Source organism: Molothrus ater, chromosome 17 (assembly GCF_012460135.2).
Source record: "Molothrus ater isolate BHLD 08-10-18 breed brown headed cowbird chromosome 17, BPBGC_Mater_1.1, whole genome shotgun sequence".
NCBI lineage: Eukaryota > Metazoa > Chordata > Aves > Passeriformes > Icteridae > Molothrus > Molothrus ater.
Window position 1 is genome coordinate 13,219,409 of NC_050494.2, and position 70,686 is coordinate 13,290,094.

General features: G+C 46.9%; 1 protein-coding gene across 1 annotated transcript; it reads left to right on the forward strand.

Annotated features, from left to right (window-relative positions):
* The first annotated feature begins 10,156 nt into the window (after positions 1-10,156).
* Positions 10,157-44,706, forward strand: BCAS1 (brain enriched myelin associated protein 1). The gene is made up of 11 exons (XM_036395898.1): positions 10,157-10,225; positions 10,316-10,397; positions 17,513-18,018; positions 22,880-23,029; positions 23,528-23,572; positions 26,273-26,413; positions 28,727-28,762; positions 28,993-29,193; positions 33,141-33,308; positions 39,585-39,833; positions 43,617-44,706. Exons 1-11 carry the CDS (start codon positions 10,157-10,159, stop codon positions 43,689-43,691), a joined length of 1,722 nt encoding a protein of 573 aa, XP_036251791.1. The 3' UTR covers positions 43,692-44,706.
* Positions 44,707-70,686: the final 25,980 nt, after the last annotated feature.

The following is a 70,686-nucleotide window of genomic DNA, read 5'->3' on the forward strand; positions in this document are numbered from 1 at the left end:
GTGCAGTTCATCAGCCAGGATTGTCCTTGGCTGAAGGCAAAGAGAACAGGCAGAAAATTCCTTTGCAGGAGGAAGAAATGGCTGGAAGTACCTGCAAAGGGTTGGAAGGCACAAGGCTGCTTGAGAGCACCTCATTTTGAGTTCCAAATGCTCAGAGACTTAAAACTGAGGTTGATTCTCTGGTGGCACCCTCTACAAGTGAGGAAAAGGGTCAGAAATTTAGAACTGAGGTTGATTATCTTGTGGCACCTTCTCCCAGGAAGAAATCAGGTCAGAAATTTAGAACTGAGGTTGATTATCTGGTGGCACCTTCTCCCAGGGAGGAAAAGGCAAGGCAGGGAGAGTTTTCCAGCCCTGGAAGTTGCAGGACACAGATGCCAGGAGTTGTGTAAATAATGCCCAGAACCTCAGCCCCTGCTGAGCCTGGGATTTGGGGACAGGTGAGGTAAAATCAGCTTCAAACTCCCCTGTAGCAGTGGCCAAGTGGGTCAGGATCCTATGGCAAGGTATGGAGTCCCAGAGGGATTCTGGACAGCCCAGACCTGTGTTTCCAATAACCCCAAATGTGATATTGCAGTTGGCCTTTGGTGTGGGCTGGGAGGAGGTTTCTGCTGGGGAAATGATGCAAATCCCACTTTCAGAGAAATCTGCTGGGTTTAACCAGACTTCCCTGGAGCTCTCTCTAATCCCAAATTCATCAACAGGATGCAGAGCAATTGCACAAAAATAAACACAGGGACAGCTCTGAGCCTGACCAAACCCACTTGGAAAGACAAACTGCCAAAGCAGGATGAGCTGGGATCCCTGGTGCTCAGGATCACTCTCACATCCCCCAGGAACCCCAGCGTGGGTTAGAAGGAAAGAACAAATCATGGACGAAACTGCTGCTTGCTGCAATAATGGAAATTTTGCTGGCTGCAATAATGGAAGGGAAGGAAAGGGAAGGAAGGGAAGGGAAGGGAAGGGAAGGGAAGGGAAGGGAGGAAGGGAGGAAGGGAGGAAGGGAGGAAGGGAGGAAGGGAGGAAGGGAGGAAGGGAGGGAGGGAGGGAGGGAGGGAGGGAGGGAGGGAGGGAGGGAGGGAGGGAGGGAGGAAGGGAGGAAGGGAGGAAGGGAGGAAGGGAGGAAGGGAGGAAGGAAGGAAGGAAGGAAGGAAGGAAGGAAGGAAGGAAGGAAGGAAGGAAGGAAGGAAGGAAGGAAGGAAGGAAGGAAGGAAGGAAGGAAGGAAGGAAGGAAGGAAGGAAAGGAAGGAAAGGAAGGAAAGGAAGGAAAGGAAGGAAGGAAAGGAAGGAAGGAAGGAAGGAAGGAAGGAAGGAAGGAAGGAAGGAAGGAAGGAAGGAAGGAAGGAAGGAAGGAAGGAAGGAAGGAAGGAAGGAAGGAAGGAAGGAAGGAAGGAAAGGAAGGAAAGGAAGGAAAGGAAGGAAAGGAAGGAAAGGAAGGAAGGAAAGGAAGGAAAGGAAGGAAAGGAAGGAAGGAAGGAAGGAAGGAAGGAAGGAAGGAAGGAAGGAAGGAAGGAAGGAAGGAAGGAAGGAAGGAAGGAAGGAAGGAAGGAAGGAAGGAAGGAAGGAAGGAAGGAAGGAAGGAAAGGAAGGAAAGGAAGGAAAGGAAGGAAAGGAAGGAAAGGAAGGAAAGGAGTTTTGGGGTGAAACGCCGGGCTCAGCTGAGCGCACTGAGCATCTCCAGCGGCTTAACGCTGCCACCTGCTGACGGGACTTCCATGGGTATCCCTGAGCTTCCCGGAGCATCCCGAAACTTCCCTGAGCATCCCGGAACTTCCATGGGTATCCCTGAGCTTCCAGGAACATCCCTGTGCTTCCCTGAGCATCCCTGAATTTCCGTCCTGGCCATCTCTGCCAGCTGATGCTGAGAATGTGGTCCGATTTCAAGCTCTAATTGATTTTTACAATGGGTAAAATAAAGGGGGAAATGAAGGGCTCTGTGGGAAGTGTAACTGCCCAGCCTTGGCCACGGGCACAGGTGAGGTCCTGGTCAGGAGCGTCGCTGCTGCAGTGTCACTGCTCCCAGGGAGCTGTGCTGGAGCACGGGGCTGCTCAGGGAGCCCTGGAATTTCCCTGGAATAAAGCTTGGGCTCCCAGCAGTGCTGAGTAATCCGGCAGGGTCACGGAGCTCAGAGGAGTTCGGAAAGGGAAAGGGGAAGGGGAAGGGAAAGGGGAAAGGGGAAAGGAAATGGGAAAAGGGAAAAGGAAAGGGAAAGGGGAAAAGGGGAAAGTGAAAGGGGAAAAAGGAAAAGGGTAAAGGAAATGGGAAAGGGGAAAGGGAAAGGGGAAAGGGAAAAGGGGATAGGGAAAAGGAAAGGGGAAAAGGAAAGGGAAAAGGGGAAAGGGGAAAGGGAAAAGGGGAAAGGGGAAAGGGAAAAGAGAAAAGGGAAAAGAGAAAAGGGAAAAGAGAAAAGGGAAAAGGAAAGGGGAAGGGGAAAGGGGAAAAGGGGAAAAGGGGAAAGGGGAAAGGGAAAAGGGAAAAGGGAAAAGGGAAAAGGAAGGGGGAAGGGGAAAGGGGAAAAGGGGAAAGGGAAAAGGGAAAAGGGGAAAAGGGAAAAAGGGAAGGGGAAAAGGGAAAAAGGAAAAAGGGAAAGGGAAAAGGGAAAGGGAAAAGGGGAAAGGGGAAAGGGAAAAGGGAAAAAGGAAAGGGAAAGCCCAGGGGCTGGCCCAGCTCATGCCTGATATCCCAGTGGCAGCACTAAGATGATATCAAATTCTCCTCCCTCACTAAGGTTAGTATTTCCTCCCATAGCTTTAAAGCCCTTCAGTGGACTGCATCAGGGATATCCATCCTTGTGTTTTCGCTTGGCAGAAATTTAGCAAATCATATTTTTCCAGGGAGAAAAATTGGCTGCAGCTGCCCTAATCCTGCAGTGACCTGAGGAGGTTCTCCTGTGCTGCAGAGGAGCTTTAACCCCGAGCTCCAGGGCAGCTGCAGGAATTCACAGCTGGAATTGCAGGGAGAGCTCTCCCAGGTGATCCCAGTGAGCAGGAAGCACCAGCACAAGGTGCCCAAGGCCATTGATGCCTTTTCTTGGGAGCAGTCTGAAGAAAACAGAAGAAAATTTTGACTTTTTCCTCAGCCCAAAGCCACCAGGGTGGGAAACAAAGGATTCCCAGCAGCACCTGACAGGAGGGCAGGAGTGAACAGCTCACCTGTGCCCAGCTGGCAGCAGGAATTGGCCAGGACACACCTGGCTGTGGGCACTCTGCTCTTCCCAGCTCTGCCCATCCCACCAGAGCAGGCTCAGCCTCGGGCCTGGCCCCTCCTCAGCACAGGAGAACATCCCAGACCTGACCCACATGGGCCAAACTGCCCCAAAATCCATCACTTCCCTGCCCCTGCTGCAGGTCCCTGCTCAGGTGCCTGCTACTTCCTCACTGGAGGAAAAAAAATAAATACAGAATTTACAAGAAGACTTTTTTTTACTTCTTTTTAGTAGCTGCAGCTCCTCAAATTGTCCATATTTCAGGCTTGGGAAGGGGAAGCAGTGACAGGAAAGCAGAGCTGGGGGTTCAAAGCAGAGCCTGCTGGGGACAGTGGTGACCCAGGCTGTGCAGAAGGAAGTGAATATTTGACATAGTGTTGTTATCATCACTGCATATTTGATAGAGACCTAAAGTGCTCCTACAGGAGAGTAATTGTGGCTCAAATGCCTGTTCCACCCACTGAGGCACCACAGCTACAATAACTCTCTGTCTCAGTCCTGACACAGGAACCTTTTATCTGTTCTAGAAGCTCCCACGTGGAGAAATAGCTGGAGTAGAGTCTGTAATGCTCCCTCTTTGAACCCAGAAGAACAGTGGCAGCAGGAACCTGGGGGATTTCTGTGATGGGGGAAGGAAAAAGAGACAATCAGATCAGCAGCTCCCTTCCTACACCAACACTGTGACTCACAGTCTGCAGGAGCTCCAGGCTGAAGAATCATTGAAAACACTGCTCAGGCATCTCTGGGAAGCAGAATGAGGGAATGTTTCCCATTGAGCTCCAGCTGGAGTGTGTGAGCCAGAGTGGGGATCTGCAGGGGCTCCTCTGGGCTTGGGGCAGCTGCTGCAGAGCCAGGAGGGGCTGCAGCCTCAGCCAGGGCCTGCTGAGAGGCACAGGGAGCAGGGCAATAACCAGGGATGGTGCTGCTTCCCAGAGCTCCTGCGCTGGAGCAATCATTGTCTGCTTTTCACTGCCCACTCAGAGCACAAGGCAGAGCCAGCCATCAATGGGGACTCTGTGAGAGACAGCAGGGAAACCCCGCTGGCTGAAAACATCACTGGGGCAACCACCAGGAGCCGCCAGCTGTACAGGAGCCAGGCCCAATCCAGCCTAGAACTCCAGCAGAACTTCAGCAGAACCAGTTTTCCCTGGAGCTCTGAGCCAGGCTTTTCAGGTTTGCAGGAACACAAGGAGCTCAGCTGTGCTTTCCTTCTGCAGTTCAAAGCAGCACCTGCTCCCCCAGAGAGGAGGATGTTCGTGGTGATGGGCATCACTTCACCTCTGCACCAGCTTCCAGCTCGTGCCTGTCCCCAGGATTATGGATTTTGTCATGGATATCAGGAATTTTGGAGGGCCAGCACCTTCTTTTGGGGTCTGTCAGGTGTGGAAGGCCCAGCTGTGTGACAGCGTCAGTCACTGCACTGCCTCAGGTTCTTGGGAACCTTCTCTAAGAAGGATGAACTGGCAGCAGAACCCTCAGAGGGTCACTCAGAACGCAGGAATGCAGGCTCCAGGTGAAGAATCAAACCCTGTGGATCTCAGAGGCCCAGGGGCTGGATCTGGCATTCAGGAGGCTCCCACAGCTCTCCCTGCCCGGGATCCAGGATCCATCAATCCATGCAAATGTTGGACTCTGCCATCTTGAAAGAATCCCTGATTCACTCCATCCATCCTCTTCTGAGAGAAACATCAAAGCTGAATCAAAACCTCATTTATATTTTGTTCCAAATGTCAGGATTCCACTGGAGCTATGCTTCATTTTGCTTTTTGCTCAGCTGCTCTCCTGCAGGTTTTGCTGCTGGATAAACCTTGGCAGCAGCAGCCAGATGGAAACCCTCAGCTCCAACCCAGCCAGCAGCATCTCCAGAGCACGTGTGGCAGGGGCACACACAGACCAGGAGTCATCTGCTCCTCCACTGTCAATATTTGAATGCTCTTGGCTCTGGCTCTGGACAGCCACAAAGAAGCTGGTTAATCATTGATAATTGCTGGGAGCTCTGTGCCATTGATGAACAGGAAGTTTTATGCAGCTGTCAGATGCACGAGCTGAGCATTTCCTGCAGGGGAGGAAGGTTTATTTGGTGACAGCTTCATTGGAGATTTTTAGAAAGAAAAAATAGCATTTTGAGGGATGGAAAATCATGAAAGCAGCACAGCTTCCTGTGCTTTGCAGAAGATTTTCTGTGGCTGCCACCCAGCTAAATAATTCCCAATTTGGCAAAACAAAACTTGCTGTGTGCCCCTCTGGTCTGTCCTTGATTGAAACATGGGATGGCTTTGAAATTACTGGGAAAGAATATTAAAGAGTTGAAAGACACCTCAAAGAATGGATGGTTCATTGTCCACACAACTGGGAAAAATTAATCAGGATAAAGCTCACTGTGATGGGTAAATTCAGGGAAAAGCCTTTTTTTGAGGAAAAGGAGCGCTGAAATTCTCATATTCACAGGTGAAGGACTTGATAATCCAAATTACTTCCTTCATGATGAATATTAAGGTTTTAAGGCTGAATTTGAAGACATTTTAGGAGCAAATAGATCCGTGGAAGGCAAAATATGGTGCAAACATATAGTGAATGTAATGAGCTTCTCTTACAGAAATGAAGCATTTCCAGAATTAAATATTTACATCTTGCATTTCAAAACCACTTTACAATAATATTTAACCAGGGAGAAAGAAAAAAAAAATTAAAATAAAGAGACAATTATTCCAGCATTATTGTATGGGTGAGTGGTTTCACAGCCAGGCTGGGATTCTGTGCCTCAGCCCAGGGATAAGTTCTGTTCCAGGGATGGTTCCTAAACCAGATCCTGTCTGTGGATGGAACTTTGAGACTGCCCTGGTACAATGTCACCTGAGCTGGTAGCAGACAGGGATTTGCACCAAGGAGTAAATGAGAAAGATGCTTGACCCAGTGCTGGAAGGAAAGGGGGAATCAGGATATCCCCTTCCTGCTGAGGTGCTGGATGCAGATTCCTGCTCTGGTTCCACCCCTACAGGTTCCTCATCACCCCTGAAACATCTGAACCCTCCCCAGCCAGCACAACCCTCCTGACAAACCCATTTTCCTCTCTTTGTCATGATTAATAACAGAATTATACCCAAATCCATAGAGCAGCTCTGAAATAAAAGTGCCAGCTGGATGATGCAAGCAAGTCAATGGTGTTCCTTTCAAACCATAGAATTGGGAATTTTTTTCTTGCTATTTTGCTCGCCTGTGGAAACCTTTGCAAAGGCAGGTTTTATTGACTGAGGTGCTGTGGAAACTGAGAACAAAAAGCTCTCCCTGCTGCAGACACCCCCAGTGTGAGTGTGGGCTCTGTGACTCACCTGAGGGAGCAGCAAATGGTGACAATGGCTTTAAAATAGCAGCACTTAGTCAGGCTGCACACTCTGGAAGGGGGATTAGGAGCCACACTGACAACAGCAAACAGTAGTGCCGCTAAAAGAACTTTGGGATTTTTCTGCATTTTGGGAAAAGCCCACGTTGGGAAGGGGTTTGTGGGTGTCCAGCACAATGTCACCATTCCCACTGCAGGCGGTGAGGGGCTGCCCCAGGGATCCACAGGTGCCTTGGAGCAGGTTTGGGCAGCCAGAGAGCTGGGAAAACACCTGGGGAGGGGCACGGGGCTGCTCCACCCGGCTGTGTTTGCAGGCAGTGTTTGTGAGCACTCCCTGCTCTCTGGGGCAGAGCAGGGACAGGGACAGTGGCGCAGCACTCGGGGCTGGCTGAGCAGCGCACCCATCACCTGCACCAGCTCCCAGAGGCTGTCCCAGCCCCTCTGCCCCAGGTAACTCCCTCAGATCCTTTCTATCCTCCATCTCCTTCCTTCCCTCTGTGCAGCTCTGCTCTGCTGGTTTGGCTTTTCCTGGGTTTTCCTCTCACAAAAGCATTTTTTGCAATTGCTTTTTGCTGCTCCGCTCCAGCAGTCCTGCCTGTGCTCTCCTGCCCAAGGATCTCGGGAGCTCCTGCAAGTCTCCTTTTCTGTATTTGTGTTTTAAAGCACCTGCTCTGCCTTTCCCCAGCAGTGCCCTGGCCTTTCCTGCACGATGGGAGCACAGCTTTGTGGCAGAGCTTTCCCCAGCCACACTGGCACTGCTTGCTCACCTGGTGCCATTGTCCCCTCCCTGAGAGCCCAGGGTGTGAATGTTTGAGCTGTTTTGCTTTTCCCATTCGGCTCCAGCGTGGAGTGGCTGAAAGAATTGTTCAAAACAGTCCCAAGAGCCTGAAGGGCAGCAAGGCAGCATGCCCTGCCTGCCCAGCCCCTGCCAGGCTGGCTCCCAGGCGCTCCTGGGTGTTCCTTGTTTGCTGTGGTGACTCATCCCAGCTGTCCCAGCTCCTGCTGTCCCTGTGTGCCCACTGCTCCTGCCCAGCTCTGCCAGGGCTCAGAGCCACCTGCCCTGCTCCCCCTGTCCCTCCCTGCAGGACCAGGCAGAGCTGCTCCCAAGGTAAGCAGGGTTTCTGAACTCTGTGCTGTTACCAGCCCTTTCTTTGCTCCGCGTCAGTCAGAGCTGGAAATTCTGCTTTTCCACCTGGACGTGGCCACGTCCTCAAGCTCAGCTGGGTTCCAAGGGCAGGGAAATTGATTGTTTTCTGTGATGATTAAATGCAACATTTGGTAAGTTTTAGGGGGGAGTTAATTGCGGGCTTTTGGCATTTACAGACATGGGTGATATTCCCGTGTCAGTATTCCCATTGCAATATTCCAGGCTGGTCAATACATCAGGGAGGTGAGGCTTGGCTGCCTTTAGCAGCACACAGCAGATCATAGATTTTGATATAATTTTCTCTCATATTTTCATAGCTTTTACCATTCTGCCAGGACCAACCTGGCGATTTTTGAGAGAGAGAGAGAGAGAAAAAGGAGGATTTTCCCAAGCCTTGAACTTGGCACACTATGGTGCACGTAACATTAAAACCAATTAAAAATGCATTTATTTTCCTTTTGAATTATTTTCTGCATTACAATGGAAGCAGTGAGGCGTAATTTGGGAAAGGGATTGTTTCAGAGCTGTAGAAGCTGGTAGTTCATGTTCCTTTTGCAACCAGTCAGGCTGGATTCCAGCTGGCCTGAGGGAGCCCCCACAAGGAGAATACCCTTGGAACTGGCTGAAAAACCTGCACCTAGGAAGGGAGCCTCAGGACAGGGACCACTGCAGCTCCTGCTGACTTTTAGGGGCTTTCCTCTCATTTTGAAGAATGATCAGAATCATCTCTTTTCCCCTCTCAGCCCTCCAAATTCATCTCCTCCCATAAAAGCTGTGACATTTTCTCTCCCAAAGTGAGGAAGTTCTTTCTGCAAAGCCCTGGCACAGCTGCAGGCAGGAGGATCTCTTTACGTCCCTCTGCATGAAGATGCAAGGTGCATCTCCCTGTCTGGAGCCTCCCCAGGCTGAGTTCCTGTGTCACTGCCCCAGGTGGCCCTGCCTGGCCAGGGGCTGGGTGATCTCCAAGGGCCCTTCCAACCAAATTCTGCTGCAATTCCCCGATTATCCACCCCACAAACACATCGTGAGGGCTCCTTTATTTGCCTTTATTTGCCTTCACATTGAATAACTCCAGCTTTAAGCCACGGTGTATCAAATGAGAGAAAAACGAATCTGAGCACATCCACAGAGGCCTGAGCACTCTGGGAAAAACAAAAAACCCATTCCATGGGAATGCCAGGGCTGGAGCTGCTGTTTGTCAGCTCTGGAGCCACACGGGGACACTCAGCTGCAGGAGCTGGCACAAGGGCACAGCTGTGACATCAGCTGCCGCTTTGAGTCATTTTGTGCTTGGATCACCACTGCTGCTGCTCACAGCTGTCTATAGGTGGCAGTGACCTGTCATTTTTCTTTAAAGTAGGGCAGAAGCAGCACACACGGATGTTTTCTACATAGTCCAGTGGAAAATCTATTTGATTGTAGTGTTGTTTATATTGGCAGTGAAGCTCATCCTTATTGCAGGCTGAGGTTAAAGTCTCAGATTTTGTCAAAAACCCAAAGCAGAAGTGAAGCTGACTCCCCTGAACCTCAGAGCAGACAAATCCTCACCAAAGAGAGCAGCTAGGGATCTGGGACTGACTCTGGATTCACATCTCAGAACAGAAATAAGCCAGAACTTGGGGTCTGAGTGCACGTCCCAGCTTCAGCACCATCCTGGGTCAGAGGGACTAAATCACACAGGGGTTTGGGGTGGAAGGGACCTTAAAGCTCATCCTGTCCCACCCCTTCCAGGGCAGGGACACCTTCCAGTGTCCCAGGCTGCTCCCAGCCTGGCCTTGGGCACTGCCAGGGACCCAGGGGCAGCCACAGCTCCAAACTCTCCATGTGCACAGCAGAGAACAGAGTTTGGTGTTTTGGAGTCACATTTGGGATTGTGTAGCCAAGTTTTCCCATGTTTAGCAAAAAGCCCCTCCTGTTCATCTCCATCTTTCCTTGAGAGAGTTCCTGTGAGTGAAAATGTTTTGAAATTCCACATGGCTGCTGTGTGTGTTTTGTTTCAGTGAGAATTATAAACTGGATTTTAGGAAATGGCTGAGCTCCCCTAGAGCAGAATCTGCCAGAGCTCAGAGCCTGTGGCCCCTGCTCTGCATCGGCTCCAGACACCTCACCTGGAGTGAGGAAATCTGCACCAACAGGAGGCTGCAGGGGCTGAGGATCAGAGATCTTGTTTGAAATCTTTTTCAAACGAGAAATCTTTTTCAAATCTTTTCAAACCAACCTTGTTTGAAATCTTTTTCAAACCAGAAAAGTTCGTTGGCTCGTGCCATTTTCCGGAGCAGCTGTGAGCCCTGAGCACGATGGGCTCGGGGCAGGCTGAGGATGGGGCAGGTGCCCTGGGTGGGGTTTTAGGGATTTTAACACCTGCCCCCATTGGCTGTCTCCTAACTAGAACTGGCAGTGAATTCATATTAATGACAGAGAGGGGTGATTTGGGGTTTGTCTCTCCTGTGCCTCGCAGCAGCGATGGGGAACAACCTGAGCGTGCCAGAGGAAGCTGAGGATGGCAAGGCCTGCACGGTGAAGAGTTACCAGGTGAGCCACCCCATCCCACCTCCCCTGGCTGCTGCCAGTGCGATTTTCACCCCTTTGATGTCCTAAAAACTCTGTTCTTTGTTACTCCAGCCTCTCTCCGAGTCTCCCGATGGTACTGCGAATGGATCCGTGGTGTTTGTTCAGAGCCCTCCCCCGGCAGTGAATGGTGAAGGTATGGGCTGGGAAAGGGGTTGGAAATGCCCTGGGGGAGGTTGGGACCGAAGGAACAATAAATGATGGCTTTGAATTGGGGATGGACCCGTGGTCCAGCTCTGACTTGGAAATGTGGCTCTGCAGAAGCTGCAAAGTTTAAACACAGCAAAAAGAAAAATAAGGAGTTCTTTCCGAAGTTCTCTGGATGCTGGTTAACAGTTCTGGGGGTTTGGTTGTGCCCTGGCCCCAAAAAGGGGATTTAGAGGGGAGGGCTTTGTGTGGAGCATCGCCAGGCAGGGGTGCTCTGGTGCTGGTCCCTGCCGGGTTTGGGACAATTCCCCCTTGCCCAGGCTCTGGGGGAATTCCTGGTGCAGTTCGTGTCTCCAGCCAGCCCTGGGGGAATTGGTGCTGCAAGGAGCCCGAATGCTGGCTCGTGGAAAGGACAGAATGCGGCAGTGTAGGGGGATACTGGACTCTTGGAGAGGTTTGGAGTTTCTGGGGGACACCAGGAGATGTTTTACAGGAAGAGAAGAGTTCATGTGTTGGAAAGGGATAAAAATCCATGCCCTGGCTGTGTGTTCTGATCCACAGGATGATAAAGTCTTAGAAACCACCTCTGCATTTTTAAATATGAGCCCATATTTCTGATCTTCTCTGCAGCAATTTCCAACAACTGAAATTGTAGAAATGCCTTATTCATGATAGAATCCTTATCCAGCTGAACATTTCCATCTTATTCTCTCTTTTCTGGCCCTGTGTTCTTGAGCAGGGGCATTGCTTTGACTTGATATATACTGAGCAGTTATTTATTAACAATTAAATATATATAGGGAATTTTTCTGTCTTGTTTTAGATTTTTAAATAGTGATTGGCTGGGAAAAGCACCAGAGAGGGGCAGGCATTAAAGCTGCAGTGCAGTTATTGAATCAGAATTACATTTGGCCCCTTCTGCTCCTGAGCTGGGCCTTAGTGAGTGTTTAATGTACAGAAACCATCCTTGCTCTCGTTCTGGAGGTTGCAGCCCTTCCTAAAGAGAGGAAATCTCCAGCAAGAGCTTCATAACAAAATCTAGCTGTTTAACAAAAGGTAATAAAATGAAGCTCCTGAGCTTGAATTCTTGAGAATTTAGAATAAATCTCAGTTATTTCTTCCCCTGCCCACTAATTAAATAAACTCTGTCCCTTCTATGGATAAACTGTGGATATGGAATGGGATTATTAAATCCCATTCCAGCCCAGTTTGGTGGGGTCAGAGGGGATGGCTCTGCAGGTGAGTGTGCCCAGGTGTGCAGCTGGACCCCGAGCCCCTCTTCCACCTCAAAATCCCGCTGTGAGCTGCACGCCCGAGCATTACAAAGTGGTTTCCAAGTGGTTTTGAGAAGTTATCTCCACATACTCAAGGGCAGTTGCTCTCATCCACAGGCGCGTGGCTCTTCCTGCTTTTCACACCTCATTAATTTCTCCTTCCACCTCGTGCTGCCTTTGGAGCCTTTCTGAGCAGCAGCTCCACCCCATGCACAGCTCTGAGGTCCAGCCACGCTCGTGGGCACTGCTGTTCCTTTTCTTTTCAGAATAAATAAAACCCAACAATTCCTCTTCAATCTTATCAGCAAAGAAAATGCTTGATAATTCTGTGCTGAGAAAAATACTTTCTGATTTGTTGTTGACCCTCTCAGTCTGTCACAGGCACTTGAAAAATCTAAATTTTGGTAAAAATAATCAAAGGCCGGTGGGGGATATGCAGATGGATCTGATAACAGCTCAGAACCTCTGCTCCACGGCCCAAATTTCCCAGTGCCATCCCACCATAAGTCACTTTAAGCAGTTGCCTACCAGCAAAGCCTCTCTGTGTGTTTTTTTTTTCTGGTGTAAACCAGCAGAGTTCTGAGGAGGAAATAAAAGCCAGATGATTTTCACTGCCTGAAGACCTAGAAAATACACGTACATTTTATTCCTCATATGTAAAATGAAGCATATGGGACTGCTTTACTTAAATGGATTATCTAATTAATGTAACTGCTAAATCAGTTTAAGTAGCAAGTTGAAAAATTAGACGTTCCTGTGTTGATATTTCTTGTGTTTAAACTTTTTTCCTGTTTGAAAAGCAGCTTAAATAATTGAGATACCATTGAAATCTCCATGTTTGTGCAATGTAATCCAGGTCTGGGAGAAATACAAGTGATAGAAGCTATTACTACAAAAACATAGTTGGTGGTATTTCAAAAATGAAATACTGTAATAAATAGCATTTTGGGGGCATGGAGTGAGGAATTTGGGGGAAAAAAAAGGGAATCTTGTTGTACTTTCAGTAATAAAAGCACTTGGTGAGCAACAGGTGAAGGGGCAAGGTTGGAATTGGAGGTTTCTGTCTCCGATTTGCACTACACAGAGCAGAAATGCAGCAGGAGGACAAAACAGCAACAATTCCTGTGGGCTTGGCTGGTAATTCCATGCAGATTGGAACAACCTGCTCCTAAAAAGAATTACAAAGGAGTTAAAAAGATTACAAAGGAGAAAGGTTGAGTGGAGATGCAGCTCCTTTGTCCCAGAGGATAAATCCCATTCAGCAGATCCTGCCAGCAGCCAGAGCCCAGCAGAAACCCTGAAATGTGAAGTATTTCAGGGATGCTTTTAGAGAATAATCGTTCCTGTTCTTGCTGCTGACTCCTCTGCCCCTATTTCCATTAATTTCTGGAAATCTGCAGGTAAATAACAATGCAAGGTAAATTAGTGATACAAGATGATTCTTGGAGCAAAAAAAATTATTTGCATGGAATAGTGGAGTAAGATGGCAAAAAGATATTAGTGTGTTCCTTCTTTTTTTAAGGAAGGATGAGACTTTTTTTTTTTTTATTTTGCATTTGTATTTGCTGCAGGAATTCATTCAGGGCAGTTGTACCCTGTGCTGCCCTGCTCTGCTGGAATTCCTGGTGCCAAATGTTGCCTTGTAGCCCTTAACGGTTTCTTCATGGCCATTAAAATATTTTCTTCAGGATTATCTGAACAGCAGGGGAGAAAAAAGTGCTGTGTGGCTCTAATTCCATGGCTAAGCAAAATATTTGTTTGTGGCTGGCTTGTAGTCAAAAGAGAGGAATGAGATGAGCTTTAAGGTCCCTTCCAACCCAAACCAATCCATGATTCTGTGATATTGCATTAACCATTGAGCTTCTCTAGTTTTTACTAATTCAAGGAAAAAATGTTGGTCCAATTTGCCAAATTCCAGGCCAAAAAAAAAATGTGTTTTTACAGAAGAGGGACTTTGTATAGCCACAAAATTTCCTTTTTAACACACCCTGATGAAGGGAAGGGGAAAGAGAGACAAATCTTCTGGAGTGTGGCTGCCTTTCGTTGAAAGAGTTGGAAGGCAAACGCTGGAGCAGGAGTGCTCTGAAATGCAGTCTGTAAATTGTGTATTGATTTTCATCTCAGAGCAGCTTTTAATCTCAGTCACAGCGAGCAGCTTTGATCTGCTCAAAGACCTGGCCTAGAATTTGGGGGGGTTTGCTTATCTTTGCAATTCTGCCTCTGGGTTGAGGAATAAATCTGGAAAGAAAAAATGCCACTTGTGTGTCTTTAAAAACAAAAATAACACACACTTTTCAGCCAAATACTGGAATTTCAGGGCTTTTCTCCCTCGGCTTGCTGTGCCTGTTCAGTGCAGCCCAGCACTGGGATCTGCCCTGGCCCTGGCTGAGCAGAATTTCCTTGGAGCAGCTGGAGCTCTCCTGACACAACACACGCACAGCAGAGCCCATGGCAGTGACATTTGCCAGGGCTTCCATTCCTTCCTCGAGAATTTGAGATAAAAGGAGCTCCATGGGTTCCTGAGCTGCTACTTGTTGAGCTGGTTTTCTTAGTGCTGAGCTTCTGTCCCTATTTTTGAGCCCAAGCCAGTTTTCCTGTGGTTCATTTGTTATCTGTTACATAAAGCAGAAGTTCAGCATCTCTTACAATTATTTTCCTATGGATATTGTTTCTCCTTTCTTTAGCTGGGGAAGGGTTTTTGATTTTTGCTTCCTTCCCAAGTTTCCAACTATAATTAGAAGTTCTTTTTCAAACTTTACTACAGGAGGCTCAGGAAACTACAGCTGGTCCTTAGTGGCCCCAGCTGAGTATCTCAATAGGTGCTGGAGTAGCTGTAATTTGCACTTTTGCTGTGCCTGTCAGGACACTGAAATTGAAACTGGTGCTCATGAAATATCACAGGAGGATATTGCTGCCCAAGGGCTTCTGCCAGTGGAGCTGCTTCCTCACAGGAACAGCAGAAGAAGAATGCAGGGGAAAAATAAATTCATGTATGCCCAGAAAGTGGAAATCTCTTTGCCTGCCAGAACAGGCAGTGCTGGGGAGCTCTGGCCACTCTGCCCAAAACACAAAGAGGGGGCAAAAGGCTCGTTAAGAATGATCCAAGGGCAGCTGTGGCTGCTGTCACCACGGCCCTGAGGGTGTCACCTGTGCCCCTGCTGCTGGCAGCTGTTTGGGTGAAGTCCCTTCAGGTGATGCTGGCACATTCCAGCACTGCCCCACTGCACCCCCAGCACCGGCAGGAGCTGCTGGAGAGGGTCCAGAGGAGGCTCCAGGATGGGCAGAGGGATGGAGCAGAGCTGGGATTGTTCACCTGGACAGGAGAAGCTCTGGGGTGAGCTCAGTGTGGCCTGGAGGAGCCAAGAGCAAAGATGGAGAGAGAGGATTCCCAAGGGATGGAGGGACAGCACCCAGGGAATGGCTTCACACTGACACAGAACAGGTTTGGGTTGGGTATTAGGGAAAAATCCCTCCCTGTGATGGAGCTCCTGGCACAGGAATTCCCAGAGCAGCTGGGGCTGCCCCTGGATCCTGGCAGGGCCCAAGGCCAGGCTGGACACTGGGCTGGGAGCACCTGGGACAGGGGGAGGTGTCCCTGCCATGGCAGGGTGGGGTGAGGTGGTCCCCAGGGTCCCTCCCAACCCAGAGCATTCCAGGATCCTGGGGTTCATGGAAATCCCCACTGCTGCTCGCCAGGAGCAGCCTGGGCTGTGGGGCAGGGTCCCATGGGGACACCCAGCCATGGGATCGAAGCTGTGGGAAAAGGAACCTCCAGGCTGGGCCCTGGGCTCTGCTCTGCTCCTGGGAGCTCCAGGGATGTGCCCAGGGTGCTGCCAGGCAGGACAGGGTCTGATGGGCACAGACACAGCAGCCCAGGGCCTGCTGATGCTTTGTGGGATTATCCAGAATCCCTGGCGAGGTGGGAAGCTTGAGGGAATTTTGCTGGGAAAGTTGGGATCTAAAATTGTTCTGTTTCCCTAATCCCAAAGAATTTCACACTGAAGATCTGTGCTGTGTGGAAGATGTGCTTCAGTCAGGTTTTTTTGGTATCTGGGGTTTTCTTTCTCTTAAAGGAAAATGTGGAAGGCATAATATTGACTAGACTATTACAATTATAATTTGAAATAATTTCAATTTTACATTGAAACTGACAATTTTCCTGTTCTAATTCAGCAAGTCGGTTTGAGCCTGTCAGTTTTCCACAGTTATAATTAAATACATCTAAATTCATCCTTGAAATGTGGTGATGACTGACAGGGAAATCAGATCCATATTCCAGCCCCAAGGAAGGAAGAGAAACTGGAGCTCAGGGGGAGCTGTAAGATTTACCTCTCAACAAGACCCTTTTTTATTGGGGTTTCACACCACATCATCTGTGCTTCCAGCCACAAAAAAGATCCAAGCAAGATTATTTTTCTTTTGTTTCTTTTGTCTTGGGTAAAGCAGGAGCTGCCTTTTCCTGCCTGTGGATCCCATACCAGGGATTTTCACCTCACCTGTGTTATCAAAGCTCCATTGTTTTATAAAATCATAAAATATACTTTTAAATCAAAAGGGGTTTTGCATCTAAGGTGTGATGGCCACGTGTGTACGCATGGAATGATTTGTGTGAGTTTTGGGGGAGGAAATGTGATTCTGAGCCACAGTTTGTGAGAGAAGAAATGTAAAATGTAAAGAGAAATGTAAGGCTAAGAAACCTGGCTGGGATGTGATTTATCAGCATTCAAATCTGGCTCGAAATAACCCACAGGCAAAGGACAGGCACAGGTAGGAGCTGCACTGAGGAGAACAGGAGCAGGGTGAGGAAAAATGAATGAAATCAGTTGTGACTGCACAGAACTCCCTGCTGGGAGTTTGGCCAGCCAGGAAATGGGATCAGTCCTGGTGCTTCCCATTCCTTTTGTGTCTTTAGCTTTAACAGAGGAGCAGCTGATACATTGATATATAACTGTCTCAAGTTTTACTAGTTTTGGGGTTTTTTTTGAATATCACTGATTTTAATTTGCTGTCTGCTGGGCTGAGTAGTGCCAAACAGGGGTAGCATCTGACTTTGACACTGCAAGGGGGTTGTGCAGGGGGTAAATTCACACTGATTGCAGTGAGCAGTGGCAGAAATCAGATCTGGGGATGAACAAAGGGTAAAATTTGCACTTATTTCAGTGAGGGGCGGCAGGGGAGCAGAAATCAGTTCTGGCGATGAGCAGAGGGTAAAATTCCACACTGATGTCAGTGAGGGGTGGCAGAAATCTGCCCTGGGAATGAGTACAGGGTAAAATGTGCACTCGTATCAGTGAGGGGTGGCAAAAATCAGCTCTGGGGATGAGCGAAGGATAGAATTCACACTGATGTCAGGGGTGGCAAAAATCAACTCTGGGGAGGAGCAGAGGGTAAAGTGTGCACTGATTTCAGGGTGCAGGGGTGGCAGGGTGGCAAAAATCAGCTCTGGGGATGAGCAGAGGGTAAAATTTGCACTGATTTCAGTGAGGGCTGGCAGAAATCAGCTCTGGTGGATAAACAGAGGGTAAAATGGGCACTCAGTGTGTGATTTCAGTGAGGGGTGGCAGGGGAGCAAATATCAGCTCCGGGGATGAGCAGAGGGTAAAATGTGCGCTGATTTCAGGGTGCAGGGGTGGCAGGGGAGCAAAAATCAGCTCTGGGGATGAGCAGAGGGTAAAATTCACACTGATTTCAGTGAGGGCTGGCAGAAATCAGCTCTGGGGCTGAGCAACAGCACTGAGGTCCCCAGTGTGCTCTCGCCCCCTCAGGCCCAGCTCACCCCAGCCCGGGTGCCCATGCCCGTGGATAATTCCCTGTCTCTCCTGTGTTGCAGCGGATCCCAGGGCAGCTGCAGCCCAGGATAACGCGGCCGTTTCTGCAGCAGAGCCGGGTGCTGGTGCCCGGGCGGGCGGGCAGAGCGGCGGGAGCGCTGCCAGCAGGGCCCCGCCAGCTGCCAGGCCCCGCTCCCTGCTGCCCTTCCCCTGGGCCGTGCCAGCGCCTGCCCAGGAGCCAGCGGCAGCTCCGGCCCCTGCACAGGCCGCCCTGGGTGCCAACAAAGGCCGGGGCGAGGGCACGGAGGGGCCTGGGGCAGCCCCTCAGCAGGGCAGCCATAAAAACCCGGCGCAGGCCCCGCTGCAGGACGTGGAGCTCGCGGGGACGCCTGAGGGGCGCGATGTGGCCGCCCCGAAGGGCAGGCAAGTGACGCTCCTGGACAGGATCTTCAGGCTGGAGAAGGGCACGGCGAGGACAGCGGGTGACCCTGAGCAGGGAAGGCAGGGGCTGGACGTCCCCAACGGGAGCATCGCGGCCGGCGCGCCCCACGGGGAACCGCTGCGCAAGGCAAGTGCTTCGTAAATAGCCTTTAATTTCATTTTCACTGATTAAATCTCCTGGGAATGTTGGCAGGGTGGGATAACTCCATGGAGGGTGGGGACGAGTCGGTGTTGCCCTGAAAATGACCACAGGTAACGCCCCAGGACAGAGGCGTGGAAGAGGAACCTGTGGCCAAGGAGTGAAGCTCTGTCTCATGACTAAATCCTGACCTCCAGTTTAATTCAATTTATAATTCCCCAAAAGGTTTGGGCAACACAGCTCCAACTGCCAGGAGGAACAGCTGCCAGCTGCAAATGAAAGCAAAAATACCTGAAACTAAACCAGTTTCTTGGGGTTTGACTCTGGATGGGTTTCTAAAAGTTCTTTGGTGTGTTTTGTGCCACTTTTAAAATAGCCCTACTTCTCTAGCTAGGATACCCTATTCAGCAAAATAAGGAATATTATGCAGCAATGATTTTTGTACTCCAGCTTATTGTAATGTTTTAGTCAAGGAAAAGTGGTTCATCATTGATTTTACAGGATGAGAATGTGATATAAGAAACTACGGATCTTAACAGAAAGAGCACTCTGGTCAAAGGAGCTGGAAGTTGATATCAGTTTAGGTTTTGCACTTCCTGCCAGATCTGATGTATCGTATATACAAAAGGTGTAATTTTCAGGTAATTAACTACAGAAGAAGCCCATCATCTGAAAGGGAATAATGGTGTAACTCTGAGTTCTGCTGGAGAGGTGGAATGCAGGAATTGGTGATCAAACTGAAACCCCGTTTAATGTCAGGAACAGGAGGGAAAACCAATGTGTAAATACCACTTTAATAATTGCTTTTATTGGCCAATTCAGGCTTACAAATAAGATGGTGATCTCTGATGCAGTACTCACTACCTTCTTATTTGTAAGCCTGAACTTAACTCATGAGATACTCACTGCTTACACTGCCAGCATTGCAAGTTGTCCCAAAATTCTTTTATTTTTAACCTTTGTCTTCTCTTAGCCCTTCTCAGATTTGAAGAGCACATTTCTTGTATAAATTTACACATTGTAATATTTTCCTGAGGGTTCATTTTCCACCCCTGCCCCTCAGGAGTGCTCCCATCTCTGGTGTTTCAGACAGCTCAGGATGCACATTTAAAGAACCCATAAAGACATTCAGCACCTAGGCAGAGCAGGGTGGATAATTTGCAATGAATCCTCTGTTCAGGGCACACTGGCACTTCTGTGTCCAGCCTCTTAGAATGGAGCTTCTCAACACCCCAAATTCCTGGATATTTTTGACTGTCACACTCAACAAATCCTCACCATGGCTTGCAGGCATTGTCTCTTTTCCCACCAAAAGCCAAATTCTCATTTCCTATTTTGCTGTCACCGCAGTGACACTGCTGTCATTTACAGAGCAGGGAAGGTCACAGGTGGTGCTGCTGGAGGAATGCTGTGAAAGTCCAAGGAAAGGACACTTTGGAGCAGTTTTAACTAAAATTCAGAGTTAAGCATTGCTGGGAGCAAACAGGTTGAAAGCTTAGGTGAGGCAGTGCATGATCAGGGACTGAAGGGAATCGAAATCATTCTCCCAGTTCAAGCAGGGAAGCACTGCTCATCCAGATCAAGCTTTATTTCATCAATAACACCTGGATTTCTCATCAATTCCTACTGAGGGGCAGTTCTGCCCCAGTCCCCTTGTGCCCATCCCCATCCTGGAGGTCTCTGGTGGGAATAACCTGGAAATCCCAGGCACAGCTGAGCCCTGGGTGCTGCTGGGGCTGGCTGGGAGTGTCTGCAGGATCCCAGCAGCTTTCTGGAACATTCCTGAGGACAGGTCTGGTTATCAAAAATGCCTCTACACCTCCTGGGTATGTGCTTAAAGCTGCAGCATGGATATCTTTGAGGAATCACAAAATTGGTGTTCACTGTGTAAGTAAATGACAGAACTGGATCACAGGGAGAGGAATTTTAAACTTGAATTTTTGGGCTATAATTTTGTCTTTGGTTCTTTCAGGTATGAGAAGGAATATATGGTGGGGGCAGAGAGGAGTTAAGCACCTTTTTTGGGGAAAATACATCAGCTAAACACTGCAATGTGTTGCCAAATTTAACTCCATCCCTAAACAAAGGCTGTGGCTCTGCCTTGCAGCACAGTTGCCTTCTGTTCCCTCTGAAGTTCCAATTCTCCTGCTGGATGGGAGAATGACCAAGCCTAATTTAATCACTGTTACTGTAGAAACTACAAACTGTTACCAAATAATCATACTAAAAATCAAGATATCGCTGCCAACAGCTCCTCTTTTCTCTCTCTCTCTCTCTCTGTCTTTTTTTTTTCTTTGTGGATTATGACTTGTAGTATCTGTAAATGCTAAAAGCAAAGTTTCCCTGCACTGGGTGCCAAGACAAAACAAACAGCGTTGCTGGTGAGTAAGAGAGAGGCTCCACAGTTGTAGCTTAAGAGCTGCACAAACATTCTGTGTTTGCTGAGCCACTCTTTATTTTTGTGGTCTACAAAACTACATTCAGAGCGCAGCATAATTAAAACAAGGGCAGAATTCATGAATTCATGAAGCATTTACTATGTAAGCCAAAGAAAAGATAAATTATATGCCTGAAATGTTTCACTGAGCCATGATTCATGCAAACAAAAGTGCTGGCAGGAATACATTCTTTTGATATGTTTGGGGGTTTTTTTTCCTGATGACTGAACTGAAACTACAGTATATTTAAGGTGTTTATTACCCCCAAATTCAGCTTCTCAAAGGCATGAATTGAACATTTACATAGCATCTATTAACTCCTAATACTGATCTTCTGTTATTCCTGGGGTTTCTTTCATGGTTTACCCCCAGGGCTTTGAGCAGGGAGCTGCCACAGAGGCTTTTGTGGTGATTTTGTGGCTCTGCAAACGTGATCCTGCAGGGCTGGGTGTTCTCCGTGCCTGATTTCTGTGCCGATGGCCCCAGCCCGGGCTCTTCCTGCAGGAACATTCCCATGGGAGCGCAGGATGGAGCACAGCCCCTCTCCAAGGCCAGGCTGGAGTGATCCAAGGGCAGCCTCGGCTTGGGCTGGGACATTTTTAGTGAGAAAAAATAGAATAAAAGCGTTCTAAAGAACCTTTCCCCGCGCTGGGTGATTAAAACAGCACAATAATTGTACAATATGGATTTCTTTATGTCACCAGTGGAAGGAATAGACTTTAAATGGTTTAAGACTTCAGGGGGATCAGGACAGCCGGGGGCGTGGTGGGCAGTGCCAGCAGAATACAGGGAGTTGAAATGGGCACATCAAATGGGGCACATCTGAGCTGTGAGTGCAGTTTAGGGATTTTGGGATGGCCCCAATGCTCAGGATCTGCAGTGGCTTTCTCTTCAGTGTGACTTTGTCAGGGAGGTGTCCTGGACCAGCTAGGGGTGCTGGAAACAGCTGTGTGCAGCTCCCTCCCGAAATGCGCCCCAAGGGATGCACTGGGCTTGTCTCTAATTCCAAAACCTCATTAAATCTGTTTCTTTTTCTTGGTGGCATCCAGCTCTGAGGAGTGTGATGGCACCAAGCACTTGTGCTGTGAAGCTGGTTTTGTTCAGCAGCACATCAGCCTCCTCCTCCTCCTCCTCCTGCCTCAGTGGTCCCTTGAAGCCCTGGAGCAGAGCCAGCATTTCCATGGCTCCAGAGCTCTGTGAGTGCCACCCCGGGCTGGCGTGGCCACGCGTGTCCCGCATGGGACAGATTGTTCTGGGGCTGGCAGCTGCACAGGGTGCTGTGTGAGACCCTTCAGTGGCCTGCTGGGCATTCCAGCCCTGCTCTGCTGCTCCTGGGCCAGCTTGCAGAGCTGGGTGGGTGGGGAATGACACTGAAGTCCCTTCTGGCATTTCAATGGATGCTTTAACTCCCTGTATTCTGCTGGCACTGCCCACCCCACACCCGGCTGTCCTGATCCCTCTGAAATCTTAAAGCATTTCAAGTCTATTCCTTCCACTGGTGACATAAAGAAATCCATATTATACAATTATTGTGGTATTTTAATCACCCAGCATAGGGAAAGGTTCTTTAGAATGCTTTTATTCTGATTTTTCCCATTAAAAAAAGCACTAAACTGTAATGATCTGTTTAGGGAAAAATTCCTTTGATGTCACTTAGGCATTCTTTGATGTCACTCTCTCCTGCACAACACTTCTGTTGAGTTTTCCTGTGCAGGTTCAAGGCAAAGGTGGCCAAAATGGAAGGTAAATTCAGTGTGAGAGGTGCCAAACTGTCCAAAACTGGTTCAAGACGTGTTTTTTTTAGAAGCAGGCCCTTGTCCAGGTGTCTAAACAGAAAACAAGTACCTAAATATTCCCTACTTGTGAGTGCTTGAGCACTGGAAAATGCTTTGGAGCTCTGGGAAGTGTAATTCCGTGTGTAATTCCATGAAGAGAAGAGGCAGCTCCATCTGGCTAAGAGGAATTACGTTGATTTGTTGCCTTTTTCCTTTTTTTAATATGTGCCACATTGATGTTTAATAGATAAAAATGATTCCTGGCATGGCAAAATAGAGAATCAGAAGCCATCTTTGTAAGGTGCACTCGGACACGGAGCTGGCAGGGGCCAAAATCGCAGCATTTGCTCCCATTTTTCACAAGTTCGGCCTCGAAAAGACAAAAGTGGAGTTTGGGGCTCGCCCTGTGCTTGTTGTGGCCGAGAGCAGCGTTCCCCCAGGCAGCAGCAGTGCTGAGTGGCTGAGCAGAGAGGGGAAGGAGAGGGATAAATGCTGGATTGTTCTGCCCGTGGGCTGGCCAGGAATGGTTGGAATTGCTGTTGTGACTCCCAGCCAGTCACAAAAGCCACTTTTGCATTCCACGGGGGAATCAGGCAAGCTGGCACCCAGCAATCTGTGCCCCCTTTTATTTTTTAGGAGATAGATGAGTGCAGCCAAGAGCAGCTTGGGCAGGACTCTGCAGGTGAGCAAGGCCTGGCTGCAGCACCTGGGCGGGCACAGGCAGAGCAGCACAGTCCCCAGGCAGCTGCAGGACAGGGCTCAGTCATGAGCTTCCTCAAAACACTGGTAAGTTCTGCCTTTCCTTTCCATCTCTTTGGGGTTCAGTTGCTTCCAAAAAATCCCCTGTGGGACTGGAAAATTTGTATAAATAATGTAAAAATGCATCAATAAATGTAAAATGTTCTTTTTCCGGAGGGGATGAGGAGGGGGACACTGAAATGATCAATGAGTGCCACCTGCTCTGCAAAATTCCACTTCTACACAGATTATACAGATCTTGAACTGTCTCAAGGACTTTCTGCTTGATATTCCTCTTGTACCACCTCTAAAAGTTCATTTTTATTAATTGATTAGAAGCTTGAATAGTAAATATTCGATCCAGGCATTTTTCATCATAGCCATTATGTGTTCTCAAGGAATATTTGCATTATCAATTTTCCCACTTGAGGCAAGCAATATTTGTATTTTCCCTTTGTGCAAATAAAACCTGCTGATTTTAAACTTATCTTTTTGACCCTTTGAAAGGCTGGGTTGAGTGACTGTTTTTTCTCAAATTCTTTTAAGGTCTCCCCAAGCAAAGCTGAAGCCAAAAGTGATTCTGAAGATAAGGTAGGCAGTTCCTTGTTCACTGGTCATTAGGTGTTTTTCACAAAGGGATTTCCTCTTCATTTTATTGGGTTTTTTTCCCAACTGATGTCATCATTTGAAGTAATTTAAAATATTTTTCCCCTGGATAAATTGAAAAGGAAGAGACTGAACCGTGTCATTCTTAATATCATCTGTTACAATCAAAATCTGTTGTGTTTTCTGCAAGCTTGGTGATGATTTGTGATGCTTTTGGTTGTTTCTCTGGCTTGTCTTTGATTTAAAATTTCAGTGAAAACTTGAGTCCATAAAAGATTCCGTTTGCTCATAGAACAGTTTTCCTTGCTCATAGAACAGTTTTCCTTGTGGCTTGAAAAAACTTTCTTAAGAAACAAGGAATAAAACCCTAAAAATGGAACTGGTTTTCTCCATGCAGCTATTAGCCAAAATCACAACATTTTGGGGTCTTCTCCTATTTTTTAATTCTTTTGTCCTATTCAGTGTTCAGCCTTTGCAGCAAGCTTGGTGAGTATGTGGGGGATTTAATTCTGAGTAACTCTGAAAATTATTCTCAATAATTCTGAATAACCTGGAAAATCATCAGATAGGGTGAAGCTTCTGCAAGCAATGCAGAAAATGCAGTTATGGAAGTGCCCTGGCTCAGGGAGACTCCCAGCTCTTCCCAGAGGTGGTGAACAATCTGATTGGGATGCAAACACCCCCATTTCCTTCCCTGCCTGTGTCAGCTGTGCCAGGTGACTGCTGGTGCTGCTGCCATTTGGACAGGGCTATTCTGGGTGGGTTTGGTTTGCTGGCACACCTGGCAGGGCAAACAAACCCAGGTGACTTGCAGGATGTGCAAACTCCTTCCAGGAGATTAAGTGGGAGTTCTCTTTTATTGGGAATTCCTTTATCTGATATGGCATTTGTACTTCAATAAAGGGGAAATGTGTTGAGGAGGTTAATTTATCAGCTCCCAGGTAGAAAGGCTGCAGATTTTTTGGCTGATAGGAAATAATGTTCCTTTTTTTTCCCCCCAAAAAAACAACTGAAGTGTGTTAAAGTTAAAGCTTTGTTAAGTGAAGTTTTCCCGAGTGCCATGGGGCTGTTGGGTGGCTGCTGTGCCTTCAAATGATAAAATCATGGAATATCCTGGGGCTGGAAATGATCCAAAGGTTCATCCAGCCCTGGCCCTGCACAGCCCCCCAACAATCCCACCCAGAGCATTGTCCAAGTGCTTCTGGAGCTCTGGAGGGCTTGGAGCAGGGAACAATCTCTGGGGAGCCTGGGCAGTGTCCCAGCACCCTCTGGGGGGAAAACCTTCTGTTTCTGTAGGGTCAGGCTCTTATCAGTGCTGGCTGCAGCTCTGATCAGCTGCTGGGCCACGTGTGCTGCCAGCAGCCAGGCACACCCTCGGTGTGGCCATCCCTCTGATGCCCTGTGCAGGCTGAGCTGGAGCAGAGACTGGATGGAGCTACAGAATAAAGCAGGGATTCATTCAAAGCATCTCCTCCATGGATGCACCTTGGGCAGCACCAGAGCCCAGCCAGGGCTGCACCCAAGATGAACCAAAATGGCCCCAAAACGCACGGCCGGGCACGGGCTCTGTCCCTGGGATCAGTTCTGCTCCATTTGCCTCTTGCAGTTCATTGTCCCATTCCAGCTTTAGCCCCTGCAGTCCCATCCTTGTTTTTCTCTCTCCAGCCCACGCTGTTTGTGCTCTTGGGCTGAGATTTGGGTCATTTGAGCAGGAATTGTTTTGTCTCCCTGCTCTGTGCACAGAGCTCACCATCCCCTCATGTGAACCCAGACCCACACACTAGAGGAGCACAGAATCTGAAAAATAGAAAAGCTCAAAGCTGAGGCATCACCTCGGTGCCTGTCCCTCAGTGCCTGTCCCTTCCTCTGCTCACACTGGTTCAGAGCCCGGCCACACCTGCTCGGGCAGTTCTATAAACCAGGAGGTTGTTTGGACAAGGTCTGCCCCAATCACTGACCTCACCCTCCTGTTGCAGACACTGAGCTGATCCTGTGACATTCTCTGTTCAGGAATTATAAGAATTTTGCAGGAAAAAGGGTCATTTTTGCTGTGAGAATTAGTAGGGAATAATCCTTCATCCTCCTCCATGCCAGGTAACCAAAGGCATCTTCCTGCTTTAAAGCCTGAGACCTCAAAAAATTAATTAATTAATTTCAAGGATATTAATGCAAGCTTGAAATATCTTAGGCAGTGTATATCATGAATATTCACACTGCCCTTTTTCTAAATAATGCATTATATAAACCATTTTAAAGTCCCTATTATGCTACAATAAAAAGACTCAATGTTCCTCCAAAGATTTATATATTTGCCAAAAATATAATTTTAAAACATATATAATCCGAAGATTATAGATGTCTTAAAATTATAAATCCTAAATTGCTTCTTCATGACTTGGAAAGGCAGATGTTTCTGGGATTTAGGTTTCAGTTTAGTGGAGATTTTAGAGGGAAAGTTGTGGTTTAGTTTGGAATCAGGTGGATTGCCTTGGCTTTTATTTTGCTACTCATGTCAAAGAAACTCTGAGGAGAGCTGAGAAATCACTCAGGGAAAAAACCCACAATTTATCCAGAGCTAAGAGGGAATATTTTCCTTTAATCCCACGTGTGTGATGATGGAATAATGTCTTTGATAAAGCAAATGTCTGCAGTAAACACTCACCTGCACCTGCTGTTGTGCACAAGGGCTCCAAGGCGGAGAAGGGCCCTGGGGGACAGCCTGGCCCGAAGGCAGGAGCAGAATCCCCCTCCAAAGGAGCCAAGAAAAAGAAGGCAGAGAGCCCCAAGCTGGGCCATGGCACCTTTAGCAAACTCTTTAGGCACAAGGTGGGTATGGAGCTCCAGGAGCAGCAGAACCCTGGGAAATCACAGCTGGCTGCTGGCACACAGAGAGGAGCTCTTTCCCAACATCTGGGCAGATGTGCAGAGCTCTGCAGGTCCCTGGGGGAGCATTTCTGTGCTGGGGGATGGGAACCATCCTGAGCTGCACCTTCCTCTCGTTGGGCCCTCTGTGACCTCGGGGTTCTGGAGCAATCCCTGGAGCAATAATTCCTGCCAGTTACTAACACGGACTAAACCCCCCTGGCCACTAAAAACCAAAATCAAACAATGAGCTGTGTAGAGGTGACCAAAGCCTCCAACCACAGAGGTTTGGGAGCTCAGCCCAGCCACAGGTCAGGTTTTATGTCATTAATGTACACCAGAACTTGGCTCAAATTGGCATTTGGGGGCATCTGATACATCACAGAGGAGCTGGAACATGGAATTTCCTGCGGAAATAGGGATTTCTCCCTGCAACCAAGAAAATTAATTTATTTTAGTTCTGATTTGAAGTAGAAAAAAAAAATCTGGGTTTGATGGGTACTTTAAAGAGCTTAAAATGCACAGTCAAGCAAATGGCTCTTTCAGAGGACATAAGCCTTTATGTTAAAAACCAGAAATTACCAAAAACTTTTGGTCTCAAGCTCTGTGTTTGAAGATTTCTGAACTCTCTCAAGATGGTCATGGCAGGGAAGCAGAGCATTGCAGCTTTTTAGCCCAGAGAATGCAAAAGCAGGGACCCTTCCAGTGGGGGAGGAGCATAATTAGTATTTAATTCTCCCTTCAGACACCCACGTGGAATTTCTGGTGAGTAGGGGGCTTTATAACCAAGGGCATAGGCCAATCTTTAATACATTTTAAAACCAAAAATGTTCTTTCCACTCTCTCATTTTTGAGGGGAAAAAAAAGTCATCTGCATATTACTGAAGGAATAATTGTATTCCAAGTGAATTCAAGTGTGCATTTCTTCCCAAAACCTTAAAATTGATATCTCAACTTCGTTTCTTAATAAAATTAAAATATTAATTACTTGTTCATAACGAGTTAAGGTTTCCTGGTAAAAACCAAACCTGACTGGCATTTTTTAAGATTCAATTCCAATCAATAATCTTGCAATAAATTGTAGTGAGGAAATTGCCTGGAATATTTAATGGAAGTTGAAAGAGTTTGTTAGTTAACAGAAACATTGTTTTTCAGGCTCCTGTATTACAAAATCCTAACTCTAAAGCAGCTTGTGATGCTCTTCCCATCCATGCATGTTTGCCCTTCATTCCATGCTAATTTTGCATTATAACTGTGCTGATTTATGGAAGTTTCCCTTGGAAGAGAAGGGTGAATCCCTCACTCGCAGCACTAATGCTGAAGCCAGCCCGTGGCATCCTCACCCTTGTTCTCACCTCCTCTTCTGGATGTTGTTTGTCAGAGCTGACCACAAAAAAAAAGTTCCTGGCTCCTGCAAAATATCTCTCTCACCTGCCCTGCAAAATACCTCACCTGTTCTGTGGAGAACTTCCCAAAGTCTGCCCAGGCTGCTGGACCCTGGCCCCAGGCTGTGGCTGGATGGGTTTTTGTACAGCTCAGGTCATTCTTCAGTGTGAGGGTAAGAGATGTAGCCAATGTCCCTGACCAAGGAGGAATGGACCTCTCTCCTCCTGGCTTTGTGTATCCTGATGAAATCAGCAGCCCCACCACTGAATGGCTGCGCTAAGGGAAATGCCACCTCATGCCCAAAACCATGAGAGGCTGGGTGGAAGCAGCCTCCAGCCCCTGCAGAGCTGCTCTTTTCTCCTGCCCGAGTTCCAGTTCAGGGCTTTTCCGTGCCCTGGCTTTCCAGCATTTTCTGTTTTGGGCCCCAGGCATCCGAGCCTCCTGCTGGAAGGTGACGGGAGCACATCCCTGGTGGCGCTGTGAGATTCCCACGGAAAACACCCAGCTCTGTGTCCCTGAGCACTGGAAGCTGCAGACACAGAAAAATCTGTTAATACCTTTAAATCCTCTGCAGTGATTTACCTGAGCTGAATGGGAATGTGAATATGGGGAATACATGTATAAATATACATGTTTTTAAAGAACAAGTTGAGAACTACAAGCACAAAGAATGCAGCACCAGGCTGGTGCAGGTACAAGGATGGGACCTGGCATTCCCTCCAGCAGCCTCCACTCTTCCAGGGATCAGTTTCCATGGCTGCAGGAGCCAGGACTTGCACACACATTCACTAAAAATAAAATAATTGGTGACACAGACAATTGCTGGCCTGTGGAACTGCAGTGCTGCCGTTGCCTCAGACAGACTCATCTTTGTGTTTTGTTTCCCTGCAGGCTGCAAAAGAAACCCAGCAGACAACCAACACCAAAGTGAGTAGGAGGGGTTGAATTATCTGTGCAGTGCAGGAAAAGTGGAATTCTCACTGGCATGTTCAGTCACTAAGTGTTTTAATTTCTTTATCTGTGTTCTGGCTTTGCTGTGTCAAGCAGGGAAGGAAGGGCAGGGGAGAATGGGGAGAGGCGGTGCTCACCTGCCCAGGTGATGATGGCTGAGCGTGCTGGGTTTGTCGCTCACAATCTCCATGTCCTTTCGTTCCCAGAGCCCTGAGCAGCCTCCTGTGAGCTGTGTAAAAGCAGACAGAAACGTCCCTCCCTGCCAAGAGGCACTGCCCAAGCAGAACCCGAAAGCGCCGGAGGCCGCGGCGCCTCCGCAGGGCGTGAGCACAGAGCAACCCCGGGAGGGCAGCAAGGACAAGGGCTCAGCCACCCCTCTGCCCCTCAGCAAGCTCTTCTGGAAAAAGGTACTGGGGCTGGGGCTGCAGGGCATTGCTGCCAAACCCACCACGGGCAGCAGCTCCCACCCGCTCAACAGCAGTGAATTTATCCCTGGCAGTTCTCTGGGACCGTGTCCACAGGGGCTCTTGGGTGAGGGAAGAGACGAGGATCTGACTCCATGGTTCAGACGGCTGATTTATTATTTTATGATATATATTACATTAAAACTCTACTAAAAGAATAGAAGAAAAGGTTTTATCAGAAAGCTGGCTAAGAATAGAATAGCAAAGAATGATAACAAAGGCTTGTGGCTTGGCTCTCTGTCCGAGCCAGCTGGGCTGTGATTGGCCATTAATTAGAAACAATCACATGAGCCCAATCCCAGATGCACCTGTTGCATTCCACAGCAGCAGATAACCATTGTTCACATTTTGTTCCTGAGGCCTCTCAGCTTCTCAGGAGGAAAAATCCTAAGGAAAGGATTTTTCATAAAAGATGTCTGCGATAGTTCTCTTGTTTTATGGAATCAGGAATGTTATCCTCTCTCAATTCAATGTTCTGTTGAATATTCCCCAGAGATCGCAAAGTTCTTTACTAAAATTCATTATTAATAGGGATAAAGCTCTAAAACCTCGTTTCATTTCTTTGCTATAAATATCTGAAAAGCTGGGATCAGGGGGGTCTGTTCTTACCCAGCAGAAACTGTTCTGTAACAGAGCAGATCAGGCTTTAATTTGGGGTCTCAATTGCTTAGGAAGACACATTGTTCCTCAGGTTAAATAATGATTTTAACTAAATTTAGGGCTAACTCTAAAAACACAGTTCCTGTTTCCACAATCCTTATGGTTTATAAGCTGAAGTTTATTCATTCTTCATTTCATTTCATAGAAGGGCTGTATGAAACTTCACTGAGTCACTGGATGTTAAATAACTGTTTTTCTGGGCTTCTGCTCAAGCTCAAATCTCAGAAATTTGCTGCTTCCAAACACCCAGATGCCCTTGAGTGGCTGCTGCTCCTGCAGCTTCTTTAGCTGAGTTTTCCCACTGGAGATGCAGTTTGGATATTTTATTTATGTTAAAAAAAAACAAAACCAAAGGTGCTTAGATATTTACAGAGTAAATATGCTTGAAAATAATCAAAGCTTCAAACATTTGCCACTTGGGACTGAATTTCCAGGGGAACTGAAGGAATCAGGTGCTTGGAATGAGAGGAAAGTTGGGAAGAAGAGGGAGAGGGAGGTTTTTCTGTAGTTGTTATTGCTGTAGAAATCTCCTCCTCTGAGTAGTCTGGCTTATTTGAAAACAGAGCTGGGAAGCAGGATGTGTGCTGAACATCAGGATGAAAGAAGGGAAAGAAGAGGCCTTCTGGCAGGCTGCTGTGTGAAACAGCAATAAATTCTGTCTGAATTCAGATATTTCTTAATGAAGTATCAAGGATTAAAAAAAAAGAAAGAGGAGAGATGTACAAAAAAACAAAAGACAACAGGTTGGCCTCAAACTCAGCTTGGTTTGAAGACTCTATGGGGTGTCCTGGAGTGAACTTATCTTTTTCTGGCACATTTAATGCACTGTCCTTTTGCTAGGACAGAGAATCCAAGCTCAGATAGGTGGAGAATTCAGAGTCAGGAGTCGCTTTGCTTTTGAAGTCACAAACAGCAACCATAACACTCAATAGATGCAGGATTCAGCTCCGGCTTCTCTTTCCAGGCACTCTCTTAAATATCCATCTTCTGATGAGCTTTCACTTCAAAGTGCAGCTAATGAAGTGCCTGTCAACACGTGGCAGTTAATGCTGCTGCTCTGCCTGCAGATGAATAAATATGGAAAGGGAAAATGAAAAATTCCTTATTCAGCTTCTCAGCTGGGAGCCACTTTGTATTTGCCCCATTTCCTGATCAGTCTTCACGAGAATTTTCAGAACTGTTACTCAAATATTTGCTGTGCCAGCATTTCTCTTTTTTTTTTTTTTTCTTTTCTTTTTTTCAGAAGGAATACAAATAGGGAATTACAGTGGGCAATTTCCAATATTTGTGTTGGAAAGCCGCTTCCAAGGCCTCGTAGATATCTGATCAGGGCAGAGAAACATGATGCTTCACATTTATCTGATCAAAGCAGGCCAGGCCAGGGTGGAAGGTGATCAAGGCAGCATTATTTACACTGCTCTGGGACCTGTCTTTAAAAGCAGATGTGTTTGCTTTAAAAACTTGAATTTTAAGCCACTCTTGCCATGCAACTGCAGGAAAATCCTGCTCTTTTTGCTGATGTACAAACAGCCAACTGGTTAATTACTGGGTGAAGCAGAACATGGAATCCTAGAATGGTTTGGGTTGGAGGGACCTTAAAGTGGCCCACGCAGAGCCCCCCCTGGCATGGCAGGGACACCTCCCCCTGTCCCAGGGGGCTCCAGCCTGGCCTTGGGCACTGCCAGGGGTCCAGGGGCAGCCCCAGCTGCTCTGAGCACCTGTGCCAGGGCTCAGCACCCTCACAGGGAGGAATTTCCTCTGTATATCCAACCTAAATTTCCCTTCTTTCAGTGTGAACCCATTCCCCCTTGTCCTGCAGAAAAATTTCCTGAAGAAATGTGCACAAATCCCTGATACTTGAAACAGCTCAATCCCTGAATAGCTGCCTAACCCTAATTTAACTGGGCAGTGCTTTTTGGAGGTTGGCATTTGGTCCCAGGGTGCTTTTGTTGGTTGTGCCACCAATTCCACTGCAGAGCCAGAGCTGCAGAGACAAAACTGCTTTGGGTGCAGCAGAGTGATCCCAACCTGCCCCCTTGGAGTGGAGAGATCCCAGGAGCTGAGCTCTGCCTTACTGAGCCACTGCTTCCACTCTGCTCTGAATCATTTCCTCCCAGCAAATAGATGGGGAATTGATGCTATGGATGTGTGCATAGGCAGAGATCCAGAGTAAAATTATTATAGATTGATTATCTCCGAGCTGTTCATAAATATAAATTAAATGTACAATTCCACGGGGAAGTGGGATGTGCTGCAGCCATCTCAGGCAGCAGGGGATAAGGAATATTTATTCCCTCATCATTCTTCTCCCTGTTGCTCCACCCCCAAAATGTTGTTTCTTCCACAAAAGAGGAGTCAGGAACAAAGCAAAATCTTTCCTGCTGTGGTAGAAATCCATGGTGAATCCCCTTCTTGAATGTGGAATTCCCTGCAACTTAAAAATATGCCAGAACTAAAAGGTGTGATGGAATACTGAGTGAATATATGGATAGCTTCTGCATGAAGGACTAAATAAACTGGGATTTTATTTGCTCAGAAAGGGAGATGACAACAGCACACAGAAAAACTGCTGGAAAGGGGAACAGGAAATATAATTGTTCACAATAAACGTGGCAGAGTCCAAGTAAAAGAATGTGGTGACAAATAAGAATAAACGAGCGGCAGGACAGGGGGAACGGCTCCAAGCTGGCACAGAGGAGGTTTAGATGGGATATTGGGAAGGAATTGTTCCCTGGGAGAGAGGAGAGGTCCTGACAGATTCCCAGAGGAGCTGTGGCTGCCCCATCCCTGGGAGTGTCCAAGGCCAGGTTTCAGCAGTTAATAGTGCCCACAGTGTGTTGCAAATAATCTTAGTTCTGCTCTTGTGTGCAAATTCCTGAGTATGATTTTTCTCATATTTACTGGATTTACTTGAGCCTCATCTCCTCAGGACAGCATTGCTGTGTGTGATTTCATTTTCATTCTTCTTACATTGTAATCAAAGCTGGGTTCTTGTGATTGGGAACCAGCAACTCAAGGAAGGTTATTTATTTTGTTTATATAAACTGGCGAGATTTTAACACTTATTTACTTCCTTCCATTTGGGATTAATCTAATTCCTGAAGCAACACAAAGACAACAGGGAAAGTGAGAATGCTTTTATGCTCTGTTTGATTGTAAAATTTTAAGAAATCAACCGACTCCTCATGGATTGAGTCAGAATGTTTCTTCCACTTTATTCCCAACCCCAGAACTCCTCAGAAGAAGCAGAGGCCGTGAGCAATGAGAAGGCAGAGGTGGCTCTGGAGGCCGTGGCTCCCGACAGGGACGAGAGCAAGGGCACAGAAAGCACCGAGGTGAAACCGAGAGGGGCGGAGAGCAAAACGCCCAAGGCAAACCTGAGGAAGTTCTTTAAGCTGGTAAGAGCAGCTTTGTCCTTCTGGAGCTCAGAGAGCTGGGGAGAGGCTGGGAAAACACTTTGCCTTTGTCTGGGAGGGTGCAGGGACGGTCAGGGATGAGGGATGCTCCAGGATGAGGGGTGCTCAGGGATGCTCAGGGATGGGGGATGCTCAGGGATGCTCAGGGATGGGGGATGCTCAGGGATGCTCAGGGATGGGGGACGCTCAGGGATGCTCAGGGATGGGGGATGCTCAGGGATGCTCAGGGATGGGGGATGCTCAGGGGTGCTCAGGGATGAGGGACGCTCAGTGATGCTGAGGGATGAGGGGTGCTCAGGATGCTCAGGGATGGGGGATGCTCAGGGGTGCTCAGGGATGGGGGATGCTCAGGGGTGCTCAGGGATGGGGGATGCTCAGGGTGCTCAGGGATGAGGGACGCTCAGGGATGCTCAGGGATGAGGGGTGCTCAGGGATGCTCAGGGATGGAGGATACTCAGGGGTGCTCAGGGATGGGGGATGCTCAGGGATGCGTGGCTGGGACTTCTCCCCGCATCCCCCCGCGCATTCCCCGTCCTGCATCTCCCTCTCGTGGCTCCTCCCGGAATGTCCCGAGGGCTCGGGTGCCCTTTCCCCGCCGAGGTGGCGCAGGGAGCTCCAGGGGTGGCGACACCGAGGATGCTCCTCTTCAGAAACCGCAGCATCCCCCGGTGGGAAGCTCCTGGAGGAGCCCTCCTCCAACCCCGCCTCCAAACCCATCTCCCGCTGTCAGTGTTCCTGTGCCGTGTCCTGGTGCTCCTGCAATGGCTTTGGGGAGCTGTATTTTTAGTGGCACGACTTTTTTTGGCAGTTAATGTAGGTTAGGTGAAGTGGCACATGAAAGGAAAGGAGGCTGTCACTCCTGCAAAGGTCCATCAGGTGGGAAAGAGGAAAGGCAGAAAGTAGAATCTACTCCTGCTTCCCAGAGGAAAATTGTTCCCAAATCATCTGCAGTCCCTGTGCTGCCCTGCCTCCCCACATAATCAAACTTAGGCAATAAATAGCATTTAGAATTGAGAATAATTATGTTGTCACAACTACTGATGAAAATGTAGCAGCGTATTGGCTGTCCCCACCCTCCTCCATTTAAAAACATCCCAACCCACCCTGCTCACTGCAGAAACCTTTGTGGGCAGCCTTGGCCAGCAGCAAGCCCAAGTGACCAGAGGCAAGGACAAGAGGTCAGCAGTGCTCTGGAGAGAAATCCTTGGCATTGTTTCGTCCTCGTCTCACTGGCAGCAAGAGGGAGCTTTGTCTAGGCCTCAAGGTCTTTACTCTGTTTTTGGTTAAAAATAATAACAGCAATAAAAATACGAGGTGGATTAGAGAGGTTGGCTAAAGCAGGGCTATTTTTATCTGGGTTTGGGGTGTTTATAGGGGAAAAGGTAACACTGATTGCTGTTAGAGCAGGTTTGGTTTTCTGTTCCTAAAGGCATTTGAGGACTTGCTAAAACACAAATGCAGAGCAGATCTTATCACAGCCCATCCTCATGCAGTCTGGACGGGGTTTGTCCCCAGCACACACCTCACTGTGCTTCCTCCCCTGCAGCCCTGCACAGATAAAGCTCCCCGAGCACAAACCTGTGCCAGGCTCGGCAGTGGCACCTTCCAGGGACAGGGTTTTCCCACAAAAGCCATGAATGGTCGTGGAGTGGTTTCATTTTCTCTCCTGCTGCTGCCATGCATTGATTTCTGTGGTTTTTTAGGAAAGTCAGGTTGCAGCGAGCCCATCTGTGGGACCAGGCTGGTGCCGCTGTGCTCCGCGTTACGAACGCAGAGCTGCAGCAAACCGCAATTCCGCCCCAGATAAATTTAGAACCAAAGTCACATCCTTTCATTGTTTTCATTGAACTTCTGCAATGAAAAATGACATTTAAACTTGGGCACTCTGAAATCCTGCAGTTTATTTGACGCTTTGCTGCTGAGCTCTGTGCAGTCTGTGGCACCCAGGAGAACACACTGAACCCTCCATCACATTTTTAAACACAAATGCTCATTGCTGTTGTCCCCTTTGTAGCACTAATTGTAACTTAAGCTTAACCTAATTCTCACAAAGCTTGTCCTACTTACTCAGTTTGGTCAAACGGGGGTTTCTCACTTTTAAATCTAGATGGAAATGGGTTTTTACCTTAAAAGATATTTCAGAGTCAAGGTTTGCTCTGAGTGACCTTCCAGTGCTGCAGCCTCAGGCTCTGCTTGGATTGTCCTGGCTGGGAAGTGTGGGAAGCAAGGAGGATTATTATTTGGAGATTTAAGGGCTGCAGGAATAAACTGGAAAGCAAAAATCAGGATTAAATGGATGCTGATGACAAAATATGGAAACATCCCTCTAAAGCTGAGTGGGCTTTAATTATTCACAGCACATGCACTTAGTGGGGTGGATAAATAGAGGGCAAGTCCCACTACGACTTGTAGGACAGATTTGGCTCTGGAAAGCAAAGAAAAGCTCTTTCCTAGAAAATTCCAGCAGCAGGGCTGACAGCAGGTTCTTGTTTAGTGGCTGAAATGATCCCTGCTCAGGCCTTGGTGGGAAACCTGACTGGCAGGAGACAATCCCACAGAGCAGAGCCAGCAAAACCCACCCTGGAGATGGGGACACTTCCAAAGTGGAGTTGCTGAGGTGCCTTCAAGCCTTCATTCCTGGGAGTTTCCACCCTGAATGAAGGCCTCAAACAGGACCTTTGTTGTTTTAGTCAGGCAAGGGTGATGGTGGAGGGAGCCCCCCTTGGGAAGAGGGAGATGGCCCCAGCCCCAGACACCACGTAAGTGGATTTTGTATTTTTGGCCTGGGCTTCTTCATCCCCTGGTGATGGGTTCTTGTCACTTCCTTCCACACAGCTCTGCCTCTTGAAATGTAAAAGTCACTGAAAGGAAAGTGCTACACTCACTGAGCTTCGTATATTTGCACATAACTTCTCTGTTTCTTTTATCTGTTCATAATATTAAACAAGATTTTAAAGAGTCAACATCATATATTTTTTAAAAAAAAAGTTTTTTCCGGGTGTGTTCCTTTTCTTACAACAATCAGTGGGTTTGTGTTCAGTCTTCTTCCTCTCTCTTGCTGCTTTTTGACTTTCTGGAAGAACCTTGGCTCAGGCAGTGGAACTAAATGCACACAGAATTATTTTAATTTGTTGATTTACTTGTCTTCTGAGGAAAGAATCATTTTGGTGGAAACTCTACAAAAGAGAACTGAAAATGAGAATGAAAACTGTTCACTGCAATGTAACAAAAGCCATGAAAAGATTTGTTTCTTGTTCTGTTTTTGTTTCTTTCGTTCTGTGTTCATAAAATCTAAACCCAACCTTTGGGTGTGGTATTTTCACTCTATTCTTCATGGCTTCCAAATGCTTCAAAAAAATCATATTTTCATTAGAAATACAAATTCTCTTAATTTGAGAGTCAAAGCCTCATCTGCTCCAAGTGAAGATATTCTGAAGAATTCACCTCTCAGTAATGAGAACTAAAACAAGCTTCTGTCTATAGACCGTTTCCTTTAAGAGGAAAACTAAAGTTGCATTCAACACTGTCATTTCAGAATTTCCTTTTTTAAATAGCTGTAAAATTATATCTCTCTCTTCCTATTTTCACAATGTCTGATGACACCAAGGTTAATTTTCATGAATTATGTCTCTAAAAGCATCCTAAATATAGAAGGGCCTTGTCTTGTGACACTTAATCCTTATTTCATACAAGAGCTCTGTGAAGTGATCTGAGTAAGACACCAAAAGTTTCAGCCCTGGATCTATTTTATTATTTTAATGAGCAGCCAGCTTCCTTCCATTTTTGTAAATCAGTTTATTGTTCTTCCTCCTTCTCTCCCTTGCCCTGGTGTAAAGTAGAACAGTTTTATTCCTCAGAGGAGCCCAAGGAAAACTGGATCTGCTGCTGACTTCTTCCTTTTTTGGGGATTTCTTTGAAAGGATTTCCTTAAATTATGCTGCAGTGTCTCTGGAATGCTGTGATTCTTCTCCCCTTCCCATCCCTGCCACTCTGCACCCTCCAGAAGTTTCAGCACTGCTCCAAAACCACAAAAATCCTGGGCTTAAAAATCAGCCTTGGCCCAAGGTCTCCTGTAAGATAAGGGGGAAAATGTGTCCATTTTTCTTTTCTTATTTCAGTGGCACTGCTAATGTTGAGGGAGGCAAAGCAAACTGCCAGGAGCAGCTCCCCTTTGGAATAAGGAGCATTAACATCTTTCATTATTCATTGGCCTCACACCACATTTCCTGAGCTGCTCCCATCAATATCAAATCTGCCAATTTCCTGCCTTTCAAGGTTAATATGAAACACCTCAAAGAGATTATCTGATAGGGTTTGAGTTGGGTATTTTTTTGCCTGGAAAATTTATTATGAATATTTTTAAGAAGTGTTTAGTCTGCCTGACATCAAAGGCCCCACCTGCTCCCAGCCATGGGGACGGCTCTGCTTTGGCTGCAGAGCTCTCTCAGGCACGTGTGGGGAGGAAAGCTCTACTTTTACACCCACAGAGCAAAGCCACAGATTCCACAGAGTGTTTCTGAGGCTTCCAGGCTCCTCTGGCCCCTCTGAACTCAGCTGTGTCTGGGCTCAGTCCCAGGGCTGTGCTTGTGGCTGCAGCGAAGGTGAACGTTTGCAATTGCACCTGAGAATCGTTTCAGAGGTGAGCTGAGGTCAGGAGGCTCTTGGGAAGCAACTGCTCAGAGCTCCCAGAGTTAACTGAGCCAGAGACAGCTCTCAGTTTGCCCTGTGTCCATCCTGGGGCCGGGAGAGCTCCTGCGCCCCTGGGCCCTGCAGTGTCACTTCCCAGGTGAGGTGACACAGGTGGGGTGTGGGCTCTGCTCACCTCTGACCCCGCTGAACCTGCTTGAAACATTTATAAATCTGCTGATCTTCACGTTCTCCTGCACAAAGACTGGATTTTTAAAGTCTTAAGAGCAAAGCAATCCAGGTGTGAGGAAATATTTACCCACGTACATCAATCTCTGGAAAAAGAAATCATCCCAAATGTTTAGTGGAGGAGTTGAGTCTCCTGGTCAAGCCTGAATGTATTAAATGGGTTCTGTGCTTTAAACATGGAACTTTTTAAAGATTGGGTAGTGAGAAAAGCTGAATTGAGTGAAAAAGGCAAAGCAGCAGGATTGTTGTCCCCTCTCATTCTTGTTTCCCCAAAATTAGACTAGCTTGAACGTTTTTTTTTTTTATTTTTAAATACAAGAGGTGTGTTTGCATTCTGTTTCTCTAAGGTTTCTGCTTTCAGGGTTTTCTCTGAAATCATGATATCTAAAAATGTTTTTGTTTTGAATGAAAGCTAAGCCTGGCGTGTGAGCACATAACCCCAGGCCTTCAGAAGAACACCAAATATTTCAAGACTAATGGTAAAATTCCCAAAGCTGGAAAAATACACAGCATTAAGCTTGGGCCATGGCCTGAGGGCAGATGTGAGATTTCCAGCTTTTCAACATGGCAAATTTGTGCTGTTTTAATGATGGCAATAAATAAAGCCATATGGGTTTGGGGTTCTTTTTTACATTGAAAAAAAAAATCCTATTTGCAAACAGATTTCCTGGCAAAACCACCCTCATTTACTGCTTTCCAAACAGTGACGATTTCGTGGTCTGATCCTTTGTTTGCCAGATATGATTTTTCTTGTGTGAACTTCAAATATATCCTGAACTTCTGTGAGCTCCAGAATCTTCCTCTTTACTTTAGACAGGTGCTTTGTGATTGTGGTGTTTTTTGGAAGATTTCCTGTCTCTTCTTTTGCACTTGTACATGAAATTTTCTATGATATTCTGGCTTTCCACAGCCAACCCCTGTGTTGTTAATTTTTGGTTGGAGTGTTGCTCGTTCACAGGGAATTTGTTTTAATCCTTTACTTTATGGGGTCTCATGATTCTCTCCTCTCTCAGATCTTTTCCTTGCACTTTTTGGGGTGCAAACTCTGGGGGTATTTCAGTGGGCAGTGACTCTCAGTGACGTTCCCTGCCTCCTTGAGCAGCCCCAGCAGACATTTCAGGGAAGTTGTTCCAGGCAGGGATGGTTTGGTCCCTCAGTCTTTGCTCATGGAATTCCATCAGCTCCCCGGGAGCCTTCCCTGAGCCAACACTGCAGGAGTTCATCCCAGCCTCTGGAAATGCAAACCTGCTGGGCACCAGGACTCCTCCTGCCAGGTGGCCTTCCATTGTTTAAATTATTTTTTTTCCCTAACATATTTACGGATCTCCTCCTGAACTCTTTCTGTTCCCCACTAAAAATAACCCCTGTTTGAAACCACTGCAGACTTTAAACGCCACGGAGAAGCCTCTTGCCCCGTCTGAGAGTGACCCTGGGGGCCCAAGGAGCAAAGAGGGCTCCAAAGACAAGAAGTCCACGCTGGAGCTGGGCAAGCAGAAGGGCAGGGAGCAGCCAGAGCCCCGGGAGCAGCCAGCAGCTGAGCCTGACTCCATCCACAACGGCGGCGACGCCAAGGAGCCCTCCTACAAGAAGGCAGAGAAGAGGCAGTCCCTGGGAGGGTTTTTTAAAGGCCTTGTACGTTCATTTCTCTTCCTTTTTTTTACTGTTTTCTGGGTGGTTTAGGCACTCTGATCCACGTAGGATTGGTGCTTCAATTTCACCAGCAGAACTTGGGCCAAAGAACAGCAGGGTTTTGGGAAAGGGAGGAAAATTCAGGGCTTGGGGTCCTGGTTGAGGCAGGGATGGTTTGGTGCTTTGCTCTTGGGTGCTGTTGAGGCAGGGATGGTTTGGTGCTTTGCCCTTTGGGTGCTGTTGAGGCAGGGATGGTTTGGTGCTTTGCCCTTTGGGTGCTATTGAGGCAGGGGTGATTTGGTGCTTTGCCCTGGGGGTGCTGTTGAGGCAGGGATGGTTTGGTGCTTTGCCCTTTGGGTGCTGTTGAGGCAGGGATGGTTTGGTGCTTTGCCCTTTGGGTGCTGTTGAGGCAGGGATGGTTTGGTGCTTTGCCCTGGGGGTCCTGGCTGAGGCAGGGGTGGTTTGGTGCTTTGCCCTGGGGGTGCAGTTGAGGCAGGGATGGTTTGGTGCTTTGCCCTTTGGGTGCTGTTGAGGCAGGGATGGTTTGGTGCTTTGCCCTTTGGGTGCTGTTGAGGCAGGGGTGGTTTGCCCAGCAGGAGCTGGAATTGTTGGCACAGATATGATTTTTGGCACTGTTGGCGCAGCGCTGGGTTCATGCCTTGGCTTTCGGGATGATTCAATGTTCCTACAAATTACAGGGAAAGTGGAGGTGGGGCTGGTTTAGCAGAGGAACCTGTCTGCCCCTGTGGGAGTGCAGCTGGGACATCCCTGCCAAGGAAAATCCCTGCAAAACAAAACCCCTGCAAGTTCAAAATCAAGGAAGGTAGTCAAAATCAAAACTCCTTTGTGGAGTTTAACAAGAGACACACATTTAGAATTCTTCCAGAAAGGGAGATCTGGAGGAGTGAGGAAACACCTTCAAAATTCATGAAAGACACAGAGAGAGGCAGGAAAGGTGGCTCAGACTGAAAGGACAAGAAAAGCTTTAAGATCAAGGGAGGAGATTGTGAGAGGTAAAAAGACCATTTGAGGAATAAAACAGAATCAGTGTAGAGGAGGTAGAGATGTTCTGTAGGATTTATTTTTTCAGTTTGCCTCAGTTTGGTTGTGCAGTCTCTTATCTTCTGCTGCAGTTATAGAGAGTGCTCCTGCAGCTTCCCTCTCCCACTAACTCTAAAAAAATAGAAATTTTTGACAATATTAAAGTTGATCTGGTCAGTTTATTATGCTTCAAAGTGGCAGCAAACCACATAACAATGAGGTCTGCATATGGGAAAACTCTCATGGAATATTATTATGGATTATTATTATTATTACCTCTCTTAGAATATGCTCAGGATTACCAAGAGCTAAGAAACTCATTCTGCAATCTAAAAAAAAAAATCTTATCTCCTAGGTGATCAGAAGGTGTAATCATTGATGTAAAATATTAGATCACACCAGCATTGCCATTTCAAGATAACAGCTCGATTGTCTGGGAACAGCTCAGCAGAGAAATTCAGCTTTTTGTTGATAAAATGGGAGCAGGAGATGTTGAAGAGGGGATCCAGCAGCTCCTGTTCTGGATTTTAACCCCACCCTCTCCTGGATCTGAGTCCACTGGGAATGCACAGAGCAGGAGGATGGCACAGTGCAGGAATGGAGATTAAACACTGCAGCTCCAGCCTCTGCTCCCAGCTGCACTGGAAATGCTGGAATTTTGGCTACAAATGCTGAAATTTTGGCTACAACTGGAGCCATTGATGTAAGCAAACAGCATCAGTGCCTGGCTGCAGGGTTTGAGCACAGATAAGGTTGTTCCTATGGTAAAAGAGATTAATTTATAAGCTGTAGCAAATGTATTTAGGGAGTCTTTGAAAGATTAGATTAGAAAGGAAAAGAAAGGGGGAAAAAAAGATTAAGAACATTGTTTCCTGAGCTGGAATAACTCACAGTCCAGTTGTCAGGAGCTGGGAGTGCTCAGCACATGGAAAGTATTCGGATTTTTTCTGATCAGAGTATGTGCTGCACTAACCCAGGCTTCTCCCGAGCAAAATCTGGGGGGAAAAATACTCCAGCACCACGATTTTGCTGTATGTGCCCTTTAAAATGCTCTGCCCAAATGTTCCAAGCTCGCTGTGACAAAGCCATGGGCTGGTGGTACCTGAGCTCCTGAATCCCAGGGCAGAGCTGGAATTTGTCCCTTAAAAGAGGCAGAACAAAGTTCTTTCTTTCACAAGAAAGAAGGGCTTGGAAATTCCAGTTCAGCAGGAATCATCAGCCAGTCTGATCTTCCTGCTTTAATCAGCAACCACCTTGAAAATGGGTGCAGTAGGAGACTGCAGTGAGCAAGGAAGTGACCTCTGCAAAATGGGTGCCAAATGAGGCAAAATGGGGATTTTCGCCAAGGAGAATCCTCCTCCTTCCACCCCTTTATAGGAAGAAAGGCAAATGGTATCATTGCATTCCCTGATCAGTCTAGAAGTGACTTCCTCATGCTCAGACAGGAGCTGGAGCTGGCAGACCCCATTACTCCTGTGATGTGGGAAATCTTCACCTGACGGGGAGGTTTTTAGGGGTTTTGGGTAAATTTGGAATGAGTAGCTCATGTAGTACTGGTTGGTGGATAAATGATGGATTTGCTGCTACCTGTAAATGGCCAAACCCTTTCATTCTGCTATAGAGCATCCTCCAAACTCAACACCAGGGGAAGCAGAAGCGAAGCCACTGCAGCCAGCTCAGCTGCACGAGGTCACAATCAGCTTTAGATGGCATTTTTCAGTCCATTGTGATTTTTGGCTGCTCTTTTTCATACTTAGATCCCCCAAGGTGAGACATTGAAAGAAGATCAGTGAGGTGGAGCCTTATCAGTGTAAAAACCTTGCTGGTTTTACTTCCCTGAAGGGGATAAGGAAGTTGAGACCTTTCACTGCCCATGCATAACACGGAATCCTCCTGAAGTGGAGACTCTGGAAGGAACAATTCACACATTATTCTGCCTGGTTCCTATCCTAGGGAGAGCACAGAGGCACCTATAGCTTTGTCACGCTGGATTTTCTGCTCAGCAAGGCATGATTTGTGTTACAGGCAGCACTGACACCCCACAGTGGTAACAGTGACCTCAAACACTCTTTGTGGGTCCTTTTTGCTCAAGTTTTGGCAGCTTCAAGGCCGGCAAAATTAGGTCAAGCACCTTAAACCAGAGCCAAGTTTTTATCAGTTAGTGAAAAATGTGGTTGGTATAGTTAGAGCTATACATTTCCTTCATCTAAGCTGGATTAGTGTCTTGGAGTGGTTCCAAACCCAGAATTATGTTTGCAGTGTAAAAAAAGCTTTATCACTTGAACATTGTCGAATACCTGTCATGCATAAAAGTATTTAATGTTCCTTTAACCCAGAGCAGAGCAGGGCTGGCTATAATACACCATTCATCATGCCTGAAGGACTCTTAGCAGGGCTGCAGTGAAGCGTTCAGGGCAAGGAAATGTTAGAGAAATTATGCCAAAACTCCAATACTACAGACACACAGCAGCCTGGCTCTGGTGTGTGAGCCCAGCTCCTGACAACAATTGTTTCCATGCCAGTTGAGACAATTCTATTAAAATAACCCCCACATTTAGGCAGGAACTTTGTGTGGTTCTCATGATGCAGATAGTGCTCGTGTATTTGTGCATAGTAAATGAAGAAAAGCAGGGAGATTAAATCAGTGGGAAACATCTCGCAGCAAAAGTCCAGGACACAATTCCAGACTTGACCATTCAGAAACACTTGGAAATGTTTCTAAAGGTGTCTCCCTTGTCTCCACAGGGCTCCAAAAGGATGTCGGATGCAGAAGTGCAGACAGATCCCGTGTCCATCCTCCCTGCTGGGAAATCCAAGTAGTGCCCAGCCCTGGCTGCTGGAGGGAGGCTCAGCAGCCTCTGGGAGCTCCAGGAATGACTCCTTTCCTTTCTGGCAGCAGGAATGACTCCTTTTCCCTCCCACGGCTGTCACAAACACCCAGGGCTGCAGCAAACAAACACTGGGTACCATTGCAGGTTGTCACTGGCAGGGTTTGCTCCTCACCTGTAGGAAGCAGCTCTACAGAACCCCGTGAAATGTGTTTAAGGTAAGGTGCTGTGGATGGTTTGAGGTGTGCAGAGGGCAGGGTAAGGCAGGTAGGAGGGTGGCAGAGAATTCAATGAATGGCAGGAAAAGCAGGCAGGTGACAGAGGAGGGCAGCGAGGCACGGGCACGGGAGAATCCTCCGCTTCAGAGAGCTTGAAAGCAGCCGGGAAAACACAAACGCCCTGCAGAAATGTCCTGCTTTGGTGTAACGACAGCCGAGTCACTTCTGGGGGCGTTTGGACAGAGCTGGAACTGGAGCTGAGCCCTTCAGCCTGGCAGAGCCCGTGGCGATCGAGTCCTGCTTGCTGCTGGTTATTAATGTAAATTAAAACGCTAAAATGCGAAGGCTCGGCGGGATTGGGGCAGCTCCCGTCTCGGCCGGGCGGGGTGGGATAACAAATTAAAAGCTATTTAAGGTTCTAATAGGACACAAGAGGGCAGCCACGTCCCCTAACGCCGGGCTGTGCCTGCCAGCCCGGAATTAATGTTCCTTAGATCATAGAAAACTTAAATGTTCATCCCGATGTTTGTTTATATCCATACTTGTAATTAATCCTAATAAAAACCAAAATCAAAGCTGCCCGGGCAGCTCTCTGCTTCACAAGACTCCTGTAATAACTGTAGTTAATAAATTTTACAGAAAATTAAGATTTCTGTTTGTTCAGTCCTAGCCTGTACAGGGAACCAGGGGCCTGACATTTTAATCCACACTGATCTTAATGATGCAATATTGTATATTTTGACATCCTTATCTTTAAATAAACTAATACTTATCATTTGAAACAAAAAACCAGTTGCTGTTTCAATTTCCAAACCAAGTTTGCTATTTACATCCCCGTGGTCTGATGATTGATGTGACATTAAGGCATAAACCAGCACAGACAAACCTTGCCTGTGGAGGGAACAGTTGCTATTCTCTCTTTATTTGAGTGAAGATTACACCTGGAACACAGAGGGGAATTCTGTACATTCTGCACAATTATGTTTCTAACTAATCAGAGAGCACAGAGGTGCAAAGGCCCTGCAGTTCAGTGGGGGTTTGGCTCTGGGTTCTGCAAACCTGCAGGTTTGGGGTGCCCAGCCCAAGCTTGCAGCTGGTTCTGTGCACAAAGAGCACAGACCAAGGGTTCTGTAGCTATAAAGGCACTTTCTGCTCCCTCCCTGGCACTTTGATGATACAAAGGGATATCAGTCCTCTGGTTCTGTTGGATTCCTCCTCTGGTTCTGTTGGATTCCTCCTCTGGTTTGGATTCCTCCCCTGGTTCTGTTGGATTCCTCCCCTGGTTCTGTTGGATTCCTCCCCTGGTTCTATTTGATTTCTCCCCTGGTTCTATTTGATTTCTCCCCTGGTTCTGTTTGATTTCTCCCCTGGTTCTGTTGGATTCCTCCTCTTGTTCTGTTTGATTTCTCCCCTGGTTCTGTTTGATTTCTCCCCTGGTTCTGTTGGATTCCTCCCCTGGTTCTGTTGGATTTCTCCCCTGGTTCTGTTGGATTCCTCCCCTGGTTCTGTTGGATTCCTCCCCTGGTTCTGTTGGATTCCTCCCCTGGTTTTGATTCCTCCCCTGGTTCTGTGTGATCCCTCCTGCCAGCAGCAGCTTTGCAGAGCCCCTCATCCTGCCCATACCGCAGCCACACGTGGAAGGAGAGGAAGAAAGGTCTTAGGAGAAGCATCCCCAGCTCGGGGAGTTTCCGCATTCCACACGGATATAAGGAACATTAAATGCAGCTTTCATGTCCAGGAAAGCTTAGGGAGTCATTTGGAAATCAAAGCTTTGGAAGGGCTGCAGCCCAGGACAAAGGAAAAGAGCAGCCGAGGCAGTACATTGCATTTGGAGCCCGTTGCCAGCAAACAGGCTCTGGTTTGATGCTGTGGAGTACAACTGGAGCAGATCACACTGATCAAGGGTCTCAGGGTGTGTTTCATGGGGCATTTTGGAAGGGTTTTAAGCATCTGATGAATATAAAAGGGAATGGATCAAAACTGCAGATTTTTGTGCAAGAAATGCTGGCTTACAGCACACAGAGGTGCCAGACCCATCCACCCTCAGAGCAGGGAATCTCACCAGGACCTTGCCCTTGGAAGTTTAAGGTCTTTCACTTTAGGAGCTGAGTCTGCTCCCACTGAGCCAGGCCCTGATTCAGGGTTTGTGTTTCACAGCTCTGCACCCACAACATGGTGTAAGGGCACCTGGATACCTTTTGGGATATAAATGTTCACAGCTGGCTTTAAAGGCACTCATGCCACAAAAGCCATGGTTTTCTGCATGGAAGGATGGTGTGACAGGAGATAAACACAGAGGGGTCTGGCTGTGGGACTGAGCCCAGGGCAGCTGCAGGTGGAATGGCTCTGGATTCTGTGCAGTCACACAATCTGAGAATATCAGTGAGAAATCTGGATTTGTTATAGGCTCCACCTCTTCTGGATAACACACCCTGGGCTTTACTGGCAATTTCAGCAGCTCAGCAGTTCTGAGAACACAAAAACAGGAAATTCTGCAGCAGCCCTGATGAGGCTGAAGATGCTTACGAATTCCTTAAAGAAGTGTCATTTTCTGGAAACAAATTATCAAAAGCCTCGAAGAAGAATAAACCTCTTATCAGCACTCTTTGCTTTGACTTCATCATTTCCTATTAAATCTGTCACCTGCTGCAGGGCAGAGGAAAGAACCTCCTGCACAGGAAGCACCAGAGATTGGACTTTACACCGGAAAGGGACAGAGTCCAAATTCCTCCTTTATCACATCCCAGAGTGAGTGAGCAGGTGATGCAGAGCCAGCAGTGCCCCTTCACCTGCCTTTGCACACAGCAAGGGCCTTCATTCTGATCACAGACCTTTATTCTGGTCATAGTCCTTCATTCTGATCACAATCCTTCATTCTGATCACAGACCTTTATTCTGGTCATAGTCCTTCATTCTGATCACAGTGCTTTATTCTGATCACAGTGCTTTATTCTGACCACAGTGCTTTATTCTGATCACAGTCCTTCATTCTGATCAAAATCCTTCATTCTGATCACAATCCTTCATTCTGATCACAGACCTTTATTCTGGTCATAGTCCTTCATTCTGATCACAGTGCTTTATTCTGACCACAGTGCTTTATTCTGATCACAGTGCTTTATTCTGATCAAAATCCTTCATTCTGATTACAGACCTTTATTCTGGTCATAGTCCTTTATTCTGACCACAATCCTTCATTCTGATCACAATCCTTCATTCTGATCACAATCCTTCATTCTGATCACAGACCTTTATTCTGATCACAGTCCTTCATTCTGATCACAATCTTTCATTCTGATCACAGTGCTTCATTCTGATCACAGACCTTTATTCTGATCACAGTGCTTTATTCTGATCACAGTCCTTCATTCTGATCAAAATCCTTCATTCTGATCACAGACCTTTATTCTGATCACAGTCCATTCTGATCCCAATCCTTTATTCTGCTCACAATCCTTTATTCTGCTCACAGGGGTGATAAGGACAGACCCTCACCGATGGCATCTACACCACAGTTAGAATTTTGCAGACTCATCCTTGTGCACCAGTTCCAGGGATGTTTGTGATGACTTCATAGGAGTTGTTTGGAGAGCAGAAGGGAAGTGGGGATTAAGCTGCAGAGGTTTCACTTTTTTTTTGCTGTCAGCAGTTTCAAGTCCATTGGAGAAATGGATTCTGAGCTGGTACAGGCTGAAATTTTATTACTTTGGTAAATGAATCTGAAGTAGCCCAGAATGTTGGGACTCCATCATCACAGGAAGCTTTTCTCTCTGCAGCTTTTGAGCCCTGGCAGTGGCTGCCAGGAGTGAAGGAAAAGAATTGCTTGTGAAAAATTTGCTTGTAAAATTGAGCTGAAGCAATCTTTTTTCCCTGTTTTTAAAAATTTTTAATTTTTTTTTTTTTTAACCACTGCTTCACATACTGAAAAGCCACATTATTATCAAATGCCTTGTTCAGGAACCCCTCATCAAATTCAGTAATCAGGGCTAGATAACTTTATTGCTCCCTGTTTATTGCCACAAAATGCTCTATCAACATTCACAGCCCCAGCCATGGAGCAGAACCAGTCTTAAAAATTATAGAAAAAATTCTTTTAACCCCAAGAACCCAGAATTGGGCCACACCAGAAGGATTTTGGTACTTCCAGCCCTGCCAGAGACACAGCCACACAAATTTCACTGCAGTGAGACTAAATCCATGCAAAGGCTTTTATTGCCATTGTGACTACAGTCAAAAATATTTTTTTTGGCTCTCTTCTCCCACTTTGTTGCCTCCACACAGTCCTAGCACAGTAAAACTGCCGAGTAAAAATCAGATTTTGCTGAGGGGGTCTGCAGGTGCCGCGGGGCACTGAAAGGGTTAAGGGCTGCAGTGGGGTCAGCCCAGTTGGGTTCATTTGGGAGGTGATGAGAAGGTTTAATCCCCTAAAGGGATGGGCCAGGGAGGAAGAGCTGCAGGAGGAAGGGCTGGCTGTTCCCAGGAGCAGGTAAGAGCCGTGCCCAGCCAGTTTGGGGTGGGTTTGTGGGGTTTGGTGCCTTTCCAGTCTTTTTGTGGCTTCCCAAGGAGACAGCAGTGCTTGATAAGGTTTTATGGTTCCATTCCAGGCTTTTTGTGGAGTGGTTCTCCTGCGGTTTGGGCTGGTTCCCCTGGAGTTTGTGGGGTTGTTGTCCTGTGATTTGGGGTGGTTCCTCCATGGTTTTTTTGGGTGATTCCCCTGGGCTGATTCCTCCATGGTTTGTGGGGTGATTCCCATGGATTGTTTGGGGTGGTTCCCCCATGGTTTGGGGAGATTCCCCTGGTTTTTGTGGGGTGATTCTCCTGGGCTGATTCCCTGTGGTTTGTGGGGTGGTTCCCCCATGGTTTGGGGAGATTCCCCTGGTTTTTGTGGGGTGATTCTCCTGGACTGATTCCCTGTGGTTTGTGGGGTGGTTTTCCCTGGATTTTATGGGGTGGTTCCCCCATGGTTTGTGGGGTGGCTCTCCCGTGTTTAGGGCTGATTCCCCTGGATTTTATGGGGTGGTTTCCCCTGGATTTTATGGGGTGGTTTCCCCTGGATTTTATGGGGTGGCTCTCCTGTGTTTGGGGCTGATTCCCCTGGATTTTATGGGGTGGTTCTCCTGTGTTTTGGGCTGATTCCCCTGGATTTTATGGGGTGGTTTCCCCGTGGTTTGTGGGGTGGCTCTCCTGTGTTTTGGGCTGATTCCCCTGGATTTTATGGGGTTGTTTCCCCGTGGTTTGTGGGGTGGCTCTCCCGTGTTTGGGGCTGATTCCCCTGGATTTTATGGGGTGGTTCCCCCGTGGTTTGTGGGGTGGCTCCCCTGGCAGTGCTGTGCAGCTCCCTGGCTCTATCCCCACCAAACCCCAGTGCCTGGGAGGTGCTGCCCACCTGCAGCCCAGCACATCCCTCTGCCCTCCCACCTTTTTGCTGGAAGCCAAAATGTGGCCTTGGCCACCTCATTCAACCCTGAGAGCATAAATAACTCTGACCTCCTCAAATACCTATTTAAAGGTGAATGGCAATGCTAAAATGTGAACTTAGTGGTGCCTGGAAGTACAGGGCAGCATTTATCACAGAAAGAACAAGTTTTTAAAGTTGCCTTTCCCTGTAAAACGTGCTGGGAAGGAGGGGATGTGACACTAAAACCCCTGAGAGAACCAAACAGGGCTGGTATTGAGAGTTTTGATGTAAAAAAATGATGGATTTTGGTGCATCAGAAAAGCTTTCTTGGTGAAGGAAATTGCAAAATGCTCTTCCTTGGGTTAACTTTGGTGGGAGATTTTTTCTGTTTTATTAATTCTCAACAAACAAAATTCTCAGCCCCACTTAAGTTTGTAACTGCCTTGATTAGTGCAGGGAGATTAAGAAATGGTGTAAAAGGAACCTGAATTCATCAGAAAAGCTTTCTTGGTGAAGGAAATTGTGAAATACTCTTCCTTGGGTTAATCTTGGTGGGAAATCGTGTCTGTTGTATTCATTCTCAACCAAAAAAAAAATTTCTCAGCATCTCTTAAGTTTGTAACTGCCTTGATTAGTGCAGGGAGATTGAGAAATGGTGTAAAAGGAACCTGAATTCTGCCTTCAGAGCACTCTGGGGCTGTGGCAAGGTGAGGGTTAAGGGAAATCTCCTTTTTCCCTGGCCCTGTGTGTCAGTCACAGAGCTGACCTGCAGTGATGTAACATAATATGGACACGAGGCTTTTACCAAATGTCACTCTGAAACAAAGCATGTGCTTTTAGGGAAAGTTGTTTGTTTTAACTGAGCCCAAAATGAAGCATTCATCATCTTGTCTCTTGTGCAGCACATTGTTCTAGCTTGGAAAAAGCTGAAACTAAACCATATGCTGAAAGGGGAAGAATTCAGAAAAATTTCCTCACTTTCCATCCAGTCTGTGCCTCGTTTTTGAGCTTCAAGGGGAGCAAAAATGTGATTGCTGTAGACAGGGTAAAGATGGTGTTGCTATTCCCAGTCCTTTGCACAGAGTAGGTGCTTTCAGGAACTTGGAAACAAACATTGCACTAAAATTACTGCTGGTTCCTGGCAGAATTGCTTGTAAATGTCTGCATTGGAGGCTGGAAATAGAATTTGGGGGTTTGCAGAACGTGTTCCTCAGGCTTGTTGTCCACAGATGTAGCTTTGTTCTTACGGGCACACGGCTGCCAAGAATTCCCTAAGCAACTGCTGATTCTGCAGACTTACATTTGGGGGTTCTGCTTGTAATTTCTCCAAGAACTGAAGATTTTATAAATGCTGATTCCTCGGCAGGGAGATGTTGTGGAGGTCACCCCAAATTGGCATTGTCAGCTTGTTTGCAACTTCCCTTTTATCTTGAATTTACTCCTAATTGATTCTTCATAAGATTGTACTGTTAGCTCCAATAAAAGGCGAAAAATATGATGTTTGTTAGTTTGGAAATTGATTTGGAAGTTTGGGGACAAATCACTGTTTTTGTGGAGTATTGTCTATTTTCAATTTACTGTTGGACTCCACATATCAACCACATTTATCTGAGTACTTCTTTATATCTGATTTCTTAACACATTTAGCTGATCTCTGCCCTGCCAGCACGAGAACACAAAGTACTCCTGAAAGATCTCAGCTTGCAGTCTGAGATAGTTAAAACTCATGTAGCAGCCTAGTTGTTATCACCAACAGCCATCTCAGATATTTAAAGTGAGATTTTTATTCCAGCTGTTAGACTGAATTTAGATTTTGCTGTTAATTTTGCTGAATTTAGATTTTTGCTGTCTGTAGAAAAAAAAAATTAAAATTAACCATCAGTTTTTGCAAGTTAATGCAGTGTTGACTTCAAATCAGGCACCTCCAGGAGGAGAATGCTTTATTCTTCCTACATTTGTTTACACTCCTTGGGTGTCTTTGGGGGTTTTTTGCATTCAAGGCAGAGATGCGGAGCACCCACAGTAAGATGCACTGTTTAATTTCCTTTTTTCCATGCGCTGTTTAATTTCCCTTTTCCCAGTGTTTATTACACCTGAACTCTTTCTGCACAAGGTTTGGTACCAGAGGCTGCCCTCAGGTCAGAGATGGCCACGCTCAGGCATGACAGGCTCTTCTTTTTTTGCTTTTTCTCTATTTTTCCTTGCTGCACATCTAACTTGCATCACCAGGAGCAGCCCTGAGCTGGAATTCTGTGTGACTCTCACAAATCCCAGTCTGACAAATGCAAAGGATTTACCTGGAATTCTGTGTGATTCTCACAATTTCCAATCTAAAAAAATACAAAATATTTACCTGGAATTCTGTGTAATTCTCACAATTTCCAATCTAAAAAAATACAAAATATTTACCTGGAATTCTGTGTGACTCTCACAAATCTCATTCTGACAAATGCAAAATATTTACTGGAATTCTGTGTGATTCTCACAAATCCCAATCTAAAAAATACAAAAGATTTACCTGGAATTCTGTGTGACTCTCACAAATCTCATTCTGACAAATGCAAAATATTTACTGGAATTCTGTGTGATTCTCACAAATCCCAATCTAAAAAATACAAAAGATTTACCTGGAATTCTGTGTGACTCTCACAAATCTCATTCTGACAAATGCAAAATATTTACTGGAATTCTGTGTGATTCTCACAAATCCCAATCTAAAAAATACAAAAGATTTACCTGGAATTCTGTGTGACTCTCACAAATCCCAATCTAACAAATGCAAAATACGGTTTTCTTTTTCTTTTTTTTTCATGAAAAAGTCTACTGCACGAGCCTGGGCTCACACAGAGTCTTGTCACCCTTTCAGGCAGGTTTCGATGTGTGGCAGGATAATTGAGATGTCAAAAAGTGCCTTGCTTTTACTGTCATTAAATGGGTGTACCTGAGAATTCCTGAACTGGATTCAGCAGAATCCCAGAGTGCAGAGCAGAACAGTGCTGCAAATGCTGGTAAATACTGCAGCTACTCCCTGAATTACCTGGGGTATGATGATTCTGGGCACAAACTCTCAAAAACATCACTGCTGTTATTACACAGTTTGGAAATTATTCCCTTAGAATTAGAGAGATTTTTAACCACCAGTTTGACAAAGTTGGCTGCTTTATTTTATTTTATTATTTTTTATTTTTAATTCTTTAATTTTTATTTTTTATTTTAATTTTTTTAATTTATTTTTTATTTCAATTTTTTTCTTACCACAGCCCTGCTGCTGGCACTGCACTCAATCTATAGTGATGTTAGTTTGGTTTAGGTTTTATGAAGGCAGTTGAGAGCATCCTGTGGATTCCTGAGCTCACTCAAATCTCAGAGCCCTGCAACCCTGTTTGACACAGAACTTCCCCATCCTGCAAGCTCAATGGCAGCAATAAAACCATGGATGCTGCTTTTCTAACAGGGCAGAAGTGAGTTCCTCTGTGCAGAAATGTCTGCCTGAAGCAGATTCTCCATGGAGTGTTCTGTCAGTGTGTGCACACTCACCACCCAGCATTCCTGGGACCCCAGGGATTCAGTTCCCATAAGCACGGATGATATAATTCCTTCCAGGACCAGATTCATGTGCTAATGTCACTGTTACACAACTTTAAATTAACGACATGAGGTGCTAAATAATCAAAAAGCTTTCTTCTTCCTTACCTCCACCACTAATTTTTCCAAAGAGAAACTGAAAATGTGATTTTTTTTTTAATGTAAAAAAACAGAGTTCTCTTCTGTCCTAACACAGACCTTACATCAAAAAGAGTTTTGTTATCTCCCTTCCCTGCCCCTGAACCAGAAGCAATTTCCTCACCCTGCCTGGCCCTGTTCTCACACAGAAAAGTGTTCCTTGGCGTGTTCCTTGGCGTGTTCCTTGGCATGTTCCTTGGCATGTTCCTTGGCGTGTTCCTTGGCGTGTTCCTTGGCATGTTCTTTGGCGTGTTCTTTGGCATGTTCTTTGGCGTGTTCCTTGGCATGTTCTTTAAGATGTTCCTTGGCATGTTCTGTGGCGTGTCCCGAGCCTGGCAGCAGCAGCCCAGCCCCTCACAGCCCTGCTGGGTTTTCAGCCATCCCCTGGCTCCTGCCCGAGTTTCCTTTGAGTGTTGCCTCCCATCACTTCCCTCCTCCCTTCCCCTGCTCAGCCCCATCTCCCTCTCCAGTGCCAGTAGAGGGCACTTGGATTTAATTTCTTGCACGGTTCAGGCTCTCAAACTATTCAGCAGTAGCATTTACAGGTTTTTTGTTTGTTTTATTTTTCCCTGAGAAACCCCAAACCAGCCCATAATCCCATTTAGGATCCCAGATCCCAAACCAGCCCATAATCCCAGTTTAGGATCCCAGATCCCAAACCAGCCCATAATCCCATTTAGGATCCTGGATTCCAAACCCCAAACCAGCCCATAATCCCAACCTGTGTGATCCCAGTTTAGGATCCCAGATCCCAAATGCCAAACCAGCCCATAATCCCAGTTTAGGATCCCAGATCTCACAACAGCCCATAATCCCAGTTTGGGATCCCAAACCAGCCCATAATCCCAGTTTGGGATCCCAAACCAGTGCATAATCCCAGTTTAGGATCCCAGATCCCGTCTGGAGCGCAGGCAGGAGCTGGGGTGGCACTGAGGGTTCCCCTGTGCTGATCCCAGCTCTCTGCTCCTGAGGAGGATTTTTCTCCTCTGGGGGAGGACAATGAGCAGCTCCTGAGATGTTTTCGGAGCAGTTTCTGCCCAGCTCTGGGTAAATAAACTCCTGCAGCCTCAGCAAAACCAGGTTTAACCCAGCCAGGCTCAGCTCCCCCTGAACTCCCTGCTCATCTCTGTTGCCCTTTTGGGGTATTTGGATGTTTTCCGGATTTGCAGTTCAGGATGGAGGTTGTGTCGGTGGTCTCTGCTCAGGTTTCCTGCTGCCCTCCCCTCCCTCATGCAGAATAAAGCAATTTATCCAGAATAAAGCAATTTATCCAGAATAAAGCAATTTATCCAGAATAAAGCAAGGCCCCTGCCTGCTCCCATCCCAATTCCTTTAAAGCAGGCGATGCCCCTGCCTGCTCCCATCCCAATTCCTGCCCCAGAGAGCTCCTGCCTGGCACTGCTGGGGCCTCACCGGGGTTCCTTTGGTGCCTTTGTTGGGACCCCACTGGTTAAAAGCTGATGTGGGGCAAACCAAAGCCAAGGAGTGCCGGGAAAGGGGTGATGATAAAGGGGAAATGAGAACTGATCCTTGCAAAAACTGGTGTGCTTAGGGCAGAAAAAAAATAATGCAAGTAAAACGAAAAATGTAACTGCACAGTTTGATGGGAATGCTAGGCAAGCACCACAGAAGTGCCTTTAAATTAAAAAGAGAGAGGATAAATAAGTGCCTGATGTATATGAAAAGATATATATTCCCTGCTCCATTCTCCCTTTGTCTTTCAAATGCAGAAGAAACAAAAAGGTCAGGAGAGATTTGGTGGTGCCATAACACGGAAGTGACTTTTTGTGCTGCTGTGAATGTGGCATTGTTCTTCTCTTGGTGTCCCCTTCAGAGTGAGAATGAAATTAGAACAATGCTGCTGAGGAAGGGACAGAGCTGTGCTGAGAGGAAACTGAGCTCACCTGAGAGCCTGAGCACGGGGCTGGCAGGGGAAGCTGCAGCTCGCTCTCAGCAGAAGCCGCTCAGGAAGCAGCACCCTGAGAACCCTCGCGCTCTGCCTGAGCCCTGAGGTCCCGGTGTGAGCCTCCCCAGCACTGCCACCCACCCCTGGGAGCCCCTGAGGGATGCTCTGTGCAGAATGGGAACGGGCTGGGGCCTGGCAGTGGTACAGGGTGGGGCAGAGACAGCTATTTGTGATTCCATGTGATGCACAGGCCATTAATGGGTTTAGTTCCACGTGTCCGCTCAGGTGTGTGCTTTCAGCTCAGGCAGCACTCAGGGAACTGCATGGATACTCTGAGAGAGACAGAGCTGCCTGTTCCTGGCCTTAATTAATGAGAGGCTGCTGCAATTAGCTGCCTGAGGAAAGCAGGGGTGCAGCTGCCAGCATCAGCTGAGTTATAAATGTGGGGTGCATTGGGAACCTTGAGTTATTGTGTGGGATAAACTGGGGCAACTGGCGGCCTTGAGTTGTTCATTTTGAGAACAATGGGGTACACTGGGATCCTTGAGTTATCAATTTGGGGTACACTGGGATCCTTGAGTTATTAATGTGGGGTACACTGGGATAACTGGGATCCTTGAACTGTTAATGTGGGGTACACTGGGATAACTGGGATCCTTGAGTTATTGATTTGGGGTACACTGGGATAACTGGGATCCTTGAGTCATTAATGAGGGGTACACTGGGATAACTGGGATCCTTGAGTTATTAATGTGGGGTACACTGGGATAACTGGGATCCTTGAGTTATTGATTTGGGGTACACTGGGATCCTTGAGTTATTAATGTGGGGTACACTGGGATAACTGGGATCCTTGAGTTATTAATGAGGGGTACACTGGGGTAACTCAGAGCCTGGAATTATTAATTTGGGGTGCACTGGCAGCCTTGAGCTATAAATGTGGGGTACACTGGGGTAACGGGGAGCCTTGAGTCATTAATGAGGGGTACACTGGGATAACTGGGATCCTTGAGTTATTAATTTGGGATAACTGGGATCCTTGAGTTGTTAATGTGGGATAACTGGGATCCTTGAGTCATTAATGAGGGGTACACTGGGATAACTGGGATCCTTGAGTTATTAATTTGGGTAACTGGGAACCTTGAGTTGTTAATGTGGGGTACACACACATTTTTCTTCTTAAAAAATACCTGTTCTTGGAAAGAGCTCTGAGAAATCACTTCTTTTAGGCTCCAGATGAAACTCTGGGGGGAGAGAGAGAAACAGAAGGAGAATCTCAGCCCCAGTTTGCTGGGGTTTGCTGGAGCCAAACAATCCATCTTGTGCAGGGTGATTTATTCTGTGAAGCAAGAGCAGCACTTCCTCCTCCACAGCCCATCAGGAGGCAACAGCATCGAGGCACAAACCCCAATTCTGGAACCTGACCCTGAATATTTGGGGGTCTCTGCCCAGCCTGTGTGCAGGGATTGATAATCTGTGAGTTCCTGCCTGTCTGGGCCAGAGGCTGTTGATGTTTTCTGTGTCAGAGGGAGTTACAGAGAGAGAAATTGCTGATTTTGGTTCCACACAGGGGATGCTTGGAGATTGGTGTGCTCAAAAAGGGAAAAACAAACAAACAGAAAATCAAAAGAAAACATATAGAAACAAACAAACAAACAAAAACCTCAAAATAAAAAGAAAACAAATAAACAAAAAAACCCACCCCAAACTTCACAGTATTGGAGTAGGGAAGTGACATTTTTAATGCTGTTGGGAGTCAGGTTTGGGTTTGGAATGAGCAGATTGGGCTGAGTAAAATAAGTGACCCAAATCTGAGCTGCAACAGGCTCAAAACTTTGTTCTTCTTCTCTTAAAATCTCACTCAGTGTTTCTCACTCAAGCATTTAATACTTAAACAAGTTTAACTTAGGCACTGGGTTTTTTAGATGAAAAATAGTATTTTGTGGAGTAAGACAAGATAAAGCACTTAGAATTGACCGTGAATAATTTAATTTAACCCTTTTTGCATTTAAAATCACCTGATTCAAATAATTTTATTCACAATGGTTTGTCAGATATCGGTGCAATCAAGGCCTGTCCTGTGATTTTTCCTGTAGATGCTCCAGGAGCAGCCTCACATTGTTCAGTTCTTTGTCACATGGCTGGCCACAAGTCACAGTCTGTTATTTCTGTTTCCTGTTTGATGACAGAAATAAGAGACTTGCAGGTCTTGCATATTATCTGATCTATTATGGAAATAAACCCCAGCTTCTGAGAACCGACCCAGGAGCACTTTCCCTGCCTCTCTTCCACCCAAAGCCAGTTTGACTTTAGGAGCTCCTGCTGGAGCTGCTTTTCCTCAGTGTGCTGGAGAACAGCAATGCACAAATCCTCCTCCTTTGTATTAATACAAAGTATTTCTATACCTTTGGTCTTTTGTATTTATGCACCTATATTTATATATAAATATATATAAAAATATTAAAATATATATTTATAATATTTAAAATAAAAATAATTATATACGTATATTTATATATTTATATACCTATATATTTGTAGTTATACACCTTTGCTTTGAAGCCCCATCAGAGCTGTGGTTTATTTGATTTATCACCTTTATTTCACGTACCATGGGCCGGTTTCTTTTGTCTCCCTGAGCAGAAGCACTGAGAGGAGTCCATGGAAAGCAGCCCCACGTACATTTGGGGGTGTTCTGTGTGAATTCACACACCAGAGTGGAACCATGGAATGGGCTGGGTTGGGAGGGACATTGAGGGTCTCCTCAGGCCACCATCCATGGCAGGGACATTGAGGGTCTCCTCATCCACCCATCCCTGCCAGGGACATTGAGGATCTCCTCATCCACCCATCCCTGCCAGGGACATTGAGGGTCTCCTCATCCACCCATCCATGGCAGGGACATTGAGGGTCTCCTCATCCACCCATCCATGGCAGGGACATTGAGGGTCTCCTCATCCCACCATCCCTGCCAGGGACATTGAGGATCTCCTCATCCACCCATCCCTGCCAGGGACATTGAGGATCTCCTCATCCCACCATCCCTGCCAGGGACATTGAGGATCTCCTCATCCCACCATCCCTGGCAGGGACATTGAGGGTCTCCTCATCCACCCATCCCTGGCAGGGACATTGAGGATCTCCTCATCCCACCATCCCTGCCAGGGACATTGAGGGTCTCCTCATGCCACCATCCCTGCCAGGGACATTGAGGATCTCCTCATCCACCCATCCCTGCCAGGGACATTGAGGGTCTCCTCATCCCACCATCCCTGCCAGAGACATTGAGGGTCTCCTCATCCACCCATCCCTGCCAGGGACACCTCCCACCATCCCAGGCTGGAGCTGGGCAGTGCCAGGGACCCAGAACAGCCCCAGCTGCTCTGGGAATCCCATCCCAGCCCTGCCCACCCTCCCAGCAAAGGTTCCAGCAGAGCTTGGGTGCAGGATTCCAGGTGGGGCAATTCCAGCTGCTGGTGCCCAGCCCCAGGAGCATCTCATCCCAACCTGGCACCTTTCACTCGCGGGCTGCTGGGGCCCTGCCGTGGTTATCCATCCGTAACTGAGCAGAAATGGGACAAAAGTACCACAAATGGGTGATGGTTGAGGGAGAAATTCATCCCCTGGAGCTCACAGAACCCTGCTATTCGTGAGCTCAGCCACAGCATTTCCCATCACCTCAAATCAAAGTGAAAGAGCAGAGATCACACTCCAAAGGAAGGGCACTAAACTAACTCAGTGCCAGCTCATAAAAGACATTTTTATAAAGGATGTTTAGCAAAAAGCCAATGTTCAAGCAGTGTCTGACATCTAACAGGTCATTGCCCAATTTCAGGAGCCTCTGGAAATTCAGGGGGTGGGGGAGACACAAAGCAAAACCCACCATGGGGAACAGATGTCAGTGATGAGAATAATCCCAAATGCCCATCCCAGCCCTGCTCTGAACCCATCAGTGATGAGAATAATCCCAAATGCCCATCCCAGCCCTGCTCTGAACCCATCAGTGATGAGAATAATCCCAAATGCCCATCCCAGTCCTCTGAACCCGTCAGTGATGAGAATAATCCCAAATGCCCATCCCAGTCCTCTGAACCCATCAGTGATGAGAATAATCCCAAATGCCCATCCCAGCCCTGCTCTGAACCCATCAGTGATGAGAATAATCCCAAATGCCCATCCCAGTCCTCTGAACCCGTCAGTGATGAGAATAATCCCAAATGCCCATCCCAGTCCTCTGAACCCATCAGTGATGAGAATAATCCCAAATGCCCATCCCAGCCCTGTTCTGAAGCCATCAGTGATGAGAATAATCCCAAATGCCCATCCCAGCCCTGCTCTGAGCCCATCAGTGATGAGAATAATCCCAAATGCCCATCCCAGTCCTCTGAACCCGTCAGTGATGAGAATAATCCCAAATGCCCATCCCAGCCCTCTGAACCCATCAGCAGTGAGTAGGGACAGGCAGGGGCTGCTCCTGGGACCCCCAGCCTGGGTAATTCACCCCAACAAAGCAGGAGCTGAGTGTCTGCAGGGCTCCTGGAGGTGGTGAATGCTTTGTGAAACCACACCACTGTAACCAGAGTTCTGCTCAGGACAAACCCACAAAGGTTTGACAAGGTTACATTAGAGAGAATTTTAGCAATAAAGCCCCCATGGTATTTGGTTTTGTCGATTTTTTTTTTTTTTTTTTTTTGTAGTTTAGACTACAGTGCTATCAATTCTAAAAAGAAAAATAGAGTTTTCAAGTCTGGGTATGTGAGACTTTTTTAACATTTGGAGTAGATCCAGCAATTCGGTATCTTAATCCAAAGTCAAGCTTTCTGCAGAACTGCAGTTTTATTGTTGTGGTTTAGGTGTATCTGGGAAAGGGGGGGGAGAACAAACTGAATTTTGTTGTATTTCAGTTAGAACAAAATGCAACCCCTTAAAACTGCAGTGCCGAAAATAAATATATCTGACTAGACTGGATTTATGCAACATAACTATAACAAAACAGTGCCAGCAAACTTTGATTTTGTGACATAAACACAGACGTGGTGTCAATCAGTACATGCCTCAGTTCTTGTTCATTCAATACCCTGGTTTTCAGTAGCATTTTTAAATAGACTGTAGGACCAATTTTAAAACTTTGTTTTTAAATTTTAAATGAGGTAAGTTAGGAATATGGTCCCCTTGGTCCCCTGGGATTTCAGGATTCTTCTGTGCTCTGAACCTGTGACGTTATTTATATGTAAAAATCAACTCCTAGAAAAGATTTATTTAATAATTCTGCTGGAATAAGTCCCCTTTTGGAGGGAGGAGTTTTGCTCTGAGGCCAGAGTGTGCAGGAACAGAGCTGCAGTGGATTTCCCAGAGCTCTGGGTCATTCCTGCCCCTCAGGATCAAAGCTGAGCTGGGATGAGACCTCTGCCTTGTGATGTGTTGGGTGCTCTTTCCTTTATTCCCTCCCTCTCTGGAGTGACTTGGTTGCACTTTGAGAGCAGAGGGAGCTGTCAGCATCTCCCTCATCTCCTGCTGGAGGGATTTAGGGAACCTTTGAGGCTGTGCTGTTTCCCAGCCTCATTTCATTTTGTGCCAGTCTATAAGGCTGACACACATCAAATATTTTAGGTTGTTGTCATATCCTCCCTTAGTCATAATTTGGTCAAATCACACTCATTCGACCTTTATCTCGTTGTCTTCCTTTTGCTTTTTAATAGATTAATTTATTTAATTTACTTTCTATTCCCTGAACTAGCAATAGAACTCTATAAACAAATGGTCATAAAGGGGGGCAAGGGGGAATTTTAAAAATCAAATTGAGTCACATAGAAATATTAGAAGTATTTTAAATTGAAAGTGTTAAGAATGGGGGTTTAAATTCTGTCTAAAGATTGTGCAAATTAATCCTGGAGGGTTTTTTTTGTGTGTGATTTTGTTTGTTAAGAAACCACAAAACAAACAATCCTCTCCCTGCCACTTCAGAGCTCCTGAACTGTTCTAAAATTAGTCAGTGTTAATTTTTTTTTCCCGGGCTCTCTGATGGTGATTTAATTTGAGCACACCTATGATTAACGTGGGACAATAAATTGCCCCTTCCAAAGAACAGCCTGGCTTGGGGAGAGGAGCTGGGGCTGCCAGAGGAGGGGGCAGAAAATGCTGCAGGTGAAATCCAGAGGTGAAAACGCACACAAGGACCTCAAATTAAATTGAGGGGTTTTTTTCCCCAGATTTCCCGGAATTTTACCTGATGTTGGGATGGTTTTTGGGCTGCCCTGCATTTCCTCCACGTGGAACAAACACACCAAGTGTCGGGGGCAGTGATGGGGTTTCCTGTCACTGGGAATTGTTTAGCAGCTGATGGCTCCAGAAATAGCCGGGAATAGGAAATTCCTGCCTCGGGGAGAGGCTTGGAGGCCTCCAAGAGAGGGAGATGGAGATGATGGAGCTGCTGCTCCTGTCCCCCCGCAGGGCTTGGGGTCTCTGGGAGGGATGCGGGTCCCGCTCCCCGTCGCATGTCCGGCAACACAAAAAACCCCCAAAAACCCCTTAAATCTGCCTTTCTTTCGCCCCTTGCCGTTCTTTTTCCAGCACCCAATTGTCAATTAGAGCCGGCAGGTTTCCCCCAGCGCTTGGGGAAATGCTGCTTTCCAGGGGGATGCGAGAGGCAAACTTTCCGGGCTGGGGGAAGGGAGAAGAACAAAGCGTTTATTTATCCCTCCCTTCCCCTCCCCCAGGACAGGGAGGAAGCAGAGGGTGGTGGGGGCACAAGTGGGAAGAAGAAAGGAATTAAAAAGTAAAGACAACTTGAAAGTGGAGTAAGGAAAGGAATTTAAAGGGGAACTGAACGGTTTTAGCAAGAAGGGCTGGATTCCAGGAGGCAGCGGCAGCTCTGCCTTTAGCGAGCCAGTTACTTTAATTGGAATTGACTCTAATCGAACGAGCCTTGTCCTGCTGACTGCAGCATCGATTCCCAGCAAGGTGCGGCCCCAGGTTTGGGATGGAGCAGAGCTGGTTTGTGTAACATCCCCGAGCTTTCATAACCTTTAAGCTGGGTGTGTGCTGATTGCAGGGGCAGAGCCAGCCTGCCTTTGTGCGCTGTGCTGGGGATTAACCCAACCACCTGTCACTAAAACGTGAAACTCGGCACCAAAACACCCCCAGCCTTTCCCGGGGCACCCTGGGGCAAGGATGGAGGAATGGTTCTGGCAGGGAACAAAACTTTGCTTTTTCAAGCTCTTCCATTGCCATCCCCAGGTGCCAGCTCGGTGGCTCTGGGATTTTTGTCCCCTGCCTTGGTGCACACACGTGTGAGGACACATGAGCACACACACTTGGGCTGGGCCCAACCTTGGCTGCTCTGCATCCCCTGTCTGAGCACATTTGGGGGGCTCATTTGTGCTCCTGCATCCTCTGAGCACATTTGGGGTGATCATTTGTGCTCCTTCATCCTCTGAGCACATTTGGGGCGCTCATTTGTGCTCCTGCATCCTCTGAGCACATTTGGGGGGCTCATTTCTGCTCCCTGCATCCTCTGAGCACATTTGGGGGGCTCATTTGTGCTCCTGCATCCCTTATCTGAGCACATTTGGGGGGCTCATTTGTGCTCCTGCATCCCTTATCTGAGCACATTTGGGGTGATCATTTGTGCTCTTGCATCCTCTGTCTGAGCACATTTGGGGGGCTCATTTGTCCTCCCTGCATCCTCTGAGCACATTTGGGGGGCTCATTTGTGCTCCTGCATCCCTTATCTGAGCACATTTGGGGTGCTCATTTGTGCTCCTGCATCCCCTATCTGAGCACATTTGGGCTGTTGATAATCAGAGTTTGTGTTCCACACTTGCAATCACGTGCTGTTCCAGTTGTGGTTGTAAGTGAAGCTTAGGAAAAATATTTATTGTATTGACCAGCATGCTGACCTGGGGCAGAATCTCTCCTGATTCTCCTCTTAAGTCCTGGTTTTAAACACAGAGCTCTTGTTTCACTTGGTTGTAATTACTCCTGAGTGCAGCTGCCTTGAAAAGCAGGGTTTGCGATTCTCAAGGTTTCCTTTTTACTGTTTGCTTGCTCACTTCCAGCTTGCTTTGGGGAAGATGAAGTTTTTGAGTTTGGCTGCAGAGCAGCTCCACAGCCCTCCAGGAATATTGACAAGGACAGCAGGGAAATGCAGGAGCTGCAGTGGCCCAGCAGCTGCCCCAGCCCTGGCTGGACCTGCCCCAGCCTCGTCAAACCCAGGATGTTTTAAATAACACATCCCAGGCTTGGCCAATTGCGAGTGCCCAACAAAACCTGGCTTTGTCAGAAACTCTCTGCCCAGCTCCACTTTTGAGTAACGTGCCCCACCTGACCCAAGAGAGTGAAATCCCCTCTCCTGGGGCAGGGAGTGTATGAATAACTGATAATGCACACCCAAATTCTCCCACTGGCACCAGCAGTGCTCCATGAATGTTTCCCTGAGGGAGATCTGGAGCCATCGTTCAGTTCTGAATAGAATCAATCCTGCTTCTGCCACATTTGTGTTTGGGCCTGAATTTCTGTTCTGGGAGCTCTCCAAGAGAGAGCAGAGGCTCAGTTTGAGCACTGCTGGAAACTCAGGCCAGGAGGGTTCCTCATTCCTGGCTCCTCCCTGCAGGGCACAACTCCTCCTTTTTGACAATGCCCTGTACCAGCGTATCAGCCTGTTTACTAGCTGTTGGAAACCGGTTGTAGAGCCTTTGTACTTGGACTTAGCAGCTGTAACAAGAGCTGGGGGTGTGTGGAAGCTCAGCCTCCTCTTCCTCATTCCCTGCCAGGACACACTTGGCAGCCCTGGGTTGTCCCTGCCTGTGCAGCCTCAGGTTGGCTTTTCCCCATTTCCTTAGCAGCGAGGTTTGGGGTTAAAAGAGGAAATAAAAATGTGCAGCTATTCCTATCTGAGAGCCAGACCTTAGCTCCTGGTGGTTCTTTTCCTTTCAAAACATGAGCAAGATTAAAAATAAAGAAGTGTCAGTGTGCTAATGTTTCAGTTTCTAATCAGTTCACAAATGGCAGGAAATTAACTGGCTTTTCATGAACATCTGTTCCACTTCTGGCTTGAAAGGTTGGAGGCAAATGCTATCTGTCAAATCTCATAGTGAGAATCAGCAATAAATACACTTTTCATTTTCCACCCCCATTTCTCTCTTAGCCATTCAAAACAGTACATTGTAGCCAAAAGCACTGGTTGCTTTTCCTCTGGTATTTTTTGGTAATGGAGAGGATGATGAGCTGCCTCAGAATAAGGATCAGGAGGAAGGTGGTGATTGCAGCCCTGCAGTGCTGTACACCTGCTGGATGTGAGCAACACTCATCCTGAGTCCTTCTCAGGTGAAATGTGCCTTTTTTTGAACACTTCACAAGGGCTTGGGAAGCAGAATCTCTTTTTCCTGGCATTATTTATCTTTAGGTGACTTGAGGAACTACAGGTCTTGTTGCTGCAGCAACAGTCTCTATGGGGATGTCACATAAAGTGACTTTTATTTAATCACCTTTCCATGCCTGCGTGCCCAGGTTCTCCAGGCTCCACAGGACAGGTGTAACTCACTTTGTGCAGAGCTGATTTTCTTCAGCTTCTGGGGAATTCATGAATGTCCAACCCCTCTGGGAGTGGCTTTGTCCCCCAGGAGAGGCTCTGCTGCCTCCCCCTGGGACTGGAACTGTGCTCTGTGCTGTGCACTGGGTGCTGCCTCCTCAAACAAGCATTTGGGATTTCCTGTTCCCTGCTATGAGGCCGACAGGGAATTCACAAGCCCAGATGATCTGGAGTTTGTAACAGCTGTGCTTTTCTTGGTTCCCTGCACACACCGGGCTCGAAATCCTTGGCTGAAGAGAGACTGGGATATCTCCATTAAACTCCTGTAACAGCTGATTATTCCTGAAATTGGTTTCAGTGGCAATTGAAAGAAAAGCTGCTCAGGAGAACAGAGAAGCTGAGCAAAACCTTAAGCAATGCACAGAGCACTGGGTTTTGAGCAATCCAGAGCCGAAATAGAGAATGACAGCCCAGATAATGCAACAAATGGCCTAAAAAGCACCAAAAGCTTCCCAGATTCCCTCGTGGGGTCCAGAGAGGAGGACATTAATCAGGCCAGACAGAGGAATCTGTAACCAAACAGGTTTGGCCATTACACAAGAATAGCAGGCAAACATGAAACTGGAGGAAAAGATTTTATCAGCCCCTCGCATGCAAAACCACAGAGGGGAAACTCGGAGTGTTCTGGGCACTGATCAACTGCTCAGGGAGGTGGGACCTCGTTTTCTCTCCTTCCTGGCAGCAAATCCTGCTCCCACAGGGAGCACTCAGCAGAAGCTCCCCTGCTTTCCTGCCCAGCATCAGCTCTGCTCTTCCCACCAGGCTGGTTGCTTGAATTGAAAAAGGGCTGGGGCTCTATGGGGCACACAGGCTCAAAGGGCTCCAGAGCTGTAAATTTGTCTTAAGTAGCATGATAAGGCTTTTGAGGAATTGGTGCACACAGTCTTTAGTCGCAGGATGAAGTTCCTGCAGAGCTCAGGCAAGGGCCCAGGCTGGTTTGGTATTTCAGGGCGCAGCTGAACTCCCTCTGTGGCTGATGCTGGGTCTGTTTCCCACAGCAGCACCTCCCTGATTTGCCCTTTCCCTTTTTCTGGGCACGGTTCTCCTTAGCCTTGTGCAAAGCTGGCCTCACCCAGCAGGAGTGTGGCTGCAGTGGGGTGAGACATTCCCCCGGCGCTTCCATCCACCCAAACCAGGCCGGAGCTGCTGCCCTCCAGCTTCTCAAAGCAGTCCTTGCTCGTGTTTAGTAACAGGAGGATTAGGAGTCTCAAAGAAATGATGGAAAGTGGTGCCACTGGCAGAAGACACCCCAAAATGTGGCCACTGCCACAGCCCTTCCCCTCCTGGGACCAGAAACTCTCTGGACTGCAGAGGCACCCATCCTTTGGCCTTACCATGGTGTCTTATCACTGCTCCTGCTGCCTGGCAGGGGTTTGAAAAGACTATTGGTGATTTATTATTGCTCAGCTCTGAGCTCTCAGAGCTCCCTGCAAGGCTGGGGAACGATTGTCCTTGCCTGGCTGGTGGGAAAGTGAAGTGGAGCAGATGTGCTGAGAGACAGAGATTTGCTCGGCCACCAGGGTCAGCTTTCCTCAATTCACTGAACAGCGCCAGGCTCACAGTGTTCTCTCCTTACCAGTCAAACAATAATGTACACTTTGTGTAAATCTGCATGGCTGCTGATTTCTGTGTTCTTATTCAAACAGACACACAGATCTGGTTTAATGAAAGGACGAGAAATATTGTCTGTTAATGAACTCTGAATAATTATATCATGCTCTAAGCATTGAGTACAACAGAGCTCACAAGGGGAGGAAGAATCATTGGGCAAGGAAAATAATTGTCTCACTAGCAATTACCATTAAAGTATTAAAGAAACTGATGTACTTCTCATTAAATAATCTCTCTGGAAGCTTTTGTTCCCTAATAAAGTGCTCATCTCGTGAAGTGCCATCAGGAGCACGGTAATTTGATTTGATGATGAGCCTTTACCTGCTTACAGGAGAATTGCTTGTAAATATTAATAATGGATTCTCACCAGGGGAAAAGAAGGTACAAGAGACATTCTGAAATTAGGAAAATAAATCATTAGGTGCCCTCCTCATCCTCTGTTCTTGATGTCTTCGTGACATTAAAATCCCAGTTGTTAGAGCACAGTTTTTCCTTCATTGCACAGTTTATCCCTCTGATATGGTGCTTTTTGATTTGCTTTTCTACTCAAATGGACTGTCTGCAGTTCAGTGCTTACACTGAGTTTTTCCACCCACCCATTACCCAGCGCCTCGCAGACACACTGGGTGGATGGAAAAAAAGAGGTTTGCCCTGGCCAAAAATGCATCACAAATCTGCCATTTCCACCATTTCAGAAATCCTGAAGCACTTTGAGCCCGAGAACAAACACATTGATGCAAAGCAAAATGCCAGGAGGTTTCTACAGCCGCTCTCCAAAATGCCAAGGCACCTGCTCCACTTTCTGAGGCACCACAGCCTCCTGTGAGCACAACCTGGGGCACTCAGAGCTCCACAGACCTGCTCTCGAGTTTCTGCCGTGTCCCAGCAGAAGCTGTGAGTTCTTGAAAAACAGCCCCAAAAATAGCATGAATCTTGTAGTTTCATTTTTCAGTGTTGTAGATCTGCCTCGACAGGAAGTCTCAGGAGGAGAATTAAGGCTTCTCTTTTTTAATATTAAGTGGTTTTAATACATTAAGAGCTTTGTCTGGAAGGGAGATGACACATCCCTGTCCCTGCACACCCTGGGCTGAGCTTTCTTTGGACTCTGCTTTCTTTGGACTCTCTCTAACACTCAGGTGTTGATACGATCAGCTCCACCAGGAGCCTTTCATCCCTCCCATTTATCTTTATTTTATTGCACTGGGTGGCAATAAATGTGGGATAAGATGCTACATTTGTCCCTAAATGATATCAATTTATGATTTCATGCTGTGGGGTCAAAGTTTCCTGCCTGGGTCTGTGCTGAGTGTGGGGCCCTGAATGGGCCCTTTGTGCTGCACTGGGAAAACCTTACCTGGGACCTCATGGAGCAGCAATCAGAGACACTCTTGGGTGCTGCTGCTGATTGTTCTTATTTCAGCCATTTAAAAGCTCCTTACAGAGAAAAAAAAAAAAAAAAGTCTTATTGAAAAATAGGCAAAAAACCAGGAATGTTTGTCTGGTTTTGTGTGGGTGAGGATTTCTAATGAAAGTTCCAGGAAATTTTTTTTTGGTGTCTTTTCTGTCCGTTTTATTTCCCCATGGCTCACAGGTATTTTCTGACTATTAACACTAACCTTTGTGTCACCACATCCTGGTATGCATCACCACGTTTTGTGTGTGAAACACAAGAGAATCTTTATTATTATCAGGAACACACAGGACAATCATTTCTCTTTGCTCCATTTATTTCCACTGAAAAGGGAGGGGTGAGAGACCTGGTCCTAGAAAAGTCCTGCACAGAACTTCTCTGAACAAGAACTCTCTGTGGCACACGGGATGTTCCTCAGCCCTTTTAGCGTGGGGGGATTTTCAGATCAAATTCTTCTTTAGAATCTGCCTTTCTCAGCAGGGTTGGTGTTCTCTGCCCCCACCTCAGCTGGATGATTTTGGGAATACTGGGAATTATGGAATGGTTTGGGTTGGAGGGACCCCAAATCCCAGCCAGTGCCACCCCTGCCATGGCAGGGACACCTCCCCCTGTCCCAGTGTCCAGCCTGGCCTTGGGCACTGCCAGGGATCCAGGGCAGCCCCAGCTGCTCTGGCAATTCCAGCCCAGCCAGGAATTCTTTCCCCAAATCCCTCCTAAGCTCTCTTCTTTTAGTCTGAGACCGTTGCCCCTTTCCCTGCCACCCCAACCCACTGGAAACAGGAACAGTTCATTTCTTTAGGTTTCTTCATTGACCTCTGGGCTTTGTCCTGTTTGGATTACTTTGGGCCCAGATAATCAGGATTTTAACTATGACATTAACCTGCATTTACATCAGAATGAGGGAATAGTATTGTGGGATGTGGCAGCTGCAGCTGTGTTCAGCTCAGGTAACACAGGCAAAATGATATTAATTAAATGATATTAATGTGAAGAGCCAGCAGGAAGAGAATCCTCAGTGTTCAGGATATTCTGAGGCATTGTCCCTTCTTCCTCACGCCTCTTCCTCCACCTGTGGCCCTGCAGTTCTGCTTCCAGAGCCAGGGGAGCTCAGGAGGATGGGCTGAGCCCAGGGAGGCTTTCCTGGCCCGTGCCTTGCAGGGTCTGTGCTGAATTTTCCTGCTGTAAAATGAAGGCTGTGGCACTTATTTAGCACTGACCCTTATGCAGAAGAGCCGTGAAACCACTTCATGGAATTCCACTTCTGTAATTACAGCTACTCTGTAAAAAAAGCATCAAAAAAAAAAAATTAAATATGTAAAAAACCCGAAGTTACTAAACATGAGCATTCTACAGAACGTTACAACCCACCATGGAATTTCAGAAATTTCATTTTCTCCAGAAGACAAACAGAGGAGGGAGTGGAGCAAAAAGCACACAATTTTTATCTCCATGCTCCTCGTTTCTGCAGGGGGGAGGTGTGCAGCAAAAACACAGCCAGGCCCTTCACCCTCACAACTGAGACCCTTAAACTCTCATTTGTATAATTATAGATATTTCTATTTATTCTATATTAATTAGATATATTTCTACTTATTCTATATTAATTATAGATATTTCTATTTATTCTATATTAATTAGATATATTTCTATTTATTCTGTATTAATTATATCTATTTCTATTATTCTATTTATTCTATATTTCTGAATGTGTTGGGAAGGGTGTCCCAGCAGTGTTTTCACACTGAATCCTGGCTCTGACCACAAAGCAGAGGCACACCAAGAGCACCCAGGATATTTAATGAAGTCGCTCTGGAGCTGAAGAAATCTCTGGGGTGTTGCAGCTCTGAGAACCCCAAAGCTTTTTGTCAGTAATTCAGCACATACCTGACCAAAAAAAAAAAAAGAAAAGAAAAGTTGCCTGACTGGTTTTGTTGTTTCAGCTGTGCTGAAGAGGGAAGCAAACAAAGCTGCAGCATTTCAATTAACTTTCCACTCTGACGATATTTTCAAGTAAATATTTCTCAGTGTTGGTGTAGCTCAGCTTCAGCATTTTGTATTTAACAAACTCTTGGCTGCTCTCAGCGATCAGGATTTCTCTCAAGGAGGAAATTTGTCGCTGCATCCTTCCCAGCTCTGGGTTTCTCGTCTCTTTGCTGGCCCTTGAGCAGATGAAGGAGTGGGGACATCAGAGCTCCCCCGTCTCAGCACAACCTGCAGAAAATGTAGGTTATTTCTCTGCTCTCAGGAAGTGGCTGCCAGGCCCTGAGCTCCTTTCTGCTCCAGTGGTGGCAACAAACGCCAAAGGATGTCAAACTCGCCTCTCTCCCTTTCTGCCCCGCGCTGGCGTTAAGAACAAAGTTTTGCTTTGCTCTTTCCAGCTGATTTCAGCAGAAATCTATCCCAGCGCATCTCTCAGTGTTTTCAGTATTTTCAAAAGATCTCCCAATTAAGTGGCAGTAATCCCAAATGCAGCACTCAGAGCTGTGGGGTTTATTGGGACTTGGCGACTTCAAAGCAGCAGCAGCAGCCCCGAGATTATCCAATTGCAGTTCCTGGCAGCAGCTGTTGAATCTAAAATTGCTGAAACATTATCTCCCGTGCAGGATGATAGAGCCAGGCAAAATCGTCTGCAAACGCACAGGGACAAATCTGAAACTTGCGTCCTTTCATACTTCAGGAAAACTAAAAGTTAACTCGAGGGGGAAAAAAGGCCTTAGGAAAGTGATCAGCAGACAGCGTGGAGACAGTTTATCTCTTTGATCAGAAGATACTGGTTTTAAATCACAGGTAAACAGCCTTTTGAAGTATTGCAGACTATTTAAGCTCTAACCACCAACATAAATTATTTTTTGTACCCGTTTTAATCAGGAGAAGTGACTATTTCAGCTTGGAGGGAAAGTGTCTTTAGCAAGGTGACCCGGGTGTGCTGCAGGGTGAGTGTTTCACCCCACTGAACAGTGGGAAATAACTCCAAAAACACTAGAGAAGAGCTTTTATAGATGGGCCTGCAAGAGCTAGGAGTGCCTTTATTGGTGTTTATTCAGCCCTGCTATTCAGTTTCTGTGATTAAAACACATGCTCATATTTCTGTATTTCCCTACAGCAGTTTAAAACCTGCATTTCTGGAGGTG

What these genes read in the sequence shown, in the direction of transcription:
- BCAS1 (XM_036395898.1), top strand. Translation starts at nt 10,157, where the DNA reads ATGGGGAACAACCTGAGCGTGCCAGAGGAAGCTGAGGATGGCAAGGCC. An exon ending in GCACGGTGAAGAGTTACCAG is followed by an intron (nt 10,226 to 10,315) that starts GTGAGCCACCCC and finishes TTGTTACTCCAG; the next exon opens with CCTCTCTCCGAGTCTCCCGA. An exon ending in AGCAGACAACCAACACCAAA is followed by an intron (nt 28,763 to 28,992) that starts GTGAGTAGGAGG and finishes TTTCGTTCCCAG; the next exon opens with AGCCCTGAGCAGCCTCCTGT.